Source organism: Pezoporus wallicus, unplaced genomic scaffold (assembly GCF_028554395.1).
Source record: "Pezoporus wallicus isolate ANWC-B61680 ecotype Strahan unplaced genomic scaffold, APGP_CSIRO_Pwel_v1 scaffold_2146, whole genome shotgun sequence".
Lineage (NCBI taxonomy): Eukaryota > Metazoa > Chordata > Aves > Psittaciformes > Psittacidae > Pezoporus > Pezoporus wallicus.
This window is the reverse complement of record NW_026639769.1, coordinates 4,143,609-4,215,697: the sequence shown is the minus strand read 5'-3', so window position 1 is coordinate 4,215,697 and position 72,089 is coordinate 4,143,609. Positions and strand designations below refer to the sequence as shown.

At 42.8% G+C, this 72,089-nt stretch overlaps 3 protein-coding genes across 3 annotated transcripts in view; all 3 read right to left on the bottom strand.

The window, feature by feature from the left end:
* Nucleotides 1-13,279, bottom strand: part of LOC130602844 (SERTA domain-containing protein 2-like) — a 13,873-nt gene extending 594 nt beyond the window's left edge. Inside the window, 5 exon segments of the mRNA XM_057416086.1 lie at nt 1-3,071; nt 7,194-7,246; nt 7,248-7,319; nt 10,715-10,833; nt 12,771-13,279. The exon segment at nt 1-3,071 is cut by the window's left edge and continues 594 nt beyond it. Coding sequence (XP_057272069.1) covers nt 2,216-3,071; nt 7,194-7,246; nt 7,248-7,319; nt 10,715-10,833; nt 12,771-12,849 — 1,179 coding nt within the window. The 5' untranslated portion in view covers nt 12,850-13,279 and the 3' untranslated portion in view covers nt 1-2,215.
* A 9,888-nt stretch (nt 13,280-23,167) lies between these two features.
* CDCA4 (cell division cycle associated 4) lies at nt 23,168-27,832 on the bottom strand. The gene is given in 4 exon segments (XM_057416212.1): nt 23,168-25,136; nt 25,277-25,383; nt 25,386-25,545; nt 27,388-27,832. Coding segments are annotated over 4 exon segments (1,062 nt in total). The 5' UTR covers nt 27,427-27,832; the 3' UTR covers nt 23,168-24,380.
* Nucleotides 27,833-46,670: 18,838 nt separating this feature from the next.
* On the bottom strand, nt 46,671-59,682 carry GPR132 (G protein-coupled receptor 132). The gene is made up of 2 exons (XM_057416211.1): nt 59,553-59,682; nt 46,671-49,357 (listed from the first exon to the last, which is right to left on the bottom strand). The coding sequence occupies exon 2, from the start codon at nt 49,331-49,333 to the stop codon at nt 48,236-48,238; it is 1,098 nt and encodes a 365-aa protein (XP_057272194.1). The 5' UTR covers nt 49,334-49,357; nt 59,553-59,682; the 3' UTR covers nt 46,671-48,235.
* Between the last annotated feature and the right edge of the window lie 12,407 nt (nt 59,683-72,089).

Below are 72,089 nucleotides of genomic sequence, written 5' to 3'. Positions count from 1 at the left end.
TCATATCTTTAATACAAAAGAAGAGGCTGAGGAAAAGCCAGAGTAGTCTATACACAATGCACAATCTGTGTACATTCTGAAGCTGTACCTCTTCAAGAACTATTTATACACTCTTCAAACAAATCCCTTTATCCAGCAATTCAAAATACTTTAGATCAGAAGTTTTATATTAGAATCAATACATTATATGCATATAAATACATTTATACCCTTCGGTTGCTAAACAACCCAGATGGCTGCGAGGATGTGACCTGAACTGCTTCTCCATTGGTTTGGGATATCAAACTGTAATGGCAGCTAACTGTTAACCAAAATAGTCACAGTAAAAAAAAGATCTTTGCACAAGGTAGGTGTGCCACAGCATCAGTTAAGACTAGAAATAACTCTGTGACACCCTGGTCCCCTCAGCAGGGCCAGGATTTCAACTTCTGTGAGATGCAACACACAGGCAACGGTTTTTATCTCTGCCCATGCCCCATTCATGAAAAGTCTCAGCAGAATAACAGAAAAACAAACCCTAAACAACAAACCAAAGCAAAGCTTTTACAACTGCAAATTTTTCACAAGACAGATGCTGCAGCTTTCAAGAATGAAGTAAAGGTTTTAGAATTAAAAAATAAAATAAAATTAAAAAACAAACCCAAAAACTAATGTGCAAGTGTATAATTCAGAAGACAATAGCAAGGATCAATACAGACCTCTGTTCAAGCTGAAACATAGTATCCAAACTGCCTTACGGAAAAATAGTTCTCACTGCAAATCTCATCTTCAGTTGATGAATGTGCTGATATATACTTATATACACGCCTGCCATCCAACGCACCCTCCTTCCCTGGGCCAGGCTGCAGCAGCAGCAGCAGCTGCCACTATGATGTTCCAAAGCCCATGCAGGCCCCAGCCCCGGCGCTGTGCCTGAGCGGTCAGACCCTGAGCTCCGTGGTACCGACACAGCGGCACGATGATACTTAGTCATCAGCACTGACTCACCATGCATCCATGAGTATTTCAGGGGTATTCAAAGCAGTAAGCACTGGCGTAGTAAGAAGTGTTCTGAACTTTGTTTCTTAAAGGATACAGCAATGTTGACTCTCTTCAGTATCCTCCAAAGGTGCTAGAGGTTTTAAGTCTGAAGCGTTTCTCTCCACAATGCCAGGTTTACAAATGTGTATCTTTTTAAATAATATTGCACATAAAAATCATCTTAAACTTTGTAGTGAAAGCAGGTTGAAGGACAGTGTTTTCCAAAATAGATTTAAAAGCTACCTGTACATAATAAGTTTTAATTTAAAGAACGCCAAGATTATTCAAAATCTAAGCACGTAATACTGACGGAAAAATGTTAAATTGCACAATCTACATATAAATTACATTTGTAAATACTTAAAAGTTTTTAAACATTGAATACCCTTGATTTCACAAATCAGCTAGGTCATTGCCAAAAGATCAGCTTAATGAGTTAGAAGTACTTTCCCCCAGAAAAATATAGAAACAAAAAGATCTGCAGTCTTAGACGAAGCACTGGAAAGAGTTAAAGCATTTCAGCTCAGAGGTAGTGCTAAACACATCCAACTAGAAGTCCATTATATTTGAACTATGATGAAATAACGTAGTAAAATGTAGAAAGACTATAAAATTTACAAAAATAAATAGTTCTGAATGCTTTAGAAAATGCAAGAGACTTCGTTGATAAGTGTCTTGATCTGCTTTTCTGACCAAAAGAAAGCAGTTTGTCTCATTTTTAAAATATACCATCTCTAGTAACGCATCTGCAATCCACACAATCCAACTATGCAACTCGACAGATGCCAACTTGGCATAGACTCTGATATTAAAAATAAAGTGAGGCTTTGTAAAAGATCATCTCATATGAAATTCGTTTTGCATGTAAATTTCTTCTGACAAATTAAAAATTGCACATAAAAAAAGTTTATTGAAAGAGGCATGAGGGGTGATAAGGGTATGTGCCTATTGTTCCACATACCCCTGGAAGGAAAATGATGATTGCACAGTTGTGATAAATAAATATTTCTTTAAAAAAAAAATTAAATCTGCCACTCTTTTGGTTTTGAAGTTTTGGAATTACTTAGAAAATCCCACTATGGACAAATTATTTCAGTTTGTGTTTTAAAGAATTCTTTACAACTTTTCCAGTGGCTTTTATCCTGAAACCAAACAAAAAGTGGCAGTTGAAAAGTATCTTTGGGTAAAACAAGTATCAGGATCCAACGAGAATTTCCATGATGTGGTCCAACTCACTCAGATCTGTTCTACATATCTGAATGTTGCTTGCTGAAGAAGAATTACAAGATGGAAAGGTTTTCAACGGTTCTTCTGTAGCAAGAGATGGTGGTCTGGGCGGCATTAGTGGAGGGCAACAAAAGTCTGAGTCATACATTGAAGTGTCAATATCTTCAAAAATGTCATCTATCGCCAAATCCTTCAAGTAACTAGTTGAATTCGAAATCTCAAAGGAACCAAACACACATTCAGCTCCCTTCAAATCCTGTCTGTCATCTTCTAGTTTTAGACCAGTATTTTCTGGAAACTTTGGCTGGTCGTCTCCAGTAGGAACCAGACAAGTAGGTGGGCTTATATCTTCTACAAAGTCTAAATCTTTCAGAATAGATGAAATAGCAGATGACATATCATCATCTGAAACTATCAGCAGGCTATTTTCAATTGGGTCTTCTACAGACCGCAAGTCGCAACAGTTAGACTCTTGCTGACTAATACCTGAAGGCAACTGGAGAGAAATCCCAGATGATTCCATCCCTCCGTAGCTGTGAGAACTAGGAGTAATGCCAGGGCAGACATTAATTGGCTGCTGATTACTCTCCTGTCTCATTTCCTCTTGAATTTGCCGTACTGTGTTGGCTATGAGGACAGAGCGGTGCAAGTTTGGTTCCACCAGCATTTTGTATGTCTGTAACTTGGTGAGGCACATATTAAGCACCAACTGCCTCTTAAGCAGGTATGGCAGATTTCGACTGGAATCAAAGGCACTCGAGAGGCCAGCCATGTTCTCCTCATAGTCACTCAGCTTGCGTTTTAGACCTCTCCCCAACATGAACCTGAAAGACAAAAATTATGAATTAATCTTGAGCAAGACTATCGCTTCTGCAAGATCTCAACAGATACTTTTGAAAAGTCTGTGGTGTGCAATGTACAGATTAACTCTAATGCCACAGAATACTGAAAGAGTTTCATTGAGAAGATGCACTTTCCAGCTCTATTGTTTGGGAGCAATTTATTTTTTGTAAGAAAACATGAAAATAAATATAGTAGCTGTTTTGTAAAAAAAGCTATATACTTTCATGGTTTAGGCTGCAGGTTTAATTTTAACTGTACTATGAGAAAATGAATTTAATTATTCAAAATCTTTAATAGGCGAGCTTTTTAGCCTCTTCTTTAAATTATATAGCAAACAAATTCATTAATGAGAAACATCTGAATGCCCACATGAAATAAACAAATGCTTATAGTAAGGATTATAATAACTGTACAGACTATTTCAATATTTTCATTTTAACATTCATTTCTAGGTCCAGTAGGTAAGACTTTAAAGCTAGTTTCAACACCCATTTTTATCTCTCTGAGGGTCTTGCCCAGTGTGTCTCTGAGAAACCTCTACAAAACAAATTTCTCTCCATTGCTGTTGTTTTACTACACTTGGAACTACACAGCCAGGCCAGCAAGAGGGCCTCCCATGGGATCCTTATATCCATTCCATAGCTTAGTAGTTTATCTAAATGGGGGAGGAAATTTGTCTGGGCCAGAGAGTTCCCAGAATGATGATCAGTGCTCACGGCTGCTGGTTCACAACCTGCTACTGACTTAATGCTAAGGATATCCCACAGCAGACTATCAAATGGCATTTTACAAGTGACCAATTCTGGTAAATAGCTAAAAGAAAAGAAATAGAATGCAGCTGCTTTCAGTCTGCTTTGTGTGCTTTTGCATTGAAATATGGTAAGTCTAGAACACTGGTACAAAAAACCTATATGCACGCACACCTAAAATACATGGAAAAAAAATGAAGGAGTCGTAACTCAGACACGCAATGGCAGATTAAGGGCAGATCCTTCACACACAATGATCCAGACCCTACATGCTGCAGAGGGCCTCCCAACTTCCTTTTCATGTGAGCACTGGATACTGCCAGCAATAGCTCAGCTGATTGCTGCAGCTGCCAGCTGCTAGCCTGTTGCTACACTTTTGGGGACAAGGAGGAGGCAGCAGGATAAAGCCTCTTTTGCTTTTGGGATTTCTCCAGATTTGCAGGAAGCACAGCAGGGCTCCATGGCTACATCCATCTGCCTAGACAAGACTGCTGGAGAACTCAGCTCCTCTGGAGGAAAAGTGCATACTGCTCCATAGAGTATTCAAGAAAAAACAGACACTTGCTAAAGAAGCTTAAGACTTCTTGAGTGTACCCACTTTCGGGGGGGGGGGGGGGGGGGGGAGGGGGGAGGAGAAAAGGGGAAATAAAGGGGGAGACAGACATAGCTGGATAAAATTAAATTTGTCATAAAAATGCATTTATATATAACAGGTAGTAGCAGTCTGGCCTATAGTTCAGTTTACCAGAGGTTCACTGTTAAAACAAAATAAAAAAGCTTTCATTGTAATTTTACCAGTGCTGCATTTTTAAACATCATAAGGTGGTGTCTGGGTGTGCCTATTTACCTGGATGATCTTACACCTACCACACACTGCTCCCCCATTCCAGCACCCCGTTCAGAGCAAACAGAACCAGACAGTACTGAGCACTCAAACAAAATCAGAAAGCTGAACACAAAGTTCAGACAACAAATATAATAACAGGAAGTATTTTGGGGGGCAGTGCGTGTCAGGCATGTCAGTCAAACTATTGACAACACTGTCAGCAACCGGTAATTTTAGAAACAATCTATGGAAAATCACAATTATGCAGGATTTTACAATAAAACTGTTGCTAAATATACTAACTCATATCATGAAGACAATTAGTGTCTGTAAATCACAGACAACAATAAAATCAACAACTCTCCATTTTCAGTAGCATTTAAATGTTGTGCACTACCCAAGGCACCACCCCATACCATTACTGTAACAAATAGAAACATACATCACAATGGCTATTTGGTCACTAAGCATCATTGCTCCCACATACTGCATTTGGCTTTTTCTATTTTAGCTTTTTGCTTTTTCCTCCACTACTTTAAGCAGACCAAAATTCAGACTCATAAGGGAACAAAATTAACACCGTACAGCAAAAAGCAATTCTGACATGTTATACATTCAGAATGCCTGGTTTTGACAATTCACTGCTTTTAATGTATTTTAAAATATATATTTACACTTCGTTAGACATATGAAATAACAGACTTATCTATGTTAATTATATAAATACTGTTAATTTCTAACATCCCAAAAATGTGCTAGTATTTAAATTCTTTACAGCAAGCTTACAAAGCAAGCAACTATGATATGCAAGGATATATAATTGCACAAAAACAACTTAAAATGAAATGCTTAACTTTTAAACTCATACAGCAGTCTAATCAAGCTAAACATTTCATCCTCACATATGCAGACACCCTCCTTTTCATTCCTTAGAGTTTCTTCATACAATTTGTCCCAGAGCATTCTAGAAACATGTAACAAAGCCTGAGCATGACAGCACTTTGAACTATAAAAATGAAGTGCAAGAAACATTATTTGCTCCAACTTCAGATATTTTTTACTTAACAGACTTCCCACTCTAAATGTCAAAAGATATATTTTGTTTTAAATACACACAGTCCTAGCTTATGTTGTAAAAATTCTGCCTGTTTAGTATGATTTCTGCCTAATTGCAAGGATCCCTAAGTCTCCCTCCAGAAGCAAGATGACTTCAGAAGTTACGTAAAAATTTGGAACAGGCTAATGAAAGCCAGAGTACCACTGGTACAGTGCATTTAAAAATTACTAGTGTCATAGTTGCTACAGGAGACATTAAATTTCTGTTCTTGTCTAACACTCAGCTGCTGACCTACAAAAGATACAAAGCCCCTTTGTTACCAGCTAATCTACATTTTATCAGGCCTTTTGCTTTATTTTCTAACACGAGAATTTCTGACAGGGTCATATCCTTAACAATCTGCTCTATATTTTTTAAGTAACTTGTCATTTTGTAGCATTACATATTAACACACACATCCCAAATTGAAAATTCACACAGCAGTCAAATGCACTCTTCTGATAGCATTACTTTGCAATGTAGGATGTTGGTCACATTATTATAAAGTGCTTCTCCAATTTTTGGTACCAAGGAAAACAAAAGCAAGTCCACACAAAAATCCACAGTAGCATGCCCAGACAAAACGACTGCTGCACAGTGGTCAGTCCTTCCAATCAGCTGAGAGAACGGCACAGCCAGTTCAAAGAAGCATAAATTGGGCATAATAAAACACAAAGAGCATCTAGAAACTGCAATCTCCTTACTCCAGCCTAATTCCAGGAACCTACTCCAGAAAAAACTGGATCAAGTAACAGGATTTCAGAACATGCCAATCTGATAACTGCAATTTGTAAGTAAATAAACTCAATAAAAATTAAAAGTTTATGCCAACTTCAAATGTGAGGTCTATACACAGCTGTTCAATCATAAGCTGTAAGTCACCCTTCTCCTGAACTCTTTCGTAAAGTTCAACAACCAAATTTTTTTGAGTTCAGATGCTCTTATTTTAGAGTCTTTAGTCATTAAAAACCCAAGAACAAAGAGGAACACCACATATCCATAATTTTTTTCTGTCATTTTCTCATATTCTCTCGTTACAGTAATGCAAACTGAGCCACAAACCATTTATGGCAGAATACTTTTTTAATTACAATTATGTTGCAGATACAGAGAAAAGGAAGCAAAGTGAACTCAGCATTTAGGAGCACCAAATTCATGTAGTTCATGTCACTGAACTACAAAGCAGTCTGTGCGCAGAAATTCTGCCCGTGACACCATGTTCCTAGTTCCTTCCAGTTCTATGGAGGACATTTCACAGAAACTCCTCCCTGCTAAGATGGGAAGAAGCACCATGCACTGTAATCCTACACCGTACCAGGGTTTAAAAAAACTTGGAGGGAAGAGGCACGTCCCTGGGTTGGCAAATCCACGCACAATACCAAACAGGCCTGGTCAGAGCATGCAGTTACTCAGAAGAAACATTCCACGCTACCAAGAAGTGCATTATGGACAATACAGGACTCGTGCCACCATTTTAGAGGGGAAAAACACAGCTCCATCTGTCATAGGGCCTGAAAGTCCAGTGCAGCTGCCACTGACACATGGTTAGGAAGTACATCTGGAAACAGTCACAAAAAAGAATGCAGCATGTGAACCCCCTCACTTACTTCTATTTGGGCAAACTACTACTTATTTTCCTCTTCCTCACCTTCCAAAAAAGGTTTTAAGAGCAAATTAAACAATGTTTAGAACTCTGAACCACACAGAGCTTTAATTTTCAGTAGAGAAAAACTTCAAAAGTAATGAGTATAAAAAATTTAACTGGCACAGCACTGTCTGAAAGCGAACTTTTCGTGCACATAACAAGGCAGTCAACTACACAAGAGTGATTCATTTACCATTACAGAATATGTTTAAATAGCAAGATTATCAGTAAGGTACTTGGCCTGCACTACACAGGTCAAAATAATTTTACTGATAGTGGTCCATTCTGACTTTTCTGTTTAATGTTATTAAATTCAGACTTGCTTGATCCTTTTCATACAGCCACACTGTTGCATTTTCCAGCCTAAGACTGCCTCAAAGTGAACTTACTTTCCCTGTACAACAGAAATACCGGATTTGAACAGGTGTAAGCACTTCATGAGTGAAAGCTGCCTGTCTAGTTTTCAGTAATGCAACTTCTGTATTAAAGACTCCTTGCTATTGTAATTTGGGTAATTCCCTTTCAAAGTTTCCTTTGGCTCCTAACTGTAGAAGCCACGTAACAGTAAAAGCAAACAGAAGTCTCTTCAGATTATACACTTGTGTTAGTGACTGACCAAAGCCTGCTGAAAACCTGATTTACTGCTCTCCTCTTTTCCACAGACACATTTCACAAGCATGCATCTATCTGTAGGAAGTGCAAAGGAAGACAAATGTCCTTATAGTTATCGTTATTTCTCAAAATTACCTGATGTATGTCATATACTATTTTTAATGATAATCTTTCCCCTACCTGACACAGATTTTGGTTTAGGCAGCACAACTTCTTTAGTATTTTTTATTAAGTTGTGGACAGGCTCTAGACTAGTATAAGGTATATAATATATTTTCCATGTATAAGCAGCTGCACGAGAAAAGGGTACAGCTGAAGGTATGGTTAGCAGAGACAGTACAAATCCCTTCCTCCCATCCAGACTTAGCACTGATCACTTAGATATGACTTACATAACACAGTAAGCTGTCAGACTGTACAGAACAGTGCATCTGATCTGGTGTCCTCAGCAAGTGCTGAGGATCCCCATATAACATCACATCTTGACTTCGCAAATATTAAGAGGAAGTGAAAGAAGGACGATTAAACACCTTAGAAAACACCACAGAAAAAAAAAAAAAAGGAAGTAAGGAAGTTGGGCCCGAAGGCACTTTAAAACACACCAAAAAGTGTTTAAGTCCACTGCCTCCCCATCCCCCTTCAGCCCTGCCCCAGTTTAGCCAAGATGAGTAACTGCTGAAGAAGGCATGAGTGACTAGAAGTGTGCACACAGGGAGGAGTGCAGTCCTACCAGCTTACTCCCATACCTAAACTCCTATGTAACAACTTCTTCTGGTCACAAATGACCAGAAAACAGCTGCACAAAGAAGGGAGAATTGACATTAACTTTTTGATCACCAAATCCCACCCTATAATACATATAACTCTGTTACTAATAAAGCAACTGGGACACAGAATCAAGATATGACACTGTTCAGACTTCACAGCAAAACAGAATAACCCACATATGCCCACAGAAAGCAAACCCCAAAACCACACAGAAAAAATCCCCACACCTATGGATGTACTCAACATGTAGGCTGAATAGTATTTGTTAAGTAGAGAAGCAGAATGAGAGGAAGAGTGAGTCTAGAACAGAATTAGTCAGGAATTCATAACCTTCCCACTGCCACTTCACTATTTGTGGGAGCAGAGAATAAGTATCACACAGCCCGGTATTGTAGGAGCTGAAATGATGTTTACAAAGCATTTGCAGTTTAAGTTTTACCTTGATTTAAAAGCTAGTTTGAAACCCCCCATTCCCAACCTGTTTATGTTATGTCTACTGGGATCTGGTAAATTCCTGCACTTAAAGGACATCTTCCTAAATTCCTTACTCCCATTTTACTTCATAAAGCACTGGTAGTAAGAGCTCTGCTTTACACACTAACGCAGCTAGATTTCAGACCACAACATTTCAATCCGGAGAAGAAACTCCTCTTTTATGATGTGGAACTTCCACACACTAAAACAAGTGGATGTGGGCTCTTTACAACAGTAAACGAACCATATTCTCAGCACTAGTATCTATCACTAGCAGCTAATATAGACCACTGCTCAAGCAGCACCAGCCTTAGTTTTTTCCCTACTTAGGTAGAAAAAAAATTTCATCCTTGAAAGAAAACAAAATCACTATCACTCTTCTCTTTCCCCTCCCCCTCTACGCTTTCGTATTTAGTTCCACATTTACAAATAAAACTCACAGGTATATATTTTTAATGTGAGTTTGTTTAGCAGATTCTTTTTCTTCTTTTTTTTAGTGGAAGAAGGGACCAGAATCATTTAAACCAAGGTTCAACCGTAGTTAGCAAAAGCCAACACATGATGAAGAGTTGCTAAATCTAGGAACTCCCACAGTAAAACTAAACTGTAATTAAATGAGAACATGAAGGAACCCAAACAACAAGAACCAAACCACCACAGCTCCACTGAAGTATCTCACTGGAGAGAGAAATGATCACTAGAACTACAAACTACAAAAGTGATGATATGCCTCTTCAAAGCTTGTTCTACTCAACTGAACAGTTCTCAACCCTTTTTCTTAACAGTAGCTATTTACTTCAAATACAGAGATACTAGATGTATTCACCTACATAACAGTGACATGTATTTTAGGATTACAGTGATCTGAATAAAGATCCATTAATGATAAAACTTCTGACTTATTAACTTCATCAGATCAGTACGCCCATACTGTAACAGAAAAATCAGACCAGTAATTAAGGACTGTGCATTTACTCTAGCTCTCTGTATGGGATATTTAGGTAAATAATTTTCAACAGCCAAATCAGAAATCACTTTAAATTTTCTCTAACAAAGTAGCACACCACTTTTCTTCAGTATTCAAAGTGCTTTCTCCTTACAAGACAGGCCTGTAAACTCAATTTCAGCAACTGAGCAGTGGACTTCACTGTAAGACTGAGGCCTTGGATACCAAATTTCCAACAGATATGATATGATATGATAGGATGGCAATGTTATGCTCTTTGTGACACAATAGTACTTTATAATGGGGTGGGGGGTGGGGAAGGTAAATTCAGAATATACAAATCAAAGAGCTTATCCTATTCAGTAAGCCTAAAGCACTTTATATTACATACTCCATTTTTATTTTTCAGTTTACCATCCTAACCTACAAAAATAACATCTACAGCTGATTATCAGAACTTGCATTATGCACATAAGGTATTGTTTCATAAGAACATACAAGTAGTTACCCTTAGAAAACAGAAAGGAGTCCAGGCAGGAAGATTCCAGGTTTTGCATAAAGTGTAGTCATCCAATAGTCTTGAACTATCCACAAGGCCAAGCCACCTACCGAGGCAGGATGATGTGACTTAAGGGGAAAAAGAATAAAAAAAAACAGTATTTCATTACCATATGATTTATTTTTTTTTAATCAGAACTATTAAGCAAACTTTTAAAACAATTTGTGTTAAATCCTATTAAAACAGTTAAACTGTGTAAGAAAAAGTGAAGTTCATGAATACACAGAAATAAGAGGACCTAACAGTTTCACCTATGAACACAAACCATGGAAATTACCTTTCATAAATGAATACTACAGAATAGAATGCTCATCCTCTAAGTGTTAGGCTTTAGGATAAGAACTTGCATTGATACTTCTTCAGGTTACTGAACACCCATTTACTGTTGGAGTCATCTCAGTAATCACATACCAGTAGAGACAATACCATGAACTGTAAAGAAATACATCTTAGAATTACCCCCAACATTTACAGGCTGCAAAAGGAGTTTGATTTTTCTTAAATTCCCTAATTTTTCTAGTTTCAGCACACAAAGCTAATATAAGAAGACAGCTGGCAGGATATGCCATGATTGCATATAATATTGTCACGTAATTTTCATCAAAACCCTGATATAGCAGCATCTGCAGTTTGGGTAGAAACTGCATGGATTAGATCAAGGCACTGGAAATGCTAGAGAATGTGAAAAGGCTGAAGTGACAGTGAACTATGGACTTGACTACAAGATGTGGAGAGAATCGCATGATCCATGCTCTTGAGGTCTCAACTCCACCTAAAGAAGCAAAGTTTTTTAATTCCAAGAATTAAAGCCCTTATATAAACTAAGGGCCTACTGTCTGGACTATATGTAAGGTTTGTTTGTGTACAATACACACACACACAGACCCCTGCCCCTCAACTACCACAAACCAATTACTTCACTAATTTACCACAAGAGCAAGGATCATTACTTATCCAGATAAATACAGTCCTTCGCAATCAAGGATTAGGAGTTCCTAAGTTATTTTACAGATCTTAACATAATACACAGTGAAAGGCGGTCTTACATTTGAATTGATGGACAAGTAAACGAACACAGTTCATCTTACATAGCAACTCATAGCCTGATGCTAGCAAAGGGTTCATCCGCTTACAGAATCTTGGAACTGTAAAGATGCAGTAAACAGCAGTAAAATGCCCATGACCTAAGAATGCCAAATCTAACCCACAGCAATAAACACGGTAATATCTCCCCCCCTCCTTCTAGAAGCTAACTTTTTTCCCATCATGAGGAGATCCATGCTATTTGTGAATGAAAAAATAAAACCAAATACACAAATGAAGATTCACAACCTATCTGCTTTGAAATAGCAGGACTTCAGAAGGTCACTACTGAGGTTTATTAAAGTGTACTTGTTAGGTCACGGGGGGAGGTGCACATTCACTGCATTTTCTACCCAATGAACATAAACCATCAAATGCTTTAGAATATTAATTCTCTTTAGTACTAAAGAATCCTGGAGAAGCTAACAAGCATTCTAATTGTGTTGACTGTGTTAGAAGTCCAACCTTTTGCTAGAAGTCCAAAAAGTTCCTGAATTTAATTCCTTTATTACATACTTTAAAGGACTCTTGCAAAATTAACTGTTGAGGTTATGATTTTTCCACTATGCTTTCACTCGTCCTGACATTAGGACGAGTGTCAGGAAGAGCTACAGATGTAACGTTACAAGGTTTAGTTTTCACAATCTGATTAAAAAAACTCAAGCAAATCCAAAATACACAAGACACACGGTAGCTGCAAATGACTATAAACTGTATGTTCAGTAGATTCTTTTTTGTCTTTTTCTTTGAACATCTCCCCACAGAGTTTCTTACTACCTCTTTATGGGTCACTTCAGAAATCTGATATTATAGCATTTATTTCAATGTTAACGCTATTTTCCACATTGCAGTTCACTGTCTGAACTAAAGAATATTACCTGAATCAAAAACAAAACAGAAAACTACTGCTCAGGGCTCTTACCTCTGTTTCTGGAAATGAACTGTTCCAACACAGTTTGAAAAATTCCAGGCCTATCTAGGGCAGACATTATTAACTGCATCTATTAGTGAGATGAATTTACAACATGCATAGAAGAGGCCAAGCTTATGCACTTCCAGTCTTACCCACCTACTTGCAGGCCAGACTAACGTACACCTTTATCGAGTCGAACAAAACCAGCTATTAAAAACCCGACGGCAGCGAATACACAAATCGTAGCTACCACAGAGGCAGCGGTCACGACTGCCAAAATTAAAAAGCTGCGATTCAAGGAAAGCCTCCTTCCTGCCACCCTTCCTGCAGCCACTCCTGCGAGTGCACACGTACTAATGAAGCCCAAGGGAGCCTGCCACCATTTGGCCTTTGTGGAAGGAGACTAGTTGGTACTTCCTGCAGCGGCCGCCCGCGCCTCCCCCCCCGCAGCAGCGGGCAGCAGTAACCAGAGACAACCTTGGGTTTCCCGAGCTGCGAAAAGTTACACTCCTCCCCCTTCCTCCTCCCCAGCTTACCAGAGACCCCGGCCAAGCTAATTATAACAACTTCTGCGGCAGTCCCCGCTCCCAACGTCCTGCTCCCCAGCCTCCCCAGCCCCGGCCGCGCTCCCCCCACACTTCTCACCCCGCCGCCCTCCTCCTCCTGGCCCGCCGTGCCACACTCCCTCTCTCGCCGTCCCTCCCCACCTGCCTCCGCTCCCCGTCCCCTCGCTCCTTCGGGCCCCCGCCCGCGCCCTGCCCCCACCCCGGGCAGGGCCCCCTGCCCCCTCAGAGGGCTCCCGACGCCCCCCGCCCCGCCCGGTCCAGCGGTCCCTCCTCGGCGGCTGCTGCCCTCCCCCGCACACCGTGCCGTCTCCCCGCACGCAGGCTCGCCGGCTCCACGGCCGCGGAGGGTCGTGACTTCCCTCCCGCCCCCTGACCCTCACGGCACCTCCTCCGGCGCCACCGCCCAGCCTGGCCCGACCCTGCCCGGCACCCCCACCTGGGAGCGGTGGAGCCCCCCCGTTCCTCCGCAGCCCGCTGCGCCCTCCTTAGCCAACCGGCCAAGCTCCCTTCGGCGGGGCTGGCACTCCGACCGGGAGGAGGCGGAGGCAACGCCACCCCCGCCGGGCCCCGGCAGCGTCCGCTCCGCCCGCGGAACCCACAGCGCCGGCAGGGGGCGGGGGGCAGGGGGCGCTGCGTGCACCGCGCCCGCCAGCTGGCCGCCTTCCCATTGGCCAGCGGCCCTTTCAACCTGCCCAGCAACCATTTTCTCACTGGCAGGCCAGCCGGGGAAGGGGGGTTGAGGTCCGACTGGCCCCGCGGCACTCCCCAATGAGAAAGCCGGGAGAGCCAGAGCGGGCGGGGCCGCACGCCGACTTCGCCCAATCGGAAGACGGGCACCGCTGTGGAGGTGCTCTGGCTCCGGGAGGGGGCCCCGCCCGCGCGGCGGGGGATGGGAGACGGTGTCCGCTGGACAGGGGCTGCTGCGAGCGGCGGGGGTCGCGTCCGGCTACCCCATTTCCTCGTTTTGGCTTAAACTCAGGGTCGATCTCTGACCGGAACTGCCGGATTTCAAACAGCGTGTCCCGTGAAGCGCCATCCCTGCTGCTGCCGTGTGCAGGGCGTTCGGGAAACGGCGCACGTACACGCCTGTCAGCCGGAGCTGGCTCACCTCAAACATTGCACAATCCTCCACGCTCACCAGAGCGCCTTTTCCTTTAAAGATGAGGCAGTCTGGGCCACGTTCAAACCTCCTGTGTTTGCTTTCCACGGGTATTTGCGTAAGCGAGTTACATCGGCACAAGTGCTTGTGCAAACGGATTTCAAAATCTGACACGAACCGTTTGTAAAGATCGATCCAGAGCCTTTGCCGGAGCCTGCCGCGGGCAGCCTGGTGCGTCCCGAAAACCCTGCGTGGCTCCCTGGGACGAGCTTAGATTAACCGGTAAAACAGTGAAAACAAAACGGGGGCACATTTGTGCAGGCACGTCCTTCCTACGCCTGATGTGAGCACAGGCCAAACGCACACACACAGATCGCACGCTGTTCTTGTAAGTACCACAGGAACACTTCAGTTGTTTGCTGGAGAGAAACTGCGACTTCAATGAAATACCACTTTGAAACCCTTCAGGTTCAACGGATTTCAACCGTTGTGTCCTGGTAGGAGAGGCTTGTGAAGATGTAGGAGCGTGTTCAGCCCACGGGACGAGGCGAAATGCAGAGGCGCAGAAAGCCGCAGCCGAGCCCGCAGGATCCGTAGCTGGAGGAAAGGGACCATCTCTGTGGGGCCTCCTTTCTGCTGCAGTGTGCCGCCCGCCGCCGGTTCCTGGCCACAGTTGTGCTTCGACCGCGCTGCCGGGGTCACAAAGCGCAGGAGGGGAGCGAGTGCTGCCATGAGAAGCATTAATGAATCCTTTTTGACGCGCTGCCGGGGCTGTGCCGGCGGGAAGGATGCCTCCCGGCACGGCTGAAGGATGACACCCCTATCCCCACGGTCCATCTGCTCAGCAAATGTGAGCAGGGGACCGGTGGCAGCGCTACGGGGGAAGAGTGAATCGAATATCCCTACCCTTGTACCCCTTCCCTTCCCACCATGTGCTGTGGTGCAGGTGGAAGAGTAACTCCAAGATGTTCAGGATTCTCTCTGCTCAAGCCAAGCAGGGCCAAACAGGAGGAATGCAATAGGACCGACCCCTGCCATATGCTAGGGATTATCTCCAAAGAACAGACAGGAGAGGCATACAAAGGGAGCTGGTGTTGAAGGGAGAGATGGAATGATTATGTCTAATGCAGTATATAAAGTGGTAATTTAACCAGCAGCACCAACAAAGTATTTTAGTAACTTGAGCAAAAATTGGGTTTTCTAGAGTTGATCCCTGCTGGACAAAAGCACGCAATTTCCAATCAACCCCATAGTGCTGGTACAGGGGCAATTAGTTCCTCTGTACAGCCTCAGTGTGGGTTAATGCAGTACCAGAGCCACCATGCTGTTCTCCCCCTGTTCAGCTGACCTCACAGAAAGACACCAACACCAATCACCCTGCTTTCCCTGCCCTTCCTTAAGTTACTAACCTAACGTGGTCAGCTGTTCTGTAACCAATTTTTTGTTTGTGTAGTAGAAATCGGGGCTTTTCTCTTCTACAGCAGGGATTTCTAGAAATGTTAGTTCTATTTCACAGATGCTCTGACAAGATGTATGGAAAAAACACTGACTTGTTTAAATACACACATCAGAACATAGGATTTATGGCTTAACATTTTGAGAAGTTAACAGAAGGTATACTGGCTATTTGCAAAGGTTTTTGTCACTTTTTTTGCTCGTGTCAATGGTGGGATTCATAGAATCATAGAATAGAATTGCATAATTGACTAGGTTGGAAAAGACCTTAAAGATCATCAAGTCCAACCATTACCCCAACACTGCCAAGACCACCACTAAACCATATTGCTTAGGGCCTCATCTACATGCTGGAGGGAAGGAATGCCATCCTGAGGGACGTGACATGCTTGTGAGGTTGGCTGATGCCAACCTTATGAAGTTAAACCACACTAAGCGCAAGGTCCTGTACCTGGGTTGGAGCAATCCCAGGCACAGCTACAGGTTGGGCAAAGAAGAGATTCAGAAAAGCCCTGCGGAGAAGGACTTGGGGGTGTTGGTTGATGAGAAGATGAACATGAGCTGTCAGTGTGCGCTTGCAGCCCAGAAAGCCAACCGTATCCTGGGCTGCATCAAAAGGAGTGTGACCAGGAGGTCGAAGGAGGTGATCCTGCCCCTCTACTCTGCTCTTGTGAGACCTCACTTGGAGTATGGTGTGCAGTTCCGGTGTCCTCAACATAAAAAGGACATGGAACTGTTGGAACAAGTCCAGAGGAGGGCCACGAGGATGATCAGGGGACTGGAGCACCTCCCATACGAAGACAGGCTGAGGAAGTTGGGGCTGTTCAGCCTGGAGAAGAGAAGGCTGCGTGGAGACCTCATAGCAGCCTTCCAGTAGCTGAAGGGGGCCTATAGGGATGCTGGGGAAGGACTCTTCATTAGGGACTGTAGTGACAGGACAAGGGGTAACAGGTTAAAACTTACATAGGGGAAGTTTAGATTGAATATAAGGAAGAAGTTCTTTACTGTAAGGGTGGTGAGGCACTGGAATGGGTTGCCCAGGGAAGTTGTGAATGCTCCATCCCTGGCAGTGTTCAAGGCCAGGTTGGACAGAGCCTTGGGTGAGATGGTTTAGTGTGAGGTGTCCCTACCCACGGCAGGGGGGTTGGAACTAGATGATCTTAAGGTCCTTTCCAACCCTAACTGTTCTGTGATTCTATGATTCTGCATGGTTTCTGAACACTTCCAGATTCCACCACTTCCTTTGGAAAACTGTTCCAAAGCCTGATCACCCTGTCTGTGAAGATAACTGGAATCTAGTTCTGTTTAGCAATGTTTATGTCCCATGCAACTCGCATCTTAAGCTACAGGAGCCACATTCTGTCTCACAGGCTTAATAATTCAGAGGTTTGAGCTCGCATATAAGGTCTTCCCTGACAAAAACTTGCTTTAAAAGGCCCTTACTTTCTCAAATGCGGTCATGTTCCAGGAGTCTTTCATGCTTTCTCATTTTGTCTGAAACTAACCTGGAGGCAAATAGCAGACTTGACAATATGATTTTTTTTATCATTTAAACATGGTCTTTCAGTATGACAATACTTGCCACAGCAGGCCAGCATACCATTCTCATGAGCAGCATTTTTTGCTTTTGCAGCAAATTTCACATGAACCAGAAAAAAATGAACCCCCAAACCAATCAGGGTCTCTATATAGCTCATTGAAAGGGTTACTAGAGGTCTCTTACTTCCACTTACCTTGATAGCAGGCATCTATTTAAAAACACAGTTCCAGGAACACAGGAACTAGTGAATACTTCTTTCCTATGGATTTATGCCTGTGATTAATTGCCTCTGTGTCTAAGGTATGAGCTCTAATTGAAGCTGGTCTCATGCCTGGAAACTTAAGAGATGTCTCTCTCTTATCTGGATTACTGGATATCAGTACAGAATGCAGTTTTCTTCTATCTCCACACTTAAACAAACAAAAAAATAGCTAAAAATGTAGTTGCTGTGAGATCTGCCAGATTTGGTTGCGATTAGCTACTTTGAAGCTGGATGACAGAACGATCATGTATGCCATACTTTGACAGCGAAGTCAAAAGGGGTAGCACCTGCTGCACTAAAGCATGGGTAGTTTTTCCACCTCTTTTTGGTGGTGAAGCTTTTGTGAACTACTAACGAATCCTACATTTACTCAAGTTTAAAAAAAGCTATGACTCAAGATGGTAATTTGAAAAGAAACAAGCCCACATTACTGGATATTTCTCAGGACACTAAATAAGCCATTATTCTATTTTGTCAAAAGAATTGCAATTTACAAGAAAAAGAACTTTCTCCCTATACCTTTCAAGCAAACCAAATGTTACTAGGCTTCAATTAAAACAAATAACCATTCAGCCATTTTATCTTAAACTTCAGTGAGCTCACAGGTCAACAAAAAAAAATCCCAACATCCAGTACTTTTTATATGCAGCACATCTCTCGGTGATGATCTCTGACTCTGAAAAGCAACTTTGTTGTAAGTACTGTTTTTCTGTTTTTCTCCTCTGAGTATTAAAACTTTTGGGGTTTTGGGGGACTGTTTCAGGTTTTTTGTTTGGCGCTTTTTTTTTTTTTGGCAACATACCTGCTTTTCCCTTCAGAAGTCCTGCTTTGGAAACTTTCACAACCTGAGGTTAGAGTTACATTACACTGTCTTGATCTCCAAAACTTATCTGTAATTGGCACAAGAAAAATACAATATATTGCTTCTTTGTTGTGGGATTTTACTATTGCAGTATGTACTTGCCACTTCCCACATACTCTTAGGGGACTTCCAAACACAGCACATATGTGGATACCATTTCTTTTTATTTCTGTTTTTGCAAGAAGTCACGTAATTACCTGCATCTTTAATTGTTCTTCCCTAAAAAGATAACCACTGAAATTACTGAATGTTCTCCTTGCAATGGAAAGTTGCCTCTACCTTTATATTTTCCTGCTGACAACGCTGGTTGTGCATCAACACAGTAACTCTTCAGGTCATAAACCACTAATTTTGGGGGAATCTTAGTTAAGCAAAGGAGTAATTTTTTTTTTTTTAAATCTACCATACAAAATTACGAAAACCATGTCAGATAATGAAATTTTTAGTACTTTTCACTGGCTTAAAGAAACCCTCAAATCACTGCATCTGAAGTAAATCTCTTTTCTGACAATTTAAATAATTCAGCAGGATTTCATCTCTTTGTGTAAGTTCCTTGAAAAAACAGGAAAATTTATCTTAACTGTCAACTTTGCAAGAGAAACCAAAGGAGTTTAGACAGTCCTTGTGAAAGCTTATAGCTGAATAAGCCAAATTAACAAAAATACATATGTTCCTAAAATGTGTATTTCATTTCTTTGGAACTCGGTGGTTTTGTATGTTTAGTATTAGTCACACAGTGTGAAATCACACTCATTTGAGTTGATGAGCAATCAAACTTTGTCATGATCAGTCATGATTTTTTGCATAAGGGACTATACACCATAGGCCTGAGACATAATCATACTTCCACTTTGAACAGAAGTCACTTTTGAAAGCATTTTTATTTGTCTTGTCCTATATGTCAGTAAATAAATAGATTCTTTTTTTCATCCTAGCTTTTTACACAAGTTTGTTTAGTTAGATGGGTACATGTAGTAAGTTGCATAACTGTAAAGCAGTCATACCCTCAAATCAATAATCTGACGCAAAAGACATCTGTAGTAGTTGGATAATTATAATATAAAACTATACTATCAGTCAATTTGGAATAGTGTTTTTTAAAATGCTTACTAAAGAAGTCCAGACATACCTGAGACTTCAGAAATAGTCTACAGCTTTGAAAACAGGTAATTCCTGGCTTGGGTGAAGGCTCACACATGAATCCCTAACCTGCTCAAGGCTGGACCCTCTCACTGCTGTACCTCTGAGGCAGTCTGGAATGGAGCTTTTCATCCAGAGAAAGAACTCCCTCTTCTTGTTTACCAAATCTGTCCTTTAAGCAAATAAGGCTACATTCATAGACACAGGCAACATCTGCTAGATAAACTCACAGAGCTATGGAAGAGAGTGGGGATTAAAAGAAGCCAACCAGCAAACACCAAAGAAACAGGGGAGCAATAAGCAGATAAGCTTTCATGTGCACAAGCGTTAATGCAGCCTGGTTCTCACGGTTTTTGCATTTGCAGAAAGCCCAAGCTTTAGAAGCTTGATGTGTTCTGCATATTCTGGCAAAGGAGAAGGGGAACTAAACCCACAGGCACAGAGGCAGAAGGGACAAATATTCAAGGTCACCTGAAAAGGAAGCAGATTTGATGTTAGCTATTTGCTTGAAAGTACTTTCTTTTGTGCAAGTCTGCAGCTGAGTTACGTCATTCAGACCAACAGCCTTGTTTCAGACACAGTGCCAAGTGCCCTGCAAGTTTCATGATTCTTTTCTCTAGGAGCACATAAAAGAAAAAAGGATACTAGAAGTGGTAGCAAAATCTGACAGAAGCCTTTCCTAATTTAGCAGAGGTTAGATTATTGCCCATTTATATGTAGAAATTAATTATATCACCACCAGCAAGTATCATCTCTCACCATTTGTAGTAACAGTTCACAAAATAAGTAATTTAAAATTCACCATCTTACAGACATCCTGTTATTTCTGATGTCTTTCAGCATCTTAGAGGAATACATAGATGGGAAGTGTAGTATATTAACCTTTAAGCGATGCATATGTAACTAAGACCTCTTTGGACTAGCAAAAAAATGACAATGCAAGGTAGAAAAATAAAGTGTTGTTTTTTGTTTTTTTTTTTTTTAAATAAACAAATATCCTACTCCCTCCTCCCCCTCCCCCAAAAAACCCCAAACAACCCACACAAAGCACACACAAAACCCCAAACCGACACAGAAGTGCAGTTACCTAGCATGAACAGCTGAATTAGACTGAAGCATGCCAAGAAAGCTGTAGGGAGACTAGCCGATTTTAAACTGACCAGTCCTTGCAAAGTCAGACCAGTTCCAGGCACACATGAGTTCTGAACAGTGACAGTGCAAGTTCCAGCAATACAAATTATTATACCTGCTGAAGGCCTGAGCCAAGATACCAGGCATGTGAAAGCACATAAGGTTTGGCGTAAGTTTTAAGAACGTAATAAAACAGGATATATATTTCTGTTTAAATGCTTAACTACATAAATGCATACTTACCTAATCCTTTTCCTGTTAAGCCAAGTAGTCTCTACAAATTGCCCTAACCAGGCACAGCTTCCTCAGCAAAGAAATGCATCTGGCTAGATGCTTCATACAGCAAGATACAAGATACATACACACACCCCCACATGCATTTCCCACATAATTTAAAAGTCATAAACAAATTCCTACTTGTAACATGAAATTAATGCATGCTAAGAAAGCAGGGGAGAGCACCTTTTAAATACCTTAACATGCAATTGCTCATTGAATGAAAATGGAGGGTGAGGAGGGGCAGAGAGCAACACCACAGCTGTTCAGACCTGTGCATTTTCAACCACATTTCAGAGTGGATTTTGGGAACTTTCCCAGAGTGACAAGATACTTAGTTATTCAACTCAACACTGATGTTCCCTTTATAAACCTTGAAACTGCCTGGCTTTCTGCTTTACCTTAAGGCATCTGCTGCCTAATTCAAAGGACCTATTCACACACAGAGAAGCATCAAGAAAAGTATTTTGAAGGAATATCTGTTGCTGCCACAAACACTGCCAAATAAAAGACTGTTATTTTCCTGTGAGATATGACAGTTCACATTAATATTTGTGTCCTCCTGAAGCAGGATGCATGATTGCAGCACCTTTCAGTTATGTGGTACCTCTATTAATTAAAACATGTAATATAGTCTTGTTTCTTTGGTCCCAGCCACATCATATGGACTGAACTGGCAAGTGTCTATATGGTATTTCATCCTTTAATATGAAGTTATTAATCAAGCTTTAATTGAGGAAGCAACACTCAACTACTACAGCAACTATGGATGATCTGATGTAACACAAGAAACATGTTCAAATTCACTGAAGACTCACACCAGTTGCGTGGTGTCATTCGACTGAGTCAATATGCATCCAACTAGCGAGTTTGAAACATTTAGCAAAATTATACCATTTTTTCCCAAACCAGATGCTTCTGAAGTTCTTGTTGAAACTCTTAAGTTCAGCAGTCTCCTTTTGTGGAGGTGACAGTGAAATGTCACAGTCATAGAATGGTCCGAGTTGGAAGGGACCTTAAGATCATCTAGTTCCAACCCACCATGTTCCATTACACCAGGTTGCTCAAAGCCCTGTCCAACCTGGCCTTGAACACTGCCAGGGATGGAGCATTTATTTCTTTGAGCAACAGATTCCAGTGTCTCACCACCCTCACAATAAAGAATTTCTTTCTTATATCCAACCTAATCTTCCCCCCGTTTAAGTTTGAACCTGTTACCCCTTGTCCTGTCACTACAGTCCCTAATGAAGAGTCCCTCCCCAGCATCCCTAAAGCCCTCCTTCAGCTACTGGAAGGCTGCTATGAGGTCTCCACGCAGCCTTCTCTTCTCCAGGCTGATCAGCCCCAACTTTCTCAGCCTGTCTTCATACGGGAGGTGCTCCAGTCCCCGATCATGCTTGTGGCCCTCTTCTGGACTTGCTCCAACAGCTCCATGTCCTTCTTAGGTTGAGTACTGTGTAGAACTGTACACAGTACTCCAAGTGGGGGGCTCATGAGAGCACAGGGGCAGGATTACCTCCTTGGACCTGCTGGTCACACTTTGTCTGATGCAGCCCAGTATACTATATATATCTCACATTTTTATGACCACCCTTTGGAGATGCTCCAACAGGTCTACATCCTTCTTATGCTGGGGGTCCCAAATGTCCTTAATGCCCCCTTGTCCCCACCCTTCCCTTTTTAGGGGTTTGAGAATCAGAAGAGGATCATGGGTAGGAGGTAAGGTCACTTGTGAGAAGGAAAAGCCTGTCAGATGCAGAAAGGTACTCTCCATGTTTTGCAACTTGCTTGGTTCAAGACTACAGAAAACAACTAAATTACTAGCAGTTGTCTTCCCCTGTATTAGCACAGTGAACGCTAACGCGTTCCAGAAAAAAAGAATCCTTTTCCCCCTTCTTGTCTACCTCACTTTTATTTTGGGGCTCTGCCCCAGTACCAATTTGCAAAGGTAAACATTTGTCATTCTAGAACAAAACCATACACTGTGAATGACCTATCCCTTTCCCCTGAAAAGGTCTCATAAGCTTTAGCTTAATTATATACACTTTACAATGAACGAAGAAAAGAACACCAGCCCATGTTGTATTATCTTTTGTTATTAAAATAAGGCAAGAGGAAACCCTTGGTAAGAGTGAAGCATATTAATTATGACAAGACATCATGACATATCAGTTGAGATCTAAAGGCCATTAGTAATACTTTTTGTAGTAAGTAGTGCAAGAGAGCTAACCCATGAGCAAGTATTTGATGGTAGACCTCAGTGCTAAAACAATTCACTTGATGACATTTACATGTAAATATACATAAAAAAAACCTATGTAATTTAGGTTTATAGTTAACAAAAAGTATGGTCTGAAGTGAATTAACTGTATCTAGCTGGATCAAAGCTCTTCTAACAATACTGACACATACGGGGTGTCAAAAGCATAATTGTACAATTCTCAATTTAGTAAAGTACTACTCTATAAAACAGAATAATGAAAACAGCTCTTACATTTTAATGTAAAGTATAAAATCATGTATTTACAGCTATATACACTTTACTGAACTACACTGGGTAGTTCACAGTAAAAAAAAAAATCCCTTTTTGAAAACCTTTCAAAAAATACATCAACTGCAGGTATGATCAAAAGTTACTAAGTTAGCAGCTGACATAACATCTGTAGTAAAAATATATTTTAGGAAAATACCTGAAAAAATCTAAACACCAATAAACACTTTAAAACTATTCCTGAAGTAAAAATTGTAGCAAAAAACAGAGTAAACTAGCTAGGATAACAGGAACTATTGCATACTGCTCTTTAAGAGCCATGTAGCGACTTAGAACAGAAGCAGCAGATACGGTAGGAGTTTTGTGATATAACAAAGTGGAAACTGGCAGAAAATAGGAAACCAGTTATCCAACTTGTCTCTATTTATTACCATTTTTACTGAACGAAGTGTAAGAAAAAGATGAGAGAATCCCTCTCACTGAGCATATCCTCCATCAAAGGCTAAAACAATTGGTAGAAGGATCCCAATTTCAAGAGCCTCGGACCAAAAACTTAAAACCACATTTACCGTATGTACTTACGGTTCAATGGACAATAGATTGGCTTATTACACTACAAGTTGCAAGTTAACTTTAAGAGTTAACACTATTTTGCAATATGAAGTGCTTTTTAATATATGTATCTATATAATATATAGATATTTGTAAAATACATGTGCAGATCTGACAGAACTGTGGAAACAGCTTTTGAGTCTTTTCTTCCCATTAACAAACCTTTATATCCTAGATAAGGAGTTTCAGGATTCAACAAGGATTTCCACAATATGATCAAGCTCATTAAGATCAGATTTACAATTAGAGTTAGAAGCCGTAGTTGTTGGAGAAGAAAATGTTTCCAGCCCATCACAATGTCCCATTTTTGTGTTGCTCATCATGCCTGTTAACACAGTATCAAGATCATAGTAAGAATTGTCAACTTCTGAAAACAGATCTTCAACAGAATTAGGATTTTTATTCTCCAGTGTCTCAAATATTTGATCTAATGATTTTTGAAAGTTTCCTTTATTTTCTTGTGGGTTCTCCATTTCCCACACATTGCTTTGCAAGTTTCTTGGAGCTTGCACTGAAGAGACTGTTGACATAGTTTCTGAATTATCTTGTGCCTGATCACCTTCAAAGTCCTTACTGAAAGTACTATAGCCTGGAACATGCTTTCCCTCAGCTTGTTCCCTAGATGAACGACAAAGGATATCTGTTGAAACAAGACGATCCAGGGATGCCTGCCCTGTACTCTGTGTGTTTATCATCTGCCAAGTCCCATCTTGAGTCATTTCCTCTTGGATCTGCCGTACCGTGTTGGCTATAAGTACCGAACGACAAAGGTTAGGTTCAACCAGCATGTGACACAGCTGAAGTTTAACCAAGGACATATCTAAAAGTGACTGCCGCTGAAGATTATATGAAGGAATAGCCTTAATACCAGCCAGAGTTCCTTCAATGTCTTCTTCGCCATCAAAACATTTTCTCTTTAATCCTCGCACAAACATTGTGTCCTGTTTAAAAAAAAAATAAAAAATTTATTGTACAAAGCCAACAGCTCAAGAGGGGGTAAGGAAGGACTGAAAAACAAAACATAAAAATCTTATCTTAAACAGCAAATTTCTTAAAGATAGAAACATCAGAATTGTCATACCAGGTTACAGAATGGCCAGTGTGGTACAACAGGGGTCAAGACTGGGTCCCAAAGACGGCACTCGGGAACCAAGGGTGAGCAGGTCCATAAGTCATGGCATCGGAGAGTGGCAAGGGCTCCCAGCTCCTGGCTCCCATTAAGCTCCACACTTGATGGAAGTCAGGAGCCACTGCTTCGCACAGAAGCAAACATCTCAACAGCTGTATTTCACTTACTGGAGAGGCAGCTTCTCCTTCCTCCTCCTGAGTTTCTACTGGCATGCTTAACCGCTAATTTTGGAAATAAAAATATAGCCTGGCACACGATCTTCAAAAGATTTGACCTCTCCAGAACATCAACATGCCTAACAGAGGAACATGAAAAAAACAGCATGTGCAGCATACTTGAAAAGGTTAGCTTATTTTCTCTACAGAGAGAGTAAGATTGAGATTTGTTCCATAGAACTTGAGACATTCAACTGAGGTGCCTAAAGCAGTCCTTCCGGTTCCCTTACTCAGGCGAGTAAATTAACTGTGTAATTCGAACATGAATTGTGCAAGTGCGTAGAGATAGGCACAGCCATCCTCTCTATGGGCTTCTGTACTTCTTTCACAGTTGACTATAATAAAGCAAAAATCCTGTAATCCTGGTTTTAAGTTCATCAGCTAGAAGGTGGGGTGCATGCAGGCTTCTCATTATTTACACCTCACCTAAAAATCACTTGCTGAATTGCCCAAGGTATGACTGTGAAGCAATAGCCTCCAAGTCTTGTTCTGATCTGCACTAACTTTGACAACACTGCCCCATGCACATACAGCAGATGATGTCTTGAAATAGAGCAAGTTCCATTTTTTTTTTTTTATGTAGTAGACCTCACTTCTTTTAGTCTTCTAAAAATTAGGCGGAAAATGAAGCTAGGAGTTGATCTTTACATTTTCTCACCTTTGTTATGTCCCTTGTAAGTCTTCCCTGCTTAGAATTCCTCTTTGGCCAGTATTTGGGGATTTATTTTTTTTTTAAATGCAGTGACCCAAACAAAACAAAGTTTTTCAACTAAAAGCTGATAAACCCAAAATACTATTGCAGTGTCTTTCTGTATAATTTTCCATTTCCCTCGGTAAGCCCTAACCTCTGCTTTGCTTTTCTGGTTGCTATGGTATGTTCCACATATTTTCAGAGAGCTTTTTCAGTCACTGAAAATCCAGCAAAGTGCAACAACATCGTTCCTTTCAAAATATATTACATATCTACTCTGAAAACCTGGTGATAGCACAGCAGCTAGATAAACATTTGGTTTGACTCTGTACAATGCTTCTTATATTGCTGTATATATCCATGGATAAACCTTTGTTTGGATTTTCTGACTCTTGAAGATTCTTTCTACTAAAGGTACAAAACTCCTTAGAAATCATAATATGCAGACATTGTAATATGCAGATACTACAATACAGACTTGGTCTTATGGTCATTTTTCATAGACTTTTCAAAACCTATCCCTGATTTACCAATATATTAAATGCTTTGGATGTTTCTTTTCATTTTTTCTTCTGTAACCTAACCTATTTGCATTACTCCCATTAAATACAACCCAAATTAGTGCCTTTTCCAGCTAACCTCCTACTAGAGGACATCCCATTTAATTTTCCCAAAGTCATACATACAGTAATTTCTAAACACACAGACCTTCCCCCATGTAAAACTTTAGAGACATCTTTTGGCACTACTAATTGACTGTGCATGATTATATCATCAAAAATTAAACACTTTGTGCAGAGTTCGAAGCTTCTTTTATTGTAACTTACATTCTTGTGAAGAATAATTAGCACTTTGAATGTTAAGCTGATTCTCATACATCTACTATTTGGCATTTAAATGCCTTCTAAGACACACCAACAGAAGAACAGAACACAGCAGAAAATTTAAAAACCTAACACATAACACACATTTGGGTGTGTATGAGGAGGGAAAAAATGTTTATGGATTCTGAAAGATACTCCTGCCACAGGACTCACTGGATTTTTTTTGCTGTAACACTTGCAGTCAATAACTCACATCATAAAAACAGCTGTCACCCTGTTCCTAAGACCACACAAAATATTACAGCTTCATTTAAGAAGCAAAGTATTACATACCAGTAATTGCGTTTGATGTAGTCCTTCCTCTTCTCCCATGCTACTGAGCAAGAGTCCATACAGTAAAAGTTAGAGCACCACCTACCAAGTACCGGGAAGCAAGATGTCAGGCAAGTACAGGAGATGCAGGACAAAATAGTTTCCCATTTCCAGATCTTACACACCTTCCTTCAACAGCTCTATCTTCACAACACTCCTATAAACTTGAATAGTACTATTAAACCAAATTTACAGCTAGAGCACAGAGGTGGTTTGCCCAACAATATTCCAAAAATTTGCAATAGGAGAAGGAAACTGCTTGTCTAGTCCCAGGTTATTACCCTGACCTTCGGACTGGCCTCTCCCTTATCCCTACACCTTTGCTATTTAAAGAGCAAACAAAATCTTGAGAGATCATCTGAAAAATTGAAACACGCTCAAAAGCATACTTGAAAGCAAGTCCTCATTACTTTCATCACAAAACTATAGAATCATAGAATAGTTAGGGTTGGAAAGGACCTTAAGATCATCTAGTTCCAACCCCCCTGCCATGGGCAGGGACACCTTACACTAAATCATATCACCCAAGGCATGCAGGATTCATCTCTGTTGTACAAAACCATGTCTCTCTGTTGCATCTAAAGAAAACCAGCAAGCACGCACAAATACAAAACTGAAACAGAGTAAAACCAGGGAGAATTTTCCTTTACCAGCACAGAAACTTTATGACTAAGATTTACTTTGCAGGATGACAATAATGAAAGTAATGACAGTAATTAAAATATTGTAACTATGAAGGCTGAGTTTTTAAAACACATTTAAGATAAAATAAGATTTGATATACCAACTAAAACTACCAAACACATGCAACAATTCCTTTAAATACTGAAACAAACAAAAAAAAGCTGTTTCAACAGGCTACAAAAGCTTATACAATAAAATATAACAACTTAGATACTTTTCTAGGTGTGTCTGCACAGTACAAGACAGTTCAGCATCTGCAACTGAAGTACATACCTAGAAAAAAAAAAAGAGGATGCATATAGACATAGACTCTTAGAACAGTTAGGGGTGGAAAGGACCTTAAGATTATCCAGTTCCAACCCCCCTACCATGGGCAGGGACACCTCACACTTAACCATCTCACCCAAGGCTCTGTCCAACCTGGCCTTGAACACTGCCAGGGTTGGAGCATTCACAACTTCCCTGGGCAACCCATTCCAGTGCCTCACCACCCTTACAGTAAAGAGCTTCTTCCTTATATCCAATCTAAATTTGCCCTGTTTAAGTTTGAACCCGTTACCCCTTGTCCTGTCACAACAGTCCTAATGAATAGTCCCTCCCCAGCATCCTTATAGGCCCTCTTCAGATACTGGAAGGCTGCTATGAGGACTCCACACAGCCTTCTCTTCTCCAGGCTGAACAGCCCCAACTTTCTCAGCCTGTCTTCATACAGGAGCTGCTCCAGTCCCCTGATCATCCTCGTGGCCCTCCTCTGGACTTGTTCCAACAGTTCCATGTCCTTCTTCTGTTGAGGACACCAGAACTGTACACAATACTCCAAGTGAGGTCTCACAAGAGCAGAGTAGAGGGGCAGGATCACCTCCTTGGACCTGCTGGTCACACTCCTTTTGATGCCGCCCAGGATATGGCTGGTTTTCTGGGCTGCGAGCATACACTGCTGACTCATGTTCATTTTCTCATCCACCAATACCCCTAAGTCCTTCTCTGCAGGGTTGCTGAGTCTTTTTTCTGCCCAACTGTAGCTGTGCCTGGGATTGCCCCAACCCAGGTGTAGGGCCTTGCACTTCTTTTTCTATTGTGGCTAGTAGTAAATTGTTTTTGAAGAGTGACTGCTCTCAGATCTGAGTGGAGTAAAAGGCTGACAAAGGACGGGGCAGGGGGGTGGGCAGGCACAGAAAACGTGTTTTTTTTTCAAGAAGCTGCACACTTGTTAAAATACCACAACACCACCTGCCACAAAACAAACAAATGAAAAACCCCTCATAAAATAAAAAAAACAAACCAGCCAAAATATTTTTATTTAATCCCAAAATATTCAGACTGAAATGCTGTTATGTCATGGAAACTGTATTTTAACCAACCCATAGTCTCATCCTCATTTGCAAAGAAACTCACAGCAATATTCAAGACAGAGTCATGAGGCATCTGAACCACCACTCTCTAGTGAGACACCAAGATATCAAAGCAATAAAGTATTTCACCTTGATGACGTTATAAAAGTTCTGGTTATGCTTTCAGAACATCCTATACCTGAAGGGCAATCTCCTTGAGAGCCTCTACACTGTAACTGAATCCCCATTTTCTACTTTAGGGTAGGTGACATGGGAATAAGCTTTGCTTAAAAAAGCTCAACCCAACAACCTCCTCTCCCTCCCACAAGTACAGATAAAGATGATGCAGTCATGAGAAAAATAACTTAAAAATATCTTCTGATGCTATTTTGTATATCTGATGATTTTAGAGGAAGAGGCTTTAGCTGTTCGCCTCCCAGAATAGCAGACTGAGACAGGTGGGGACTGCTGATGGAACACAGGAGTTATTGGTAAAAGAGCCATTATCACATCCACAAACTTGAAGACATAGTGGATGTTGGCAGTCCAGATCAGTTTGTAGTCTATTAACACACTAAAGGAGGAAACGGTTTTCCCATGGAATTAAATAACATGTAAGGCCTGCTGCATGTGATTCGAGGTTCATCCCTAGAGCAATAAATGAACCATGTGGAATTCTGTTAGCATAAAGAATATTCCCATCACAGCAATTATCTCCTCAGATTCTATTAACTGGCATACCAGTGTACCTCAGAACCTACGTTCACAGTTAAAAAAAAATAATATTAACTTCATAGCCATTATAAGATGTAATTAAAACCTTGCAAATAAATGACCTCCCCCGGACATTGCTGCACTATCGCCAACAAGCACTCATCTCAAGAGAATGCTAAATTTAAAGCCTAATTAATTAGAATTTAAGTACATTTCTCTATTGATTTATATATTAACATACTCAAAAAGGCATTAGCTATTGTGTAAAGCTTCTTGGTACATGCCAGCAAGACCGCTGCTGCTTTAGAGTCACAGTATTCAAAATCAACTGCTAATTTCAAGCAGCATCTGTCTCTGTCCAAGAGGCACTTGGACACTCTGTCTAGACTAGCTATATCATCTCCCTTCTTCCACTATTATCAGAATGTCAAGAGCCCAAATCAAGTGTGTTAAACTTGACCACTGTTTGAAATATCTGTACAAAAAAAAAAGCTGTCAAGGAGACAACAGCTATCCAAAGCATAATAAGGTAGGAAAAATGAGTTTTGGGAGCATAGTATTATGGAATTCACTAAAAGCACTGCTTTTTGGAATTGACAATTTCCCAGTCTGCTTTACAAAGAAGCTGCTTGAAATTTGATCCAATTCTTACTAAAGCATCAACTTAAACATTCCAGATTTGCACTCAATTCAGAGTCATGTGGTAATATGCTGCCAAAGACATACTTGAGTGTTGAATGGAAAAAGTAACTTTCCAATAGTGGGGGTAACAGGAAATTTTACACTGTTCATCTTTATGAGAAAGCAGACAAGAGCTACCTTGGCTAGTGCTGGAGGCTCACTTAAGCAGAGTGCTGTTTCTTTTTGTACAGCCATAAATACCATGATGGTAGTTAACAAGGGAACACAAGGTGTTCCATCTCCTGTCTACCACTCTAATCCTAGTCCAAAACTGAGCCTTTATAACAATTTTAGGAAAAAGTCAAAGCTACATGGAATAGCAAAAAGAAGATGGAAGGCCAGGTACTCCTCTTTAGGCATGTGTATGTACAGTGATGTTCAGCTCTAAGTTAGGCTACAGACACAGCAGAGGGCTGATAGGGCCAGAAACATCCCTATTCGGGCCTGGACAAAAGCACCTATAGCTCCTATAAGGCACGGGGCTTGGGTGTCTCTCTCCAACCCCAGTACAGGGGGCTAGCAGGTACCTATGCAGGACCCAAGGGCTTCGGGAAGGAGCACTAGCTCCAGAGGAAGGGCAGGCTAGGAAGCTGGGGCAACGGCAGACGGTGCGCCGGGCAGAAACCTCGTGGAAATGCAGGCGCCCGAGGCCGTGGCGGCTGAGCGGCGGGGGGGGGGGAGGACTGCTCGCCAGAGCCGGAGGGGAGAGGCGTGACCGGCGGGCGCAGCCGAGACGGGGAGCGAGCCCCAGCGCACACAGGCTGGGGAGGGGACGCAGCAGAGGCCGTGGCGGGATGAAGATGCGATGCGGTCGCCCAGGATGCTGAGGGAAGTCCGCAGTCACAGCACACCAGCGGTGGGCGGGCAGCGGCGCCGGGCGGGCACCCGAACGTGGAGGCGCGGGCTGTGCGGATGCAGCGGCTTAGGAAGAGTCCGAGTAGAGAAGAGGGGTGCCCAGCGCCCGAGAGGAGACAGGCTCCCTTGGCCCACCAGCCCCGGCCGCGAACGGCCACAGGTGGCGGTTACTCATCGTCCCGCGCTCCCGGCAAACGGCCCGCCGCCATTTTGAATCGACTCCCTCCTCCGCGGGTTCCGTCGGCACCGGCTCCCCATCCGCGAAGGCCCCACACCGAGCCCTGGGAAAGGCGGGCAGGCCGAGGGCACCGCGCCGCACCCTACCCAGCCCAGTCTATTCTACTCACCTCCTTGCCACTGCTGTCGCCGTCGCCTACCAGCGCAGAAACCCCCTCTCCCGCCGCTCCGCGCTTCGGGGGGGAAAGGCGGGGCCAACCGTGGAGATCCGCCCCGCCTCCCCCCGCCCGCCATTTTATTGTCGAAGCCCACAAAGGAACTCGTTTCTTCCCCCGTCCACCCGCTGGGGGGCGGGCCTTCCCCGGAAGCCACGCCTGCAAGGAAACGGCGGTTCCTATTGGCTGTCGCCAAACCACGCAGCCGCCGTTCGGCACTGCGATTGGCGAAGCGGTTGCCATGGCTCCCGGGCTTTCCCGCCCCCAGGCCCCGCCTACGGGAGGTTGCGGGTTGCCATGGCGCCCGAGCTCTTCCCCTCGGCCGTGAGAGGCTGGCGGCAGGCGGAGGCGGGGAGTGAGGCAGAACCGCCTCGATTTCAAACGGCGCCCAAGGGCCTGCGGCGTGTCTGGGCTCCAGGCCACGGGCTTCGGCGGGAACAGGTTCAGGCCTGGCCCTGCTGCAGCCCACGGGGCGCCCAGGGAGCTGCAGGCGTGACGCGAAGGCGGGGGGGGGCCGTCTTACCCGCTGGGCCCGGCTGCCTTCTGCTGTCGGGCGCCGCTTCCTTCCAGGGCGGGAGCCCCCAGCTCCAACCGCGGCCGCCTCCGCCCCTGGAGCTCCCGCCCTGCGGGGGGTGCCAAGCCTCATGACTCCATTAGCAAGGCTTGTGGCATTTCCTGTTTGGGCCTGGCCTCCCAGACTCAGGTCTCGGGGCCAGAGCACGGGGAAGCGCTTCCTTGGGGCAAAGGGAAAGGCTAAGGCTTCGCACCCTTCAGGAAGCTGTTCTTTCAACCGCTCTGCTGAACGAAAAAAACCCAATCAAACATAACAAACCAAATCAAAACCAAACCGAAAAAAAAAAACCCAGAACATCCCCTCCACCCCTCAAATGCTTTGGACGCTGCTGTGACCTCCAGCTCGCGGCTGCTGCACATCTGCAAGTACTTAGTCTGAGCGAGCGTTTCTCCGTCACATTCGCGGTCTTGCAGCTACGTGCCGCTGTCTCCGAAGTAGCCAGAAAGGAGGGGGACCGGGAGATAGTCGCAGGAACACGGCAGCTGCTGCAGCAGCCTCAGGCCAGGGGGGCTGCTGCCCGCGGTGGGCGGGGAGAGAAAGAAAATGGGGAAAAAGGAGGGCAGGCAGTCTGTGTCCGTGTGTGTGTGTGTCATCAACTGGTCCTGGGGGTGAGGTTCAGTAGGAAAGGCTGTAAACAGCAGTAGCGTGATACGGGATAGCAGGAGGAGATTAACCCTTCCATAGCAAAGCGAGATCTGCTTTTGGGACAATACAGGTTATGAAGTGCAGTGTTTTCCCCTTGGGTAAGTTCCCCTCACGGTTTCTTGCAGTGGGCTTATGGCGTCATGGTGTAAAAATATGAGTCAAAACTTTGAAAGAACAATACCACAAAGAGATGTTCCCATGCTCTATTCAGCTTGATACTGGCTTCTAGTTTCGTTGCAAGATACAGAGAGATAATACAAAGAGGTAATCCCACAACAAATCCTGCAAGGACCTTTAGCCTTTCTGGACTTCCCTTTTGAGGTAGTGTGGGGGGTGTTCACTGGAGGTGCTCAGCTAGAATAATTCATTGGTATTGCTCTTTCTAGTGATAGCATCATCTATATAGTAAGGTATATAATTACCCTTTCTTTATATATATATGTATATATATATATATAAACACACACAGTGAGGGGGTCTTGTAATTTTTGTGTTGTGGGTTGTTGTTTTTTTTTTCTTCCAATAAATTCTCCAGTGAAACAAGAGGATCTCTGATTGCTTAAAACCTGTATCATCTATGTTTCTGATTAAACCACTGAAAGAAAAATTGTGAAAGGTTCTCAGCACTCTGTCTTCTTTGAAAAGCTGCAGAACTGTCTTGTCGAGGTATGATTTGATTATTCTCAGGAGGAAAAAACTCCCACATATCACATGTGACAAACAAAACTTGCAAAGTCAAAATGGAAAAATCTGGGCAGACCTATGCAAAACAATGCAGCCCTAGAAAGCAAACAATCCCTGGTAAGACTAAAAGTGTTATAAATAATTTAATCTAATTGTAAACACAATGTGACAAAGATCAAATTTTAGCTATGCACTAAAATTTTTCATCCTCCTACTGGTTTTGGTAAACGGTTCTAACACCAGAGTTAAAACAGGTGAAAACCTGGTAATTTCCTAAACATTTATATTTTGACAAAGCTACCTCAGTGCATGAAACTCACTGCAAGCAAAAGCAGAACCAATGCCTGTGTTGAAGTTCTAGAGACAAAGCATGGAGCAGAACTGAAAAGAAACGTCTGCCAAGCAACTTTATAGGGGAAACTGAAATGAAGACAATAGCTGCATACACACACACACACACAAGAAGGGAAATTACTGGTCAGAAATGGCAGGAGACTTTTAAATCGAAAAGTGATTCCAAATGTGTATTCAAAGCTTCTAGACAACTGAGAAGCACTGTACCTAGTAAGACAGTGCAGAGCAACCTGCTTGCTGATGAAATGAGTAATACAGGTGACGGGGAAGAAAATGATGTAAATCAGCTCAGCAGATCTCATAGGAAGATGGGTCACTAGTGGGCACCTAGCAAAACCTCCAGAGCAAGTGGCAATCCCAAGGGGATTCAGAAGGACTGGCAGCCTTTATAAAGGTGTGATTGTCAAAGAGGGGTGAATGGGATGTCTTTGTTGTCTGAAAACAGGAGGTACAGGGCTAGTTTAACAGGAGCAGACATTGCCTTGACCTCTCTGAGAGGGTCCGAGGTGCAGCTCCATCCTTAGCACACGGTGGGGCTTATTTGAGCTGGAGCCGCTGCTGCATAGCTAGAGGACTGATTGAAGTGGAACAGCTACCCCGAGCCCTTTCTCTTGGCAGGCCGTGGTTAGCTTGTGCTCGGGGTGGATGAGGGACAGATCCAGCTTCAATCTGTGAGAGCTGCATGTGCACACGGGCTCCGTGCAAGCTGTGGTGGCAGCCAGCTCGGGCTCTCCCCATCCCACAGCCCGCCTGTGCCGGCAGAGCCTCCTCGCCGGGAGTCCCTGACTGCCTCTTCGTCCAGCAGTGGCTGGTACTGGGTGGTGTGACCTGCGTGCCATGCTCATTGGAAAGCAGCCAGTCCTCCCAGCCCCCTTCCTTCCCTTCTGGCGCAAGCCTGTGCTGGGCTGTGCTTGATGCCTTTGGAGCTTTGCTGCTCCTTTCTCAGAGCTGCTCAGCCCCCGCTGAGCTGGCCAGACTTTCGCACATCGGCAGTGCCGGGAAGGCTGGTTCAGAGTTGGACAGTGTTTATAAATCCACAGAAATGAATACAAACTCGATGGCCAGGAGCAGGGCTGGAACTATTCTTTTGAAAGACAGAAATAACCAGACATGACTCAGCCCTGAACTGGAAGCCATGAGCTGTCGTCAGTGCAGTGCTGTACTCTGGGTAGCGAGTCTTACTGAAAGGCAAGGTGTGTTAGCTCAAGCTCTGTGCTGTACCGGCGTGACTGCATGAGATTTGGAAGTTTTGGCTCTGATCCCGCTGGTTCAGAGCAGGAACAGAGCTTGCTTGCCTCTGCCTGCTAAAGACAATGTGGACTTGCTCTGAGTCTGTATTGTTTCTCTCATAATTACAGTTTGATTAAAGCACTTAAGATATGTTTGTCTTTTTAATTTGGCTCCAGAGTAGGGCAGGAGGCCCACTCATAATGTACCATTTCCTTTGAGCCCAACCTGGCAAATTCTGATTACTTGTGAGATAGGCAGCATTATGAAACAGGCCTGAGTGCTTCTGCAGACAAGCACATTCCTGCAAGCAGAGCTAGCCTAAAAAATCCAGGAGCAGATGGAAGAAAGGCTAAGGAGGGTAATTAAATGTGGCTGTTCCCTAAGAAGTAAGCCTGTTGTAGCAGCTCAGGTGGGCCCTGTAAGGCAGGTACAGGATACAACTTAATTGTGTGAGGTCTGCAGTCATGGTGCATTGGGTTTAAGTGAGTTTATATTACAGCTTGTTAATGTGTGGACCACCAAAGATAGCTGGAAGTTCTGCTCAGCATTCAGTGAGGATAAGCTTCTCCTTCACTGTTCTGAGCCTGGGAAGGCTGTTGCTCTACCTGTAGGAGGGGGTTGGACAAAGAACAGCAGGCATCTGGTGCCTGTAAAACAAACCAAAGCATTCATACTAAGAGTGAGCATTTGTGGGCTAACTGTAGCTTGATGTTGGATGAGAATGATGCTGGCATCAGATGTTAATGGCTTGCAAAATGAGAATAGCATAGTCAGAGCAGTCATTACTCCAACTAATCCACACACCAGATAATACATGTCTGAATGTGGCAGCAGTTGGCTGGCTGTGTTGGCTGAGCTGGGTGTTTGTGCTAGTGAAAAACCTAAGAGCAGCAGTAAAGAGGTGATGGAGGGAGTGTGTGTGGCTGTCAGTACAGCAGTGGCAAAGAAAATCTGTTCTTAGGCAGAAATCTGTCTGCCTCAGGCCACCAGCCTCAGGCCCTAGGTTTTATGGCTGTGGTTATCTGAATTATCTGGTAGGAGGCCAAAGGGATTGAAAGTGACATGAGCTAAGAAACAAGTTTTCTTTAAGAACTTGTACAGATCAAGAAACTCTGTGAGCTAAAACCACCAACACTGTGTTTGTCTAAGTCAGCTACTAACTTTATGGAACCGATAATAAATTGCTAAGAAGTATTAATACGTTTTGACTAGAGGAAATAGAGTGGAAAAACGACACAGGAAAGCTATTAGACTTGTACTAGTCTGAAAAATTTTAGCCTGCCTGGCTAAAGTGGATGTGTTGGAGTTAAGGACCCTTCACAGGCAGCTGTAGAAGCTGCTGACCATATTTCCTCTTATGGTGGCAAGAACTGGAAAGAAAGAGTGCCCTCATATTACAATATTTATTTATGCTCCTCAACCACTGAGATGTGCAAAATAAAAATAGAAGGAGCATTTTCAGCAAGATTTACGGTTGCCAGATAAATTGAAGTAAGTGTTCTGCATGGTAGCTGATACACAAGCCAAAGGGGCACAAAGCATCCTTGAGAAATTCCAGCCATGAAACCACATAATGTGTATGTGCACTGGCAGGCAGGGGCCAACAGCCAGTACGTGCATTTGTGTTGGTAGTGAACATCTGCGGTAGTAACAAAGCCCAGATGAGAGGAAGACTTTCCAAGTGGACCTAGTGAGATGCTAAACTACAATAGAAATCTCCAGTGGCAAAGCACCATGCACTGTACTAGACAGGAGGAGTCTTCAGATTATGCAGTAGCGGTCAGCAAAGGGATTTTAAAGCGCTGAATGTTGTTTGGGGGTTTATTTTAAGGCTTCTAAGCCCTCTTCTGGATCATCATGGTAGTTCTGTTTATGTTTATAAGGGGCAGGATTGTTTTGTTGTTGCAAAAGTGTTGCATTATTATAATGGTTTTCTAATAACTAGAGGAACACACCTACTTCCTTCATAACAAGGATTTTCTTTTAAACATACATTTTGGACACTTGAATGCCATGTTGTCTGATGCTGCTTAAAATACGTGTTCCATATCTAAGCATAAATACCATAGGGTATGACAGTTGCTATAGCAACTAAGCATCTACTGTTAAATAGCACCCACAAGCTCAAAAAACATGTGCACCCTGTCACTACACAAGGTATTCCTTTCTTTGCAGCAAGCTAAGTACCATATTTTCATCTCAGCATAGTCTGTTTCTGATGAATATGTTTGTGCTGTGCATGTGAAGATCCTTTCCCCCCCACCACCTCTGCCTTTCTTTGAAAACTGCAGATACTGGAAGAACAAAATAGCCTGAAGCAGTTGCAAGCTGAAGAGGTTAATGAATAATTCCTGTTTCGTATATCCTTGAACATACATTAGAGTGTGGCTTTCAGATTTTTTAGGCCAGATTTGAGGCTTACACCTTTGCTGTTTTGCATCTTTTCATATTGCAGTGTTTGACTCTTAAAATCAGCCTTTTGGAAGGCACTGTGCTTTTTCGAGAAGCTGTGTTGCTGAAAATTACAATAGCAGTGGGAAACAAATCTCTGCTGTAGTGGCAAACTGGAGAGTTATAATTCAAAAGCACAGTTAAAGCTAACAAAACTTTTAGGAGTATGTAGGTCAGTTACTTATTTTTAGGTTTGCCTTAATCATTTGGACCATGAAAAATAGAAGGAAAAAGTAGAAAAATAAAAACACTGAGTATGCAGTAGTTTAATCCTGGTGGTTGTGACTTTAGTAACAGCTGTTGACAGCGTTAGTTGTTCTACACTTTCCAAAACAGAAATGTGATTTTCTATTGAATAAAATTGAGCATTAGTAAGAGAAATATGCTGGTTATAGAAGTTAACTCTTTATCTGCAAGTTAAAATGACCCTCTGTGCTCCATGGAAGAATAAGTGAAGGCTGTGATGGCTTGTTGGAGTGTTTGGATTGTTTCCAAATTATGTTTTAGAGTCTGGTGAATTGATAGGTTAAACTGGAAAACGTCCAAAAATTATTGCTGTCTTTCATTTCATGGTGGCTTATCTGAATTACACATTCCTTAAGAAAAGAAGTCATAAATTATAGTAGGAACATCACAATTATAGTTTAATGAGGGTATAAAAAAGTGAGCTTAATTGGGTAAACAAGATGCAAAAAAGAATATTAAAAATGTGATTTTTTTACCCTATTTTTTCCTAAGAGGATGATTGCTAATGGTTGCCTGCCTGATCTGGTTAAAGGGTTAGCCCAATTAAAAGCATGAATATGAACATACATAACAGACTGTGAGCTGATCTTGTTCTCGTTCTCATCCTGTCCCATGATGGGAATGACAGCTTTGACTTTTATAGCAATAAATGAATGTTAACTCATGTCTCCTGGTGCTCTGTCAGTAGCCAGTGGTTTCCCAGCAATCATTTCGACATGTCTAATGTTAATGGAATAATAAATGTTTAATTTGCCTTACTTAATCTGGCTAACAAATAGCACTAAATGCCAATAGACTTGGGAGAAAGTCACCTGTGCTGCAGTGAGCAGTGTTGTAGCACCATGTGGAGAGTGGTTAGCTGAGACAGGGAGGCAAAGTGGGACTCCTGAAAGAATTGTTTAGAATTTGCTGGGTGTTTAGTTACTGCAGGGGCTGAATGCCTTCGGTGTTATGTTTATGCAGTCCTGGCACTTGCATCCTCTCCAGGGAATCATGGACAGATCCCTGCAAGTTCCATCATCCTCTATTTTTTATTATGTAATGCAAGGGTATTCTCTCTCTCTTTTTCTTTCCATGATTCTTCTTGCTTGCTTTCACTTCTGTTTTTTGCTTCTTGTTTTTCTGTGTTTGTAGCTGCCTTTTGAAAAAAGTTGCATATTTCTTTCACAGTTGGATAGATATTATAACCCAACCTTGTGTCTGCCTCAGCAGCTGTCTGTATGGTAAGCATGAGCATAAATACACACAAATCATCCGTACGGACTGATTTACCTAGCAGCACAATGTCTTACAAATTTATGATTACAGGCTGTGCACTTAAGAGATACAAGAGATACTGTTTTTTTTTTCTTCCATTGTGAAGTCCATTGGCAGCAGGAGAAATACGGTAGAGTCTGGTGCCCTCTTGTGACTACATTAAACTCGTGGAGAAAACATCATCCCCTGAATTAAATGTGATCGAGATTGAATTACACTGGAAAGCACAAAGAAATTTATCCAAAACAAAAGCTGGAAGTATAGCAAAAGGGAATTGATCTCTCAGGATAATTTCTGAAATGAAACTTCTGCTGCATGATTCAGAATAGAGGCAGAAGACTCACAACCCATAGTTGACTGATGTGTTGAATGTTTCATTGATTTGTTGCTTTCGTGAAAGCTTTTCTTCATGCTAGTCAATTAGACATGATACTGAAGCATGGACAAATCAGGATGATACATTAGGATTGCTTTACATCATGGAAGAATATGTCCAAGCTACACTTCTACATAAAAATAAAAGAGATTTTTTTCTCCAAACTGTGGAGGTTTGAAGTCATTATGATCTGAAACTATGGAACAGCAAAAAAAATTCAGATTCATATTTCATTTTCCACAGCTAGTTTCACAGCTCTGGTTTAACTTCATGTAGATTTATTTGTAATGGTATTCAGTAACTCCAGGGAGTTTTTTATCCTTGCAGAGTGTTATTTTTAATCTTGGAATTTGACTAAGAAACTGTTCTAGTATCTGAAATTGAATGCTAAGAAACAAAAAGACAAATATTTAATATAATTTCCAGCTTTCCCCCTCTCATTAGAGGGGATCGTTTCTGGTCAGAAGAGGGAGTGAATCATCCTTGGATGAAGCATGCAGAGTCCACTCAGCCTCCTATTAGGGAAAGCCCCTTGCTGAGTTGTAAAATCACACATGCCTTTGAATTCTGCTTTTGTGGATACTGAAGTTACCTGCTGACCTTTAGTTTCCCTTTCTATTATTACGTTACAGACTGTCAGTATCTGCTTCATACTGGTGTGTACAAAGGAAGTTCCACATTTGCCCTCTTTTTACTTGTTTCTGATAGAAACTTCAGATTTGTACTTGGCCTGTGTGGAATCTCCTGCCTTTTGTTGACAGGCCATTCCCACAGTAATAATCAAGACAGCAAGAAGTCAGCCATACTCCTGAGTTCCCTTGTTATTTAATGTACATTTTCCTTCTATTTTGCATATTGCCGCATCTAGTCTTGAGTTTAGTTTGAGGGTTGTGCATTTGTTATCTTCCAGACACAGCTATTACTGCAAACAGTGCAGTTAAGTGCACCATTTCACTGACAGCTATAGACTGGCTGTTTTCCTAAGCGTTATTTTAGGAAAGATTTGAATGAAAGAGGTAGGCAGGAACCATACATGCAGCTAAACAGAAAATTACAGGATTTTTTTTTTATTACCTCATTAAATGTCCTTTACCCAGCATTTTGTCAAGTCACCTATAAATGTCAAACATACAATAATAAAAACTACCTGTAGTGGGTAGTGTGAGCCTACTCTTCTAGACTACATTTAAGAAAGGCCCCCTACCCCCTGAAATTAATCAAATAAGTAAGCAATAGTGCTGTTGCCTCAAGCCTATCAGGCTCAGACTGTCAGAAAACCATTCCAGAAACCTGGTGCTAAGAAAGTGCTTCCCAGCACATGTAAATAGTGCCAGGAAGGGAGGAGCCTGAGAGGCAGTGTCTGCATGGTTACATCTCAAAGCACTAAGGATTTTAGAGATTATTACCGATGGCTTACTGTGTACCCAAGTTGCAACAACAAATGCTATTAGTGTTACTAACTGTAACCTCTCCTGTACCTGGAGAGGTCCTATGAACCTTGTGTGCACTTGACCCTGAGCGTTTCTAAGTATGAATCGCTGTTACTTTTACCTTTTGTGAGCAACAAAACACCTCCAAACACCAAAATATCCCAGTGAGGAAAAATCCCAGTGAAGTCCACAGAGGCTTAGAGCTCATGTTAACAAAAGGAGACCCAAAGTTAAAATGAAAACTTGCCTTTTTTTTCTTTTCTTTTTTTTTTTTTTTTTTCTTTGTGATACCTCAGGGTAAAGGGGAAAAAATTAAAGTACTTTGAATCTGCCCCTGAAAGTGCAGACGCATTAGAATTTGAGGTTTAGTACTATTTGCCTCCATGCCATTCATTGCTCCATTGCAGTAAGCTCTGAATATGCACATGACACACCTGCTCACTCTTTCTAGTATCTTCTGCAAAGGCTTGTATTTTAAACCGAGAAGACAGACAATGCTCAAGGGAGGAAGTGTCCCATTTTACAGATGGGGAACTGTGATACAGCTGGGGCATTTCTAAGTAACTTTCTGAACACTCGAATATTTGCACACTCATTCAGAACATCTGCAACTTAGTGTTTACAAGGCTTTTCAGAACTTTGTGTATCATACAACATGCTTTTCCCACAGTACCTCTCTTCAATTTGATTCTTCACCTCCCTCATCAAAATATTTCAAGACAGACCTTTGAACATGCAGGGGATTCTCTGTGATCATGGGCTGAAATGCATGGGCCCTGTCACAGACTGAGGCTGTGGAACAGGATGGATCATTTCTTGGCGTACCGAGAAGGCTTATTTTGAGGCTGCTCATGTAGATGATTTTCATGTGATGTTTCGTGAATTTCTTACCACATAGCTTATCATCTCTCCTCAGCAGACTTTCCATCTGTCTGCAAGGCTGGTTTTTGATTTGTTATCTCTGAGCATTTCTTACAGGAATAGGAGGGTTAAAACCCTAAAAGTTTTTTCAGTGATCTGAATTACTGATGAGACAGTGAATTTAGAGTCCTACTTTTTCTTACCAATGGCTCATAATGACAGCAACTAACATCTGTTATTAATAATAGTCTAATCTGGGGTAACAGATTTCTCTTTTTTATGGTTCATTTTCCTTTCACTTGAAGATTGCATGATTAGGCCATGCGTCACTCCTGGTGGAAATAGATCGTGAGAAGCGCCCTCTCCTGTGGAAAGGTTAATTGTGCAGGAGAAAAGGAGCACCGCGGGATGAGATGGAGAGAGCACTGGTAGGTATCACATCCTCTAGACACTAGTTGCAGAAGGCATGCTGGAAGATCCATCTCTGGGGATGCTGCCACCTGTATGCTTGCCTGCGCAGCAAAGAGGTTAAAAACATGATTTCACCTCTCTGATGCAATCCCCCCTACCCTTATTTGCTACCTTTGGCTTGTGCTGGTTTGAAAACAGGACAGGTATTCTGGCCTGTGAGACAACTTTGGCATAATTTCATTATATAAAGGATGTTTCCTAAAAGATTATTTCCCAGGGTGACCTGTAGGATGGCAGCATGCTCACAAAGAAAAGCCTTTAGACTGTGGATGTTTTTGAAAGCCTCATTCTGAGTTAGGTTTCATCACTCACCAGCCAACAGAAATTTGGCATGGGGTTGTACACGATATCAGAGAATAAACAAGATCAGCTACAGGGCCACCAACTGTAGAAGAAACTTTGTCATGCATAGAGAGCCTTAGTTCATTTGTATCTGGTTTTGCCTGTTTTGTGTAACTATCCTCCTTAAGTAGAATTCAGTGCTGAACACGAAAACATTTCTTAGGCAGGAATAGAGTTTTATAAGTGAGTTATTCAAAACAATTACTTAAAAAATGGATTCTTTAGAAATAATATAAAATTGATGAATAAACAAATAAAGCAGATATATTGTCTGCAAAACCTAGTTTGGCCAGCTGTAGTTCATTGGCAGAAATTATTCACTTCATGCTTCATAGTCACACTTAAAATAACCAGCAATCCAGTTATCTCCCAGGTATGTTATGAATGTCTGACACAACTCTTCTGCCTAAAACTACAACTATTCTACCTAAAAGAACAACTCTTATTCCTAAAACTACACCTATTCTACCTAAACCTACAACTCCTAATGGAAAACGAACAATCTTCTTAAAAAACAGCAATCTTCAAGGAAAACAGGAACTCTTTGAAGGAAAACTTCAAACAGCATGAAAACTCCCCTGTCAGCCAGCCCTGGGAACAAGCAGCACAAGGTCATTTCAGTGAGGCTACTGATGGTCATTGTGTTTGCCACGTGCTGGGGAGAGCGGGACTCTGCCGCGGGGGGCTGGGAGCCAGCCCCTACGTGATCACACTCGGCTCGAGTGTCCCGAAGGCAGCGCAGGGCAGCGCGGTGGTGGCGCTTGTGCCGCCAGGATGAGGCCACCGGGCACCGTGTCCCTGCGGCGGGGACGTCACACACAGCCCCAGCCCCAGCGCGGCAGCAGCCAGCCCACCCTGACTGCCAGCAGTGGATGGGGGGCACGTGCTGCCTTGCCACTCGTCAGCTGGTATCCATCCCCTCCACATCCACCTCCATCAGTTCGTCCACCTCCATCAGTTTGTCCTCCTCCACCTTCATGTCCACATCCATTGGTTCCTCCCCTTCATGTCCACATCCATTGCCTCCTCGCCCAGCCCCACTTGGGTCTGCATTTGCTGGCTCAGATACAGTGCCCGAGGTGCAGGGAACAGGGCAGTAGGGATGGGAACAAATGAAAAGGGCTGGGAGTAGGGCAGAAGGGCAGAGCAGGAACAGGGCAGAAGGGATGGAGCGCGCAGGCGGGCGCAGGGGAAAAGTGTGGGGTCAGGGGTGAAGGTTTGTGCTGTTGTCTGGACACGGGCAGTTGCCGCTGTGACGTGGGCTGTGACATCACCCCAGAATTCCAGGACTGCTGTGAGCAGGGGATGGGGACGAGCCCTGAAGGGGCTGCAGCTTCACGGGGGACATTGGGCAATCGTTACGTGACCCCCTGAGACGACAGAGACACACTTTGGTGCTTAAATAATCAATAAAATGTTTGAATGCTGCGCTGGCCAACTCCAGATGTGCCAGGGCCATCTCCTGTGCTCCCTCCCTGTCGCACAAGCAGTCAGTGAGCGACCTGAGCAGTGCTCATGTGCTGCAGTCGGGATGTGTCCATGGGGCTGGGATTCAGCCCTGCCCAGCCACGTCCTCCAGCCGTGCCCATCACGGGTGAGCCCGTGCGAGAACCTGCGCCCCATGCGCAGCGAAGGCTGCGAGGGCAGCACAAGATGTGGTGCCAGCAGCGTGTGTCCAGGGCTGCCTGCTTCAGGAGGGGTCTGCAACAGCTCCACACCTTGATTGCAGCGATCATGAGGTGGTCGAATTCGAGATCCTCAGGACGGTGCGAAGAGCGTGCAGCAAGCTCACTGCCCTGGGCTTCAAGAGAGCAGACTTTGGCCTCTTCAGGAACCTGCTTAGGAAGGTTCCATGGGATATAGCCCTAGAGGGCAGGGGGGCCCAAGAATGTTTTCTGATACTCAGGGATCACCTACTGCAAGCTCAGGAGTGTCGCATCCCAACCAGAAGGAAGTGCATCAGGAGGGCCAGGAGACCTCCCTGGGTGGATAAGGAGCTGCTGAGGAAAATTTGAAGGAAAAAAGAGGCTTATAAAAGGTGGAAGTAAGGACAGGTGGCTTGGGAAGAATAAAGGGATGTTGTTCGGGAAGCTAGGGACCAGATTAGGAAAGCTAAGGCTGTGCCCGATTGCAGCACCAGACCAGGTGCCCTGCAGCCACCGAGGGGCTCATAGCAGCCTTCCAGTATCTGAAGGGGGTTTATAGGGACGCTGGGGAAGGACTCTTCATTAGGGACTGTAGTGATAGGACAAGGGGTAACGGGTTAAAACTTAAACAGGGGAAGTTTAGATTGGACATAATGAGGAAATTCTTTACTGTAAGGGTGGCGAGGCACTGGAATAGGTTGCCCAGGGAGGTTGTGAATGCTCCATCCCTGGTGGTATTCCGGACCAGTTTGGACAGAGCCTCGGGTAGCAGGGTGCAGTGGGAGGTGTCTCTACCCATGGCAGGGGGGTTGGAACTGGATGATGGTAAGGCCCTTTCCAACCCTAACTATTCTTTGATTCTATGAGTAAGTCAGGGGACAGATCCAAGTAGCTGTGTTGAAAACTGCAGATATGATGTAGTAGGTGAACCTTTCTTTATAGCACAAAGGAGTCCTTGCATTCTCACTGGTAATGTTCTGCAGGAGAAAAGGATGGAAAGACCCACACGATCAATCCACCCTTCAGATCTGCTCAGACCTGAGTAGTGTCCTTTGCTGCGTCTCTAGCATGTGTCCCTGTGCTGAGGCCTTTCCTTTGCCAGTAAGGCACAGTCAGATACTATGTGACAGAACAGATCACATGTTTGAATTCATCAGATGAGAAACAGTTGGTTCATCTGATGGGATATTTTAACAATGCAATAGCATTTCTCAATGTCATCACTCAGATGTAAAGCTGCTTTTCCGTCTATCCAAAAAAGTGAGGATTTGGAGCTTTCCCTTGTGGATACATTGCTTGGTACCTGACTCCTAATCCCTGCAGTAACCTGACACAGAATATTTTACTTTAGAAAGCACCTCTGGAGATCATCTAATTAGATGATCCAAGTTAGATCAGGCTGCTCAGGGCTTTGTCACTTCTAAGAATTTTGTTTCAGAGTGCATCTGAACAAACAAGCTCCAAGGATTTTTGTTAAGAGAAGATGCATAATGACATAGTAATTGAGAACAGCGTATAAATTAGGCAACACAAAAGAATTACAGACTCTGCATCAGGCCCTTCTAATCCCTGTCCCCCGCATCTCTGGCCTGGGGCTCCAATAGTGATTACTCTGAAGATACTCATTTTATATCAGAGGAAAAACATCACAGAGATTTCTAAATTAATTGAGGTGAATATTCAATGTGCATCATTTCAATTAGTTCAGAAGTCTGTACCTTTGGTTTCTTGTAAATTCACCACTATTATTCATCAAAGTTTACATTTTGACTATGAAAATCCAGAGGTTAAGGCAGTTTGCATATGTGTCTCCAAAGATTAATCACCAGAGCTCACTGGAGCTGTTACAAGCAATGCTTGCTGCTGAATTTTTTAACAAAAAAAAGTTTGATTTTCAGCAACGGAAAGTTTGATTTTCAGAAAAGTTGCAGCTATTCAGCACTTTGTAGATCTCTCCTTGATACCTTAGAGAGTTTGATCTCTGGGATGCATGTGAAAAGAGAAAAACTGAATTCGTTAATTAGCATCACAGCAGAATTTTACATTTTTCCAAGAAACAATCTCTTAGTAAATATTATGTGAACTACATCTGCGGACACAAGAATTTCGTAGGTAGATGCAAGAGGAGTAATTAAATAATGCAAAAATTAAACATGTCATAAATATAATAACTGGAGGAAATGCCATTTTAGCACAATGCTTTTTCCCAAAAGTGTATAAGAATAAAGCATAATCTATAGAAATATCTATGACAATTTTAACATATTAACAAGTATTCTGTTTACATTAACATTGGTTAATATTAATGCAGAAGTTTGAACACTAATAAGAATTTTAAAATATTACAGAAATAAAACATTACAGATAGAATGATGCTGTAAAACACTTTACAAACTTGTACTCAAATAAACATGCAATTGATTCATGATTTTTGTCTGTTTTACTTTGATGTCATGAAAATATGAAGAAGCTGTTTAGATGGATCTTGCCAGTTTTGTATCATTCCTATTTTTTAAATTGTGGTTTCAAGGCACAGGAAACTACTATCAATAATTTATTCATGGTGAAAGTGACAGCAGCAACAACACAATCTGCCCCAGCATAGTGTCATGTGTGCACCAGCAGTGTGTTTGAGGGAGTTCCCTCTCTGGGGCAATGGGACTGTTCTCCATGCTGCCAGCCCTTCCTTGTCAGTAAGGCACTTAACTCTTGTGCAGACTTCTACACAGCAAAAGTTGGATCAATACCAAAAGGGAAGCCAGAAATGAAAGATTAAGCAGAAATGAAACACAAGTTCAACAAATGTTTGGAACTGACGTAAAAAGTCCCTGACTCCACTTAGAAATGTGAAAATTTTCTATGTACTTCTGTGCATTCTAGATTTAACTGCAAAAAGTTTACTAATCATAAAATATCAAGCATTAGAACTGTACATTTTAAGACTTTCAGGACAGTGCAGGATCTTGACTAATACAGAAGTACTGTTGTTCTGTGTTACCAGGCCACTGTTTTGCCCTCTAATTCTTCCCAGAATGTGCAAGGTAGATAAAGCTGCCTACTGAAGTATTAGGAATGTTTTCAAGGCTCTTGTTGAAAGACTTCCTCAGTTTTAATATTTTCCACTGGTTAACCACAAACGTTAACAACAGAGTATGTGTACGAGAATCTGAATATGTACCTCCTCAAGAACTAAACATTTCAACCACAAAAATGGGCCTTACATGTTCTCCTCAGCAGGTATATTTTTTGGTCCAGCTGAGAAGATAAAACTGGTTCTGTATTCATATGAATAAGAACCAGACCCAAAATAAGTTTTTAAGATTTCAGTGTGAGTCAAAGTAAATTATGTTGTTTATTCCACATGTCCTTAGCAAAGCAATGTTTTCACCAATGATACTGGTGGGCAAACCTTATTGTAGGAGACAAGCAGAAATAAGAAGTATCTCTTCCATAGCATCCTCAAGGAGCTGCTAGTCTATGTGCTGTGGCAAAACTTCCTACGGACATCAGCATGTAAGTTGCGTGTTGCAGTGTGCATCCTGCAGCTGGTGTTGGGAACAACTTATTTGTGCCAGGAGCTAACTGCTAGCTTCCACCTTCTTGGTCTTTGCCACTATTGCAGGTTTTCTGAATGTCAGATGAATCTGTTATTTCTTTGTTTTTTTCTTCTCTTACCCCTCCTTCCTGTGATTCTTTTGACATTTTCCATTTTATGCTGTCGCTCTTGTGATTAATGGATGAATTTAGCCTGGATGAGTTCAATCTCCATCTTCTCAGACTCCTATAAAAGTCTTTTCTGACGTTTTCACTAACCAGCACATAGATGATTGGATCAGCAATGCTGTTTGCAGTGGCTGAACACAGAAATACTGTAAAAACTGAATAGATGTCTTCTTCAAATGGACATGAGCAATTTTGATGAAACATGAAGTATATGGATCTTATTATCAGTACCACATGGTAGGGAGCAAAACACATCAGGAAAATGATAATGATGGCAATAGCCAGATACTTCACTTTGGCTTTTTGCCGACAAGTCAAGCTGCTGCTTGTTTTAGTACTTTGGAAAATTTTATAGTTTGTGAAAATGAGGATTGTGAAAGGTATGGCAAATCCAAATAAGAATCTAGCAAAGCTGAAAGAAGCCAGTTTTATGTCAAGGGGCAAAGTCTCAAAGCAGGTCTTACTACCTGGATTATCTTCCATGTAAAATACTGGAACATAGATTATTGTAACCACAGCAAAGAGAAAAAACACTATTATGATTGCCTTTTTCTGTCCTCTTCTCCCCCTTGATTCCAGAGCATACACCAGTGCCACATAACGATCCACAGAAATGCAGCACAAAAGCAGAATGCTGATGTATATGTTGCAGAAAAAGATGAATCCTGTTACTCTGCAAGCTTTTTCACCCATAGTCCACTGGTGATCATCTTGCACATAGAGAATCCAGAGAGGCAAGGTACTTAAATACGTCAGCTCAGACAATGATAAACTGAAAATGTAGATGGCAATTACTTTATTCCTTTGGATTTGTATGAATGTAAGCAGGGAAGTTAAGCAATTTGCTGGAAGGCCTATGGCAAAAACAATGCTGTAAACAGCAACCAGAAGTGTCTTGCTGTCTTTGTAGGGAATTCCTGTGCAAATGGAGCTCTTATTTGTGTCTGTACAATTTTCCATTATTCTTTTTCTGGCTGGTGTTTCCTGAGAATCAGAAGACAAGACGAAAAGTTAGCATTTGCATCAGGTAAAAGTATGTCAATAAAGGTTACAGTCCCTTAGGTGCCAACAGGGCACCAGGGGAACAAGTGGGATGCTTGTCTTGGGGACAGGCGCTCCGGGCCACCTACTGAGCTACTGTGTAGGGGGGATAAAAAAGGGTTCTTGATTTCAGGGCCAGCAGTAGTTCTCTGCCCAAACATCTTCTGGGATGTGGCATGTGAGAGCTTGACCAGTGTGAGAGCTGCTGTACACCTGCATACCATAGAGGTCTTGAAGACCTCTTCTATGGTAAAGCACAGCAGGTGACTACAACTTGTACATGAGGCAGCTGGTGTCAGGGACACCGCACAGTTACACGCCATCTCAGCGGCTGTCTATGCCAGGCACCTTAAGAAAAAAGCCGTCAAGAGTGGTTGAAGGTTTGTTTTTTCCCCCTCTCCCAGGCTTTGCATATGTCCCTTAACCCTGTGTTTGTCTTCATATTCTCTTTTCTGCAGTGCCTGTGCCTGCTGTTTGTGCTTGTTGTGTGAAGGCATGCTTCCCCCAGTGCAGCTGACAATGGTGCGGGGCAGGAAGGAAGTGGTAGAAAAGTTTTTCTGTAGACACATGGTTCCCAATGTTTCTTTCTCTTGCCTCCTTCTGTTACCTCCTTCCTTCCATCTTTGCTCCAAGTCTCCTTCCTGTGCTTAGCACCCATGAGTGAGCGTCAGGAAGGAGATGCTTGTGGCTTTTTAAGCTGCCTGCTTGGAGCATGCTCTTCTTTCCTTGGCTTTTGGCATACAGCCTAAGGCACATGGCAGAGGCTGAGCTGCAGAGACCTTCATGCTTAAATGATTGTTGGCTGCCAAGCTCAAAGCCCCAGCTGACAAAGTGCAGCCATAGGTGTGAATTTACACTTGGAGAAAAAAAGCATGAGCTGAATGACTCTCCTGAAGGTCTGGCCTGTCAGCTCCGGAGCCTGGGAAGGATCCAGGAATATGTCCCAGCCTCGTATCTGGAAGGGGGAGAGGGGGTCATCCATTTGCTCCCCTATCACACCTTCTCCTAGCTCTCTCCCTGCCCAGTGAAGAGTCTTCTGGCCCTGGCCACTGCATCTAGCCCGACTTCTGAGCTTCACTTCTCTCTGCTCAGCTCCTGAGGCCTGCAGGAGGTTTCCTCATCAAACTAAATACCAGAAAGCGGCACTCAGCTGACTGTTTATGAAACTTCTCCCTGTGACGTTACCACTCTGTGACTGAACACACACTTTTATCTTCTCCTCAGGCCTTTAGAGTTTGCTGTGTTGATATTTGGCTCAGATCAGAAGATTGCAAGTTCTGTCTTCTGTGGTGGCTGGGCCATGATGGATGTATTCCCACATCTCTCAAATAGAGCATTCGTAACTGTTTTATCTAAGCATTCATAACTGCTTTATCTAAAGAGGCAGCTGGTTATCTGTGAGCACTCTGTCGTTGGTTGCACCCACACTGGTGCAGGACTGGAGAAGGCTATCCTGCGTCTGAGATACTCATTCAAATAAATAATAATAATAATTACACAGCTAATTAAAACAACAACGACCTACCATTTCAGGGTTCATTTTCTGCTAATATTTGTGATGAGCAGTTTTAGTGATTGGTTGAAGCAGCTGGCCATTTGGGTCACATGGAGGTGGGCAGCAGCTCTAGCCACATCACTCTCTTCAGTTCTTTTGCCTTGAAATGCCACTGCTAAGTTTGAAAAGTCTGTGGACTTTCGTGAGTGTGTCAGCTTAGAGCTTATAACTTCAGAGTGAATGTAAAGATCTTTCCTGGAGTCTGGTCCCTAAATGAAGCAGAAAAGGGTCCTGGGAGGTGCAGAGACTTGACTGATGGGTCTTGCTGCTCATTTGGGCCAATTGCAATAATATCTGGTCTTCCCTCAAGAGGCTGAAGTGTTTTCACTAACACTGAGGGGTAAAAAGGGAAGTGAAAACAAGGGGGAAAGCAAAAGGCTTTTTTTGGTTTTTTTTGTTTGGTTTTTTTGCCTTCATTTGTCTATAAACTGCTAATGAAAAACTGTTTCAATTTCCAATAGAGAAGTTGCAGTGATAAAACTACCCCTATTAGGAGAAGTAGAAAACTGAAGATATAGTTGCATGGAAAAGAGGGAGAAATCAAAAAAAGAACAGTATCTGAACAGAGAGCTGGTTGAAAGTCTTTGGGTGGATTCACCTGAGATACAGGGGGACAGAAGAGAAAAAAGATACAGTGAAATCCATAACATGAGTGTAACTACATCAGTGCAACATATTATTTAATATATTTTTCATCCTCCTATAATTTTCTGATCATCCTTCTATGCCAAGGATTATTGTTAGAGCTGAAAGTTTTGAGAGGTTTGTGTGGGTATTAGGAATAATTTTTAAAAGCTCCATGCTTATAATGGTTAAGATAAAAATGAACCATATTTTCACACCTTCCTTCCATCCCCAGTGTTTGGAAAGGGCAACAATTTACATATTTTGAAGCATAAATTAACCCACAATGAAACTAGATCTGAGTTTCTCCCTAGGGGTTTTGTGTGCTTTCCTTAGTAGCATGCAGTATTGTAAGTATTTCACACGAGTGCTAACATGATGTCAGTCTGACCCCTCAAATCTAGTACTGTAAGACATCAATTCCCAGATATGAGAGATACACCACCTACAAAGTACTCATCACCAGCAATATCACCCCTCTTATGAACCTGGGATTTTCTTCTTATGCAGAACCTACATTACTTGCCTGTGAAATTTATGGACAATTAAACTTTCTGGCCACTAGCACTTGTGTCTGTTAACTTTAATAGAAAGTGAGAAATTTGCTGTGGATTATTTGCTCTGCTGATCTTGAATGTATGAAAAATATTTGTGGTATCTTTGTGAATAAAAATAGATTATGACCCGTTAGCCCAGCAAGTCAGTGAATTGGCTTTTTTGTTTCTGTGATTGAAATTGTTTGTTTTTCCATTAGAAATAAACAAATTAGTAGATGAAGCCACTCCTATAAGGAAGTCTCAGCATACAAAGGAAAAGCAACAATGGCTCTTCTTAGTCTACCCAGCAGACACACAAAAGATAGTGGGATTTGAAGCAATGCATTTTGAAACTCGAATAATAGAATACAATATATAATTTTGAAAATATTTTGTTTCTAAACTCTGTAGAGAAAAAAGGGTAGATTAAAGTTATAGAACTATACTGGGAATCCAGCCTGAGCACAACTCCATCTTAAAATATCTACCTTCATGCTAGCGTGATTGGAAACAAACCGCTGATGGGATTTGAATGTAGAGACAAATAAACATGGTACAAAGCAGATTAAATGCTTAGTCAGGAAAAACAAAAATTCCACATGATTCCTGAGAGTGGTAAGTTTCTTGTATTTGCTAGACTTCTGCTTGAGTTTTATCCTCTTTTGAATGCTCCCTGGCTGCTGCAGCAGTGGAGAAGACTCTCGAGAAACAAGAAAGACATCTAGGCAGCCTCCTGCTTAAAACAAGTTATGGAGCATTTGTAGGCTGAAATTAGCTGCTGTAAGGAAGCAGCAAGACCTTGGGATTAGGTATACAGCTTTAATATTTAACTCTATACTGCAGATACAATAAATCTTACATAAAAACATATCTGCTGGGAGATAGAATATATTCATCATCTGCCTTTCAGGAGGGGAAGTCAGCAATCATTTCTGATGAGAGGAAGGTGTTTGATTAATCTTCTGATTCATAGAGAAGATCTCTCAGCAACTAGAGATTTTAAATACCCATGTGTGGGCATTTATGTAGATCCACACATCCACTTTCCCCTTCCCACAATGTACAACTAAATGTACTATTTTGCTAAAATGAGCAATGAATTGTTATAATTCAGGGTTGACAAAGGACCCGACTTAAAATAGTGGTCCTTCCATAAATTGTGTGTGTTATAGTACCTGGTGAGAGACTGCTCAGAAGACAAGAATGACAGATGGGTAAGAGAGAAATGTGTAAAAGAAAGGTCCTGCTGCAGGGTTTAAAACAATCTTATTCAACACATCTAAAAGCAGGTAAACTTCCTGTCAGATACAGTAGATAAAGGAAATTCACAGGTGAAAGATAGACTGCAAAATCACCCTGTACCAGTGGACTTTTTTCCTTAGTCTTATGCTTCAGAGGCTGTGACTCATGATTTCGGGACTTTTGGACATAGCAAAGTTTTTTAGTCTGAGAGCATCAGAGAGTGGCTGTTGTAGGGCAGATTTACTCCCTGGTACCTACCAGCTTGTCTAGAAAAGGTCCTGGAGCCAAAGGAATGGCTTCATGGCCAGGAAGCTATCAGGAACGCCCGAAAGGCCATCATAAATTTGGGGCTAACTATAAAGCCTGTCAAGTCTGAGGCTGAGGAAAGCATAGGGTTTGGAGCAGCAGCAGTGAAAGTGAACACCTAAGAGCAACCCCAAGACTGGAGACTTTTGTGCTGATTCACTTCCTCTTCTTCACACTCCTTCTTCACAGACACAACCAACAGGCCTTCATGCTTGATGCCTCCCTAAAGCTGTCACAGCTGGACTGGCAGCTTTGGCAGTGGGGGCTATTAAAATAAGTCTTCTGTTACTTGACTGGCTCATTTGGAAAGCTAACAGACTTTCTTGCTGGCTTATGTTGGAACTATGAAGTCTTGGAAGAAGGAGATGAGCGGAGGGATTCTGATGCACAGTTTCTCTGACCCATCCCAGGATGCTTCTGGAGGTCAGAGCATAGCTGAATGCCAGCATATTTGACACCAAGGTTTGACACTGCTCTGGACTCCTGAAAGAGCAGACTGGGGTATCAGGGAGCAGGCTGGTTTTACAAAGCAAGGAGATCTGGCCATGCTGGAGCACTGCTAGAGCTCAGGGTGTCTAATTGGTAGATTTAAGGGAAATCTGACCTCAAGTGGCTAAACAAAGAAGCACTGAGACCTATATTCAAACCCACAGGTGCAACCCTTAAAAAGTCATCCTTTAGATTTCAGGATCAGGATCTCCCCAGCACCTACCTGTGGACATGTTTCCTCCTTCTTCTTGGCCTTAGCCATCCAGGCCTTCAGACAAGAGACTCCTGCCAAACCTCTGGCACCTGCAGTTAGAAACACACTAGGAGCCACAGAATGGCCTGTACTAGAGCTGTTTTCACCCCAGACTGTCATGACTCAAAAGCGTCTCCAGGGCAGCAACTGTCTACCTGGGGTTGCTAGAGATTTCCGGACTGAGGCCATACATCTCTTCTCTCCCTTTGGTGAATGCCAGCAGCTGGCTACGTGTGACACTTGAACCAATGCAAGGCCTAAGTAGAGCCTTCGAGTCCATGTATGAGCAGGTGAAGGATAGCCACAGACACCCTGTATCCAAGAGAGACACTTGTTCCTGCTAGGAGGAATGTCATGTCCAGAGGTGTGAACATTCGGTTTTATCACGTCTCAGGTAAGCCAGATGGTCAGAGTGGGAATGGCACAGCCATGCCTGTGGCTTGCCATAGCCCTTCAGTGGTGCCCAGCACCTCTATGCTCCTGGACCCACAGAGCTCTGGGGAGCTCAGGCGATCGCTGCCGCACATGAACAGAGCAATGTCATTGTATCAGAGCTGGGTTAAGGGTATATGTTTTAGTGAACATGCAGTTATCCTACCTCGTGGTAAGTTTCTTCACTTGTTTCTAAGTTGGTTGTGGATTGTGGCTGGCCAATGGTTCTGTTTGTTTCCCTATATTGGTTTGTTTTTATAATGGTCAAGGGCTGTGTCCTGCATGTGGTTGGCCTGATGCTGCTGCGCCCTGACCAGGCTCTGTCCTCCATTGCTGGCTTGGTCACATCTTGCCAGCCTATCATCTCCTGTCTTTCCCAATATGTGGTCTCTGCACTGCCATGGTTCACTCCTGCCTTTTGCCTTCCTACTGATGCTTTCTCTCCCGCTGTCCCAAGTCAGTCAGTGTTTTTCAAACCACTGCTGTCCCAGGAGATCCACAAATCATAGATTCATAGAATTCTTGGGTTGGAAAGAGCCTTAATGATCTCTCTCCTACAAGGGACCTACTAGTCTTGGCACTGCCTTTGTGAGTCTGTGCAGGAGCTGCATGGCTGCCGGTAGCATCGTCAATACTAAACAGATTGCTGGGGAAAAGCAGAGCAAAAAGAGGCCCAAAATAATTTTGTGACCTGCCAGACTTGGCCTCACTGACATATTGTTTGTCACTGAGAGGTCTAGTTAGTTTCGCCTCTAAAGTGAATGTGTCTCAGCAAGTGAGATCTGCAAAGTCTTGTGAAAACCACAATGCACCCATGACACTTCTGCACGTGAAAGAATCCTGTTTTTAACAGAGCAGTTAAAGACGGCCTTTACAAGTGCTCTGAACTCAGACACCAATGTTTCCTCTTTTCCATTTACCATGAAATGGAAAACTTCTTTGTTCCTTCTTGTCCTATGTTTTGTTCTCAGTTGGAGAACTAAGAACTAAAAGTTTTCCTTTTTTTGCCATCTAGGTCACCTTCTATAGCTAGCCAGTTCACATAGTGGCAGGGTTTTCCCCTCAAGATCTTAGTTATACCAGCAAAAACTGTGATGCTCAAAGATTCCTCTTTGACCTTACATGTTTCTGACATCTCTGCAAGCCCACTCATAAATGCTAAGTCTCCTGTAGTGTCTTCTCTGAATCCTCAGCTGCAATCTCTTCCAGCTATTAGTACATGTATCTCAATGGGCAGCTCGTTCTTCATTGGTACTCTTAGAGTCTACCCTGGAAGACATTAACGTAAAAATCCCAGCTATCAGCTATTCCTCAAGGAGTGTTTCTTTAGGAATATCGGAATCATATGTTGTTTCTGATAGACCCTCTTCTGAATTTCTCACTCCTCTCAGAGCTTTCTGCTGCAGTCAGCCTCTGCTCGACTGTGCAGTGATACAACCCACTTCACTTTCCACTTCAGTTTTAGTACTGGACCTTTGGTGTTTATGGACTCCAGATCCACAGCAGGATATTTGTTTCTTGTAGAATGTTTTTGTCACATGCTCTGCATCACCAATAGCCAGGTCTGAACTTCAGATGTGTTTGGTAGTATCTATCTGCACTAAATACCCTGCTTTAAAAATAGCCTTCATTCATGAAGGTGGATGAGATCAAAGTAGCTGTAGTCTGAGACAGACTCTGTCAAGTCTGATGTGCTCTACAGGAGGTAGCTGTAAGGATGATGGGATTTCTGTCAGTATGGTAGGATCCTTGACCACCTCCTTCTCCTCCAGTGCTCTGTTGTAGGTCCAGTATAAGAGGGAGAGCTAAGTCAAAATAGTGTTCCTCCAGCGGTTCAGTTTAAAGCAGTGGTTTTCACCCAGGGAGGCATATCTCACTCAGGAGGCAATAATGTGGCAGAAGGATGCGAGAAGGTGTTCTGTCTGCTAAACCCTGCCAGACCTGTCCTAGCTCTATGTGTGAGACATGCACAGCAACCCTGGAGCCAGCAGCGGTCGGGACAGCAGCTTTTGGACAGGCATTTGAGTCTATGCAGGGGTGGAAAAGGGTCAAAGGAGATAAAACAAATGCCAGGTGGAGCTACACTGAACTGCTCATTGCTAATTGTAACCCATGGCACACTGAAAGCACATTAGGCTTGCACTGAGGATCAACAAAAAGAAAGCAAGCAAGCCAAACCTGAGCTTGTGCTGAACTCAGGCCAGATGCACAGGCACTAAGTCAGAAAGCAGCCACAGAAACTTGTCTTCATACTGTCTGGCACAGCAGTTACTGAAGCTGCCACTCCAGCCACATTCCTGCTGCACTGGGAGCAGCCACTGCTAATGTGAGCAGTGGCATGACCCTCTTTGTAACTGCAGCAATACTGCTGTCCACTTCCCCACTCCCAGCTTTTCTGGTTTGAAAACCACTGGCTTACATGCACTTTTATAGCCTCTTGTATACAGAAATAAAGGAACCTGGATGGGATAGCCAAAAAATTCTGTACAGAGCTGTGAAATTTCCATTTCTGTTCCAAAGTGGAGCTGAGCATTGTCAGGGCAGCCTGAGACAGGTGAAATGCTGCCTTCAGGCACTTCTAGTTTGATGGCAATGCTGTTTATGTGATCATGATGAGGCTACAAGATCAGTGTCTCCCAAAGAGACATGGGAAATGCTGAGCTTGAAAGAGCTGTCTGCAGTTTCAGGCAGAAAGCTGTACAGAGGGGGTGCTCAATTCAGACTGAGTATTTGTTTAAAAATAGTGTCCTGTGTACAGAACTCTGGGAGAGCCCTCAGAAGAAAATTAGCCTTGCCCATTGAGTGCTAAAGAGCAGAACTAGTGTGTGGCGTTTTTTTTCCCTCCCCTTTCCCCTTCCCATATGAGGTTGCTGGAAATTAAGGAACTGCTGGTTTATGGGCAGCAGCCAATATAAATGGAATTATGGGAAGAGGGGGTTAAAACCAAGCCTAGATGCTCCTTGGTCTTTGCCAGAGTAGCAAACTTTATGTTAAAAATTCAAGAGAAGTCAGTAGCCATCATCTGTAGTGCTTTCTGTTGCAACACAAACTCAAACAAATGGGGAAGTGTCATGGTTTAAACCCAGTCAGGCAATTCGTTCACTCACTTCCCCCCTTCTTGCCCTCCCCCTGCTCCTGGAGGGACGGAGAGGAGAGTCAAAAAGAATGCAACTCCCATGGGCTGAGATAAGAACAGTTTAGTAACTAAGGTATAACACAAATCACTGCTGCTACCACCAATGATAATAATGATAAAGGAAATAACAAGGGAAGAGAATACAACACCTCACCACCAGCCAACCGATAACTTGCCCCCCCCCCAGCCTGACCAAGCACCGACCCATACCTCCTCCAACCCTGCAGTCTCCCAGCCCTTCCGGCTATCTCTCCAGTTACATCCTGGGCATGACGTGCTGTGGTATGGAATACCTCTTTGGTCAGTTTGGGTCAGGTGTCCTGTCTCTGCTTCCTCCCGGCTTCCCCTCCTCCCTGGCAGAGCATGAGGTTCACAAAGTCCTTGGCCAAACCAAAACATCGCTATCAGCTCTGTTCCCAAGATGAAAGTCAAAACACTGCACTGCACCAGCTACCAAGAAGGAGAAACATGACTGCTACTGCTGAACCCAGGACAGGAAGGTAACAAGGAAAAGAAAACCATCTAAGAAGACCCTATGAAAAACTAAATTAAGTTTGATCAAGCTGACTAGTCACCCTGGCTGTTTACCCTTTGCTAAATCTTATTTGGCATAGGAAGGATCCTCTCCGATCTCAGAATGTCTCAAAGCAAAAGTAGGCTTCTTTAAAGTCTTAGAGGAAAGAACTCAAACTAATTCATTTTCACCACCTACCAGTGTGGTGTGATTGCTGTTACCAGCCTGTGACTTTATGACAAGACTTGTGGTCTCCTTAAAGCTGCAGCTACTACATGAAATAACAGCTACACTAAATGCAAAGAAGTATCAGCTTTCATTTAAAAGCAAGGTCTTTGGATTACAGAGGAGAGCATCAGGCATCGTCCCAGTATTTTGAAGTCTCAGAGAAACAAGTTGACTCCCAAAACATTTGACAAAAAAGAATAATCTTAACTTAGACTCCGCATTTCTGAGTGCCAAAGTTCAGCAGTGGCGTGTAAAAAAAGACTGAGAAAAAGAAGAAATGTAGTGTATCCACTTAGTCACTATAGGCCAGCAGGTAAACATCATAGTAAAATACCTGTCTTGCTTTTCCAGCAGATTAAAGATGAGAGGAAAGGCTGGTTGCGAATTCTCCTTATGGAGAGAAGGAAGCCCAGCATTTGTGTTTCTAACATAGCACGTCTCATGCTTTGCAGGGATGGTTAAATCTGACCTAACAGCCACCTGTATCCTGCCAAAATCCTTCAGTCCTAATTATCATCTATCCCTTACAGGAACTAAAATTGATTTGTAAGAGAGAAACATATTTTTTATAGGAAAGGGAATTCGTAAGGAAAACAGGTAGCAAGGATTCCATCAACTGCAATGAACTCTAATTAATACAGACCCAACAACGCTTTATGTCTGTTGTATCAATCACAGGAGGTTTAGACTATGGTGAAATATCAACAGAGCCTACATTTCTGAAGCACAAAAGCACAGCACAGAGAAGTAGTAATCAAGCAGAACAAAGCAGAATAGTGCTTAGTAGAAATAATGCCTTGCCTCAGGGACAGAAATCTCTTACCTATTTTTAATCTGGCTTTTGCAGAGGAGTCGATGAAGGGCTCCAACTCATGCTGTACCCACAGGCTGCTCTGTAAACACTGCAGGAAGTTACTAATGATACCGTGAACAGTCATAAGCAGTGTGAGCTGAAAGAAAGTGGTCTGCTGATGACTTCATCAGGCTCCCAAAGTGTGTCACTTGTAGTTAGGTGCACAGTTGTAGATAGGGTTGTGATTGGAATACCCCAGCCTTGGAAATCTTAGTCCTGCCACCATTTGAGAAAGTGACTGGATAAAGACATCTATGGTAAAGAATATCTTTGGGGAAGATCTGCACCTGAAAATATACTGAAAGAGTGAAAAGAGGCAGAAGAAATTATTTACTAGTTACTCAACGTGAAGGATAGTAAGAAAAGTGAAAAACCAAATGGTCAGAACAGGAAAATATGGAATTATCAGGAAGACAGAAGGGAGAAATGCATTGTGATGGTGGATCTGTGTGTAAATGCAGACCAGGCACTGAGATGTTACTACCAAGCAGAGCACACAGGGTATCAGAGTTTATTCAACATTTCTGCAAAGTCAAAGCTTTTGAGAAGTCTCTAAAACAACCTGCTCCCATGCTGTTCCCTGTACTGCTTTCAGATATGAAATAGCACCCATGCTCCTGCACAGTGGGCTTGAGCAGCCGTATGTGGCTGCTGCTTTTCACAAGTCAGTGGCTTGGCAACCACAGCTGCATTTAGGAGGTGGCCCATGAGAAGAGCAATGCTTCCTGCCTCTCTGTGTCAACCCAGATAACACAGCCTGGCTGGGGGGACTTTGGGCTGTTGCTGTTTGACTTCAGCTTCTGTTTAATCTATCTTTCTTGCTGTGCCAGCAGAGGTGGGAGACATGCATAGGTATGCTTGGGCTATTTGCTGGGTATGTGTAACCTTGGCAAAATGAGCTGCTATGGCTGGCTGCCGAGGCTGAGCAGTGCAGTCAGAAGATTAGCTAAGAGAAAAGAAAGCCTTAACAAGGGGAGCGATTCCTTTCAAATTCTGTCACTTGTGGCACGGGTGAGAAAATGTAGGTTCAACTCTTGTAACTGCCAGACTCCATTTGTGACCAGAATTTTCATCTCTTGGGCTCCTATTCCAGGTGTACTCCTTCATCAGTGTGCTAATGTGCCCTGGAGGAACAAGAGACCAAGGAACTTGGGCTGCCAGGCCCTGTCAAGAACAGGATGCCCACTTTAGATGCTTGTTCTTTGTACAGTGGAGATACCTGCTCTGGGTGCTACACATATATTCACTTGAATATGTATGAAATGGCTAGGTATTTAAATGGATGCAGAACGGTATTAAAGCCCAATAGAAGGGGGTGGTGATATGAAGAAAAGACCATTCTGGTGCCAGTTTGCTAGAAAAGGCTGAGAATGCTAAAGAAGATAAGATAGTGTTTTGACAGCTTTGAGAGGAAGAGTTCATTTGCAGGAGCTTATTAATGGCAAAGAGCACTGATATGAAGGAGCCTGTGAGCTTTAGCAAGTGCCCTAGCTCAGGCTTTAGGCAAAGGAGGAAGAAGATCCCAATGTTATGTTGCCAGCCTAGACCTTGTTTGTGAGACCTGTTCCATGCATCATTGCAGATGCTATGTATGACTCTGTGAAAGTCACTTATGAACAGATTTATGAAGGCAACTTGCTGGTCAACTTCTACTAATTCCACCTCTGGTAAGGTGCTTGCAGCACCCCATGAGGGTCTGTCAGTGCTTGAAGATTGCTGGGGGGCTGAGGTAGGACAGTGAGGAACTGGGTGGCAGTCTAAGGCAAGCAGATAACTGAATTTGCGTTTAATAACTGTATTGAAAGTGAAATATTTCTTTTGTAAAATTAAAGAAATGCTTAGTGTGTACTTTCATTCTGGGGTGAAAAAGTCACTTTGTTCCAGTTCTGCTAGAGAGGGTTTCAGGGGAAGAGTCTGTGAAGATAAAATCATTCTCAGAGCCATAAGGAACTGGGAAAAAAGAGCCTGGAGGCAGCTTAGTAGGCTCCATTTGCAGAGAAGAACAGGTGAAATTTCTGTCTGCACAAGCTCAGCCTGGCTGGACATAGTGCTGGACCCAGTCTGTGCACTGCCCTAAACTCATGATTTCATCATTATACTCCTCTGCATCAATATAAAACTAAAAGGAAACTGTAAACAAGGGTGGGAATAATGTTTCTGAGATGAATAGGACTTATTTCTCTGTGTAGATGGCCAATCTTCATTCAGAGATGTGAGACAGAAAAGAGCAGAGTGCTGTCCATCCTGTAGAACTGGAGCTTTCATAGGGACCAGTGAGCTCCTCTGTGGTATTTCTAATGTACCAGATCACAGTTCTCATTTGGGTGTAGTCAGTTGTACAATGCCAGATTATGCCCTCTGTGATGCTTACTTGCTCACACTCATACAGGGTTAGGATATTCAGAGACATGTATGCATTTGCCAACTAGATTTTATGATGAAATACTGAAAATTGTGTGGTCCTCCATAGAGAAATGGAAGACAACACATCTCTGAGCCCTTGAATCTTCCAGACAGACCTGAAAAAGCATTACTATTTAGAGTCACTGCTGCTTCATGCTTCTGTTAGTAATACGGCCTCAGTCAGCATCACCCACAATCATTGCCCTAGCAAGCTGAAGACTGATGCCAAGATTTCACATTGGAAGATGCTTTCAGAAACTTTTGACAAGATCTTCTGTGACTGGAGATAAAAACAGAGTTAGCGCTTCCGTGGGTGGCAAAAATAAACCAAACATTTCAAGTAAGTTTAGTCTGCATTCAGTAGAGATAATACAAGCAGTACAGCAATATAAATTTTGGCCTGAATTGTATTTTACTGATGTCATGCCCAAGGAGAAAAAAAAAAATCAGGTAAAGAACCATTTATAGCAGAAGGCAGAAACCCTCTGGCCTTTGTCTAAATCCAGTTGAAGTAAATGGAAATGTTTCTTTGAGCATCCATGAGTTTAGATTGGGTAATTTTGAGCATTTTTCCTTCTGCTTTTTAACTGCTGGGCTCTGTTTAGATAGTTGCCTTCAGTGTGGTACATTTAAGCAAGGTAAGCTGCATATGAGATATATTCTCTGCACTCTTTGTCATTTTCCTACTGGGGTTCAGAGACCATCTAAAGAATAGGGGAGGAAAGAGTCCAAATTTCTTTAACTCCCTGCTGCATAACACACATCTTTTGGGGGGATTTTCACAGCACTATGAGAGTAAAAATGCTTGTGCACCACTGGGCAGTAAACAGAAATACCTGTGGAAGACTGATGGGGTCCAATGTCTTTGAAAGACTTTCAGACTGAGTTTTTCACTCTCCTTTTTAATTTAAAAACAGTTAAGGGAAAAGCTGGTAGGATATTTGGCATTTCTCCGTTCCACTGCACATGAAAATACCATTAATGCTGTCTTCCTGTGGTCGTGACCACCAAGAATCTGTGAATGGCAGAAACCTCAGATCATCTGCCTCTTCTATGTCCATGTACAAATGAACAAAGTCACACTCCCATAACAGCTCTGCAAAAGTTTACCCAAGAAGACAATTTTTGCACAATTGTGTGTCTTATTTTTTTGTAAGCAACTAAAGCCCATTTTTCTTGGAAAATTATTTGCTTTAAATTTTGCAGTGTGGAAAATGAGCAAATGAAAAGAGGGCCTTGAAAGTATGGGTTTTGGTAGGAAAAAGCCAAATATCTGGCTCTTCTCTTGTCACCTGTCAGCACACTGAACGGGACTGAGCAGCAGACACGTCTGGGGAATGCTCCATCCCTGGCAGTGTTCAAGGCCAGGCTGGACAGAGCCTTGGGTGACATGGTTCAGTGTGAGGTGTCCCTGCCCATGGCAGCGGGGTTGGAACTAGATGATCTTAAGGTCCTTTCCAACCCTAACTATTCTGTGATTCTATGCTGCATGTATAGGATGCTTAATGATAAAAGCAAGGCAGGAAAGTGCTAAAGAGTTTGTCTAGGACAGCAGTGACCAGCAGCTAAGAAGTGCTGAGGGCTGGAGTCTGCTCAGCTCTGTGCTTTTCTGGCCAAGCACTATACAAGTGCCCCTGCACTGGTATGATATACAACTCTGGCTAAGAGAGAGCCTCAGTAGCTTGTGGTTCAGACTTGGTTTATCTGTGACTGGCTGTGATGGTGTTGATTTGGGGCAGGGACAAAAACCAGCCATGGTGTTTTTTGCAGTTGATATCAGGATCAGTCACAGGTTAGATCCCTCAAGCCAGATAGTGTGGGTTGAGATCTGTGCTAAAACCGAAGCTCAGCTTCCTCCCAGCAACCACTTACCTGCAGAGTCTTCCTGCTACACGTGTAATGTAGTTCCACCTCTCCCTGGCAATCAAGCCAGCTGGGTGGCAAAACCATTGAGCTGAGCCCAGCACAGATCTCATGCAGCTTTTTGGCTTCACATGCATATCCAGTTTACAGCACACCATCTGCAGGGAATGCAGAAACCTTCCTGTTCTGCTGCTGGAAATCAAATGCAGAAATGCAGCTGCTAAGATATTTGATGCACCGGCTTTTCTATAATGTGATGCATGCTGTGCAGTGTGGAATGACATAGATTCCTTCTGGCTTGTTAGGCTGCATAGATGCGTGCATCTCACATCTGTGCTTTAAAGTCCTGCTTTCAATGTGCCTGTGTTTGTGAGTAGTATGTAGAAATTTGGTCATCCTCAGTTTTCACTATCTGGTGATGTTCTGTCTGCTCAGGGGTGGAAACCTGTTAAGTCAAATATGTAATTGATCATGCCCTCTTCAGAGAAACATCTCCCACCCCAAAGAGAAAAGTCCTATCATGTGTGACAGTCCTACCGCTTCATGCACTGGGATTAATATGTGCTCTGGCAGGAACTCCCTGGCATAGTGCAGCTGTTCACACAGTGCATCTGAGAGATCTTTGACTATTTGACTTCTGTGGGGCAACAACAGATTTGTCTTCTGTATGGGAAGAGTCTGTATGGTAAGGTGCCATTCTGTATGCTGGGGTCCTTGGGGCAAAGTGGGATACACAGCTATGTCATATCCAACAGCCTCTCTGGGAAGCCTGCTGCCAGTGATACACCCACAGCAGAAGCTGAGGGAGTGTGCTGCAGCCACAGTGGATTTGGCTCTGTGCTTCAAACTCCACCTCTGCACATGCACAGTCCCTAAACATCCCAGCCCATCCACGTCTTTCTTTTGTTCCTCCTGAACGGTCAGAATAAAAGGCAACTGAAAACTGTGAAGTTGGATGGCAGATGCCAATCACTACGTGGCCACCCCGGCTGCCACTCTGCACCCCTGGAACCTCTCTGGCACTTGCGCCATGCTTGCCCCAGTCACAGCCTTTTGACAGATAGGTCTGGCTTTCTTTTTATAAATACCTCTCTTATACTAAGAAACTAACACCCACATTGTTACAGAGGTTACAGTTGTTAGTGCGTAGTGGAAGAAAAGGTGTGGTTCAAAGAATACCCGTTTCTGATTTTTTTTTTTTGCCAACCTCAAAAGTAGCAGCAGTGCTGGGCCAACACCTAAAGTGGTTTAACCTTAGCAAGCTCATAAGGAAGAACCAATTGCACATCTATAGCGTGCTCTATGCTCCTGAGCAACAAGATTTGTCTTATGGTGCAAACATACAGGAATTTAAGCTGGTTTTGCACCTTCTACACGCTGCGCTGTAATTTCAAGCCTTAGTTCACTTTTAACTAGGGAGGCTTCTGTGAGAGAGCCAAAAGCTGATGAAATTCAGTATTTCATACACATTAAGGGGATGATTTACTGAGAAGGCATGACTTTTTAATATGGCTACACAGACCTCTTTGCTACTTGCATTGCTCTTTTATTTTTTTTTGGTTATTATATTTCAGATTAATACAAAAACTGTGTCAAACCATGGAAACAGTCATTAAATTTCTCCTCTTGTTCAAAATCCCCAATAAGGTGTGTGGCTGAAGGACAGGGAATTGGCATGCACAGAGTGCGTGCCTTGGACAAACCTGGATTTCTGACTAGCCGGATCCCACTCAAAGACCTCTGCCACATATCCAAAATATTTTTTTACTCTTTTTTTTTTTTTTTCCCTTTAACCTCCAACAGTTTGCCCTGCAGCTATGCTTGGCCAAGCTGATGCAGCAGAGATTCAAGGGGCTCTGGTGTTTACATTGTATGAGCTCCTGCTGTAGTCAGGGAGCCTCATTGACAGGTCTTAGCAGCAGAGACCGTCTACTTTGGAGAGCTGCACCAAGTCCTTGGAGGGTGAGAGGTGCTAGGAAGCTTGTATGATGCTAGGGGAAACTGCTGCTGAACCGGCAGGCGCCCTGGCACATCTGCGCTGGGACTTCATTGCTGAGGGGCACCTTAGAGAAATGCTGCAGACAGGAAAGCAGGAAATGTTTTGCAAGCAGAGATAACATTGAAAATAATACTCTGTAAATGGTTTGATTTACTGATTGCATGAACAGGACCTGCCATGTAAGCATCTCAGGAAAAGGAAATAGGCTGGAGGAGGAGGGGGAGGAAAAAGGCAACAGGACAAGAAAACAGGTTGGCAGATTTTATTTGGGACAGGACACGATGTCCTGGGTTTTCTGTGTCATAGAGGTCTGTGATCACACATGGACACTTAGGATGTGAATTCTCTGATTCAGAACAAAATGCCTATATTTATTTAACAAGATGGGCAACTTGTGTAATCTTGAGATTCTCCTGCACTGGGAATTCCCTCTTGTATGCAGCTGGAATCATCCTGGGCATGCTAGACCTAACCTAGAGAAAACTGGGACCCTGAGCCACTGCTCTGAACTTCAACATCTCTGTGTAATGAAGTGAGTGCAGAGCAGGTGTGTGATGGTAGAGTTGTCACCCCTGTGCTCCATTTCTCAGGTTTTCTCAAAAGCCCCTTTTGCAAGAAGGTCTCAGAGGTCTGCATGACTTCACGTGAGCCGAACCCCAGCCATGATATGAACCTCAGCAAGCAAGGGGAGACGCGCTTCCTGCCAGCAGGATGTGTCTCTATAAAAGCATCAGGGAGAACCTCTCTGCACAACTGAGGTTTTGAGCCCTTGCTAGACATTCTGTGATCTACCTGACTGTATCTCAATGGGGGAGCGCACAGGGCTGCCCCAGCTCTACCTTACAATTACGTATTTCTTCATTTTGCTCTACTTTCCTTGTGTCACTAGCCTCTACTGGGGAAACTGAGGTTCATACGTGGGTGATGATCTGGGTGATGATACCACTCTGCAGTGGCCAGGCCATGGAACCACTTTCTGCAGAGTTAGATGGTTACCTCTGATACTTTTCTTGAAGCATCTTCTCTGAGTCTTGAGGGATGCCGGTAGGTGTAAAAGGCCCCTTTCAGTCTCTGCTGCTGTGTTGTCACAAGCAGCTTAATGTTTTGGAGAAAGGAAAGTGCCTGATGAAGGCATGACATTCAGCCTTCAATTAAAGTGAAATATTTAGTGGGCTCCTTTTATGCTTCACCTTTTTTCAAATAAATTCCCTGATACACTCTGAAAACTGAAGTGTGGAGCTCCTTGAGATTTCCAGGTATGTATACACACTGAAGGAAAAAAATCCAAGCTTTCCCCCATCCTTTCCTGCCAGTTTTCCAGATCCTCTTATTGCAGCATAAAGATGGGACAGACAACAGAAAAATCTACTGGAAATCACCGTGAAAACACTTATATTTGAGGTCTGGCACAATTTTCTCAGTATAAATAGATCTTCCTATAAATTGGTCTTCCTATAGACACCTGGGATTTTGGCTTGTGTTCAGCAGCTTCCATTCACTTAAACAATGCATTTGCAGCCTCATTTTCCAAACACTATTTCCATGCTCTCCATGCTCTACTTGGTGCCAGGAATGTATTTTTTGAAAATACATTTTTGAAGCAACCATATGAATTGGAAAGATTCTTTAACATTAAAAGACATCCCTTTCATTGTCTTTCCTCCTGACACTAGAAGCTTTGATCGTTTTGGAAACAGAGCTAGCCATGGAAAGATAAATGGTGTAGCTTCACCTGGTGCTGGTGTAGTACAGGCATATTTTAACACGTGAGACTATATATGGGAAGTCTGTCTGCCCTGCAGTCTGTAGTGCGTGAGAGTGATAGCTTTTCTAGAGCGAGTTTGCTGAGTGGAAGCAGGTGGACCTTGACACCACAAAGTTCTGTGTACTCCAGGTTACCCAGATGTAGGGTGTTTTTGAATGAAACTTCAGTGCAGGCAAACCTGCAGGCTTCAACATTTTGAGAAATGCAAATATTTGATAATTCTCCCCCAGCTTTGGTAAGGTATGTGTCCAAACATTGGGAAGGAAACAGACACAACTCAGTTCTGGACTGATCCTGTGGGTTCTTTTCATTAATTTCATTTCTGCCTTGATCTTTGTGTTCACCATTTAAAAGACATCTGTGATGTCTACTTCCTTTAAAGGTATTTTGAAATGAAGTGACAAAAACATCCTGTGTGAGACTCATGTATTATTACAAATTAAATAGAGATACCTACACATAATGAACATAGTGAAATTCACACAATTCTACAGAAATAAATGCCAAGACTCCTACTGCCTTGACTAGGTGGGGGGGTTGGAACTATATGACCTCTAAGGTCCTTTCCAACCCAAACCATTGTATGAATCTATGATTCTATGACATTGTATAAACTACATACATCCAGGCAGTCCCTTTGCTCAGGATGTCTTTAAAGACCAAGAAAGCAGCAGCCACAGGGTTGGTCATCAGCCTCCTGTTACCCACCTCAGGTGATTCACGCTTCATACGTTTTGCTCCATATGAAAACAGCCACTTGTGCTCTCAGTTTGCCCCCCAGCAGTTTCTATTGAGTCCAGTTTGCAGTATTTTCTATTTGTACTGTTGCAGTTGGCACCTTGCTTTGTGGACCAGACCCCCTTTCTCAAAAGCACTGTGCAAAAGCAGCAGGAATGGAAACCAGAACACTGTGAGCTGCAATTTAACATGGCATCTCAATAACTGCTTGAGGGCACTGCTCCAGGAGGCAGGCCTAGCCAACATCTCTCTGTCTGCTTCTATCCAGAGGGGAAGGTGTAACATCCTTTGAAAAACAAACAATGTGATACATTTCTGCCACTTTAGTGAGGAAAATTGGCCCAACCAAGGCTCTAACAAATGCCAGAGATGGTACAAAGGCGGTTGGCGGCAAATTGCTTTGTTGGCTCAGCTGCCTGCGGAACTGCAGCTTGTACCAGTCTGAAGCATGTGCTTAAAATGCTTTATGAATCAAGGTCATTACTGGAGAAGAGCTACGGAGTTAGATCTGGCCCACTTTAGTAGGCGGATCTTTATTAGCATCAGGCTCCCAATAGCTGTTCCTATTAGCATGTAGGAACACAACTTAAAAAGTGCTTTGCTTCTGTCTGCTGGCTGGTGGAATGACAGCTGGGGATGAGTCAGGTAATTCTTTTGCTTTGAAATTTTATTAAAAAGAAATAAAATAAAATAAGAAAAAGGGCATGGTATATACCAGGCCTGTTTCCTTAGAAAGCTTCTTAGCAACCCAAAGGTATAAAAACAGGAGAAGGCTGACATATTTCTGAAAGGGACATCTGGTGTTTTCTGATTTTTCTATGGTTCCCTGATAGTGGTTTGTTGTAACAAATTACGTGCCATGGTGATCTAAAATTTGGGCACTTCCTCCTAGAAACAATGTTTTCTGTTAGGACACCATCTTTTATCTCCTTGTTAGAAGAGGTCTTACTAGAAGCACTGCTGGTAGGACAAGAAAACAATAAATAATCACCTTGTGATGCCAAAATCCTTTTGAAGAAAGGTGGTATTTACTCTTCAAAGTCTAATCCATTAATTTGAATGAAGAGAAGGAGCCTCTTGCAGTTAAAAACCTTATCAAGCTCAATCACAAAATCAAATGAAAACTATATTCAAATGCAATTTACTTTATAAGGTGAGTTATTACTTCATTGAATAAGAAATTCTAAATAATCTAAAATGAAAAATCAGATTCTATCTGCTCTTGGCCTTTTTTTTTGGTAACCACCAGATTGCAAATACTCCCTACTTCCATGTCTGCTACTGAATTTCAGTTCACTTTATTACAGCATAATTGAGGGGGGTTTATGGTCTAACTAAAGGGAATTTCCAGATGGAAAAGTTATTACGTATGAAGCTGAACTGCGAGCTTTGTTTTTAAGTTTTGTTTTTGGGTGGTTGTTTTTTTTTCTGAGAAGGAAAAAACCCCAAAACAACAACCATTCCCTTTTACTGGTGCTTTTTCATCTGTCTGTGTAGGCGGTATGTTGAAATAATAGTTTGATAGAGATTAAAGGAAGTATGACTGCTGTGTAACTTCTATCAGGAGGGGGAATCCCAGATCTTTAAAGAGCGTGCACAACTAGACATGGGTAGTGTTATTATAGAGTTCAAAAGAAAAACCAGCCCAAAGAAACCCCTTCTCACAAAACCTCCTCTATATTTCCAGTAAGTGTAAAAGTGGGCCAGGTCTTCGGCTGTGGAGGTTTCTGATGGCATTGGTGTATGGTTGCTGAGACTGAGCTCTGCGTCTCACCCTCTTTTCACCCCATTGCTCTGCATTGAGTCTGAAGACTTATCACCGGGCTAAAGCACATCCTGCGGAGATGCGCAGACTTGCTCTGGAGATGCAAGGAACCGAGACCCCACCAGCTATGTTTGGTCACTTCCCATGGTATTCTGTCCCAGTTATCAGAGCCCTGCTGGAAACTCTCTCCTTTCTTCCACTCTCAGTGTGTCTGGACTCAGCAGAAGCTAGCGCATCAATTATATACAGGGAATACACCTATCTAATACATAAGAAACACCTATTTCAACCTTCTCACCTAAAGTAAAGCAATCTTTAGTTCCTGGTATTTTTTTTTCCGTGTGAATTCAGGGCACAAAAAAGGCGTAACTCCCGGAAACCATTCTTAGTAGAATAACAGACACATAACATGAAATAACAGACACATAACATAAATCCCCCTTTCTATTAAGCCCACATCTAACCCACAATCTGTTTCCTTCCCTTAGAAATCATGATTTTTATCATCTGTGGCCTGTAGATACCTTCAGCTGAGTCTTCCCATGTGCCCAGTGCTGAGCAGCAAGGCACCTAATACTAGTGTGGCTAAAACCATGTGCTAAAACCATGTGCTAAAACCATGGTCCCCCATGGAGACTCTCCCAAGAGTCTCAGCACAGCAGATCTACACTGGGGACAGCCATGTCATGTCAACAAGTCCTTCCAGAAAATGCTGCTGTACCCAAGATTTGCTTTTATATTTTATTTTTTTTTATCTTTGCTGTTATCTTTTTTGCTATTAGATGTCAATCCAGCAGCTGTAGTCCTTGACTCCCCATCTGGTCTGTCCTTGTCAGTTCCTGTGAGCATCTTGGTTGCTTTGGAGAAAAGATGTGATAAAGAGAGGAGGGGTGGAAGAGGGTGAGGTCTGTACTCCCACTGAAAGCATGCTGAGTATATGGAAAATACAGTTACATATCAAAAGGAAAGCAATTGAGGAACTGGGCTGGCCATGGGGAACTTGGCTCTCAGCAGGAAGTCCCAGTCCCCGATGCCAGGGCTATTTTTGTCTTTTAACTGGCAGCTGTAGTAGTGGGTCAAACAGAGAGAAGACTCTGACATGGGGCCCAACATACAACTGCTGCCATGCACCCTGCCACAGGTCATGCTCAAGGCCACACAGGAGCTGGCAAGGCCAAAAAGCTGTGGTGATAGCTAGGGACTCACCAAAATGGTTTGTTTGTGCAATTAACCTGCACACGGTCACAGGAGACTGAGGAGTGATTTAACACGATGAATAACATCTAAAGCAAGTAAAAAAACAAAAAGCAGAGTGAGTCCTGAACTTCAAACAGGATGGTGTTTGCTCTGGTCTTTATAGGTTGCTGTTGCAGATAGTTCACAGTTTCCTTTTCTGAGATTGCTCTGAAGAATGCACACATGGGAAGTGTGTGGACAACATAAGACAACAAGAGTGGCTTTACTGGGGGATCAAAGGTCTGTCTAGCTCAAGATCCAGTCTCCCATGGTGGCTAAAAACAGTCTCTGTGGAAAAGAAGTGTAATAGAGGCAGCACACAGTATTGTCCCCCCAAAACCTCTCCCTGACGCCATAAGTCAGGACTATTTCAGCATTGATCTTTCTACTGCTATGCATAAATGTGCAAAGATAAAATAATTTCCCTGCTTTTCTGCCTACATGTAGCACCATATACACACTCATAGTTGCTGTATTTCCTTATGTTATAGTGCTATACTTGGAGCCCATGCTGTGGTCGTTCATGTGTATTTGAAATCTCTCACTTCTCCAGCTCTCACGTCAGTTATAGGATAACTTCAAGTGTTTCACAGGACACGTTTTTGTTTCCTGGTACAGCATCCAATGCCTTGGAAAATTCTGAATCCATCATGTCTGGGCCAGACTTGGTGGGAAGGTGGTCACAAAAGCTGGAATTCAGTTTGGCAGATAAACCATGTTGTTCTTTGCGAGATACCT

Coding starts and splice junctions, on each gene's coding strand:
- GPR132 (XM_057416211.1), bottom strand. CDS start 49,333: ATGGAAAATTGTACAGACACAAATAAGAGCTCCATTTGCACAGGAATT.